This window comes from Electrona antarctica (assembly GCF_951216825.1).
Source record: "Electrona antarctica genome assembly, chromosome: 3".
Classification (NCBI taxonomy): Eukaryota; Metazoa; Chordata; class Actinopteri; order Myctophiformes; family Myctophidae; genus Electrona; species Electrona antarctica.
The window spans coordinates 2,253,604-2,325,692 of NC_136808.1; the positions used below are offsets into that span (position 1 = coordinate 2,253,604).

General features: G+C 44.6%; 4 protein-coding genes across 5 annotated transcripts; 1 reads left to right on the forward strand and 3 right to left on the reverse strand.

Moving 5' to 3' along the window:
• Nucleotides 1-21,355: 21,355 nt before the first annotated feature.
• LOC306920541 (regulator of G-protein signaling 9-binding protein) lies at nt 21,356-22,099 on the forward strand (the record flags this gene model as incomplete). The annotated part of the gene is made up of 1 exon (XM_079497355.1): nt 21,356-22,099. The coding sequence occupies one exon, from the start codon at nt 21,356-21,358 to the stop codon at nt 22,097-22,099; it is 744 nt and encodes a 247-aa protein (XP_079353481.1).
• Nucleotides 22,100-31,022: 8,923 nt separating this feature from the next.
• LOC306920542 (protein mono-ADP-ribosyltransferase PARP8-like) lies at nt 31,023-33,011 on the reverse strand (the record flags this gene model as incomplete). The annotated part of the gene is made up of 1 exon (XM_079497356.1): nt 31,023-33,011. One exon carries the CDS (start codon nt 33,009-33,011, stop codon nt 31,023-31,025), a length of 1,989 nt encoding a protein of 662 aa, XP_079353482.1.
• A 4,060-nt stretch (nt 33,012-37,071) lies between these two features.
• On the reverse strand, nt 37,072-39,090 carry LOC306920543 (protein mono-ADP-ribosyltransferase PARP8-like; the record flags this gene model as incomplete). The annotated part of the gene is made up of 1 exon (XM_079497357.1): nt 37,072-39,090. The coding sequence occupies one exon, from the start codon at nt 39,088-39,090 to the stop codon at nt 37,072-37,074; it is 2,019 nt and encodes a 672-aa protein (XP_079353483.1).
• Nucleotides 39,091-47,600: 8,510 nt separating this feature from the next.
• Nucleotides 47,601-56,554, reverse strand: nudt19 (nudix (nucleoside diphosphate linked moiety X)-type motif 19). 2 transcript variants are annotated; one of them, XM_079496849.1, is made up of 7 exons: nt 56,353-56,554; nt 55,185-55,403; nt 53,637-53,896; nt 52,353-52,393; nt 51,615-51,831; nt 50,324-50,531; nt 47,601-47,834 (listed from the first exon to the last, which is right to left on the reverse strand). In XM_079496849.1, exons 1-7 carry the CDS (start codon nt 56,420-56,422, stop codon nt 47,620-47,622), a joined length of 1,230 nt encoding a protein of 409 aa, XP_079352975.1. In that variant the 5' UTR covers nt 56,423-56,554; the 3' UTR covers nt 47,601-47,619. The 2 variants fall into 2 exon arrangements, with proteins under 2 accessions (XP_079352975.1, XP_079352974.1); XM_079496848.1 differs by lacking the exon at nt 52,353-52,393 and having other exon boundaries at nt 51,615-51,872.
• Between the last annotated feature and the right edge of the window lie 15,535 nt (nt 56,555-72,089).

Consider the following 72,089-nt stretch of genomic DNA (forward strand, 5'->3'; position numbering starts at 1 on the left):
CAGTGTGTGTGCTGTATCCTACCTGGCTGGTGGCCTCTTCAGTGTGTGTGCTGTATCGTACCTGGCTGGTGGCCTCTTCAGTGTGTGTGTGTCTGTGCTGTATCGTACCTGGCTGGTGGCCTCTTCAGTGTGTGTGTGGCTGTGCTGTATCGTACCTGGCTGGTGGCCTCTTCAGTGTGTGTGTGTCTGTGCTGTATCGTACCTGGCTGGTGGCCTCTTCAGTGTGTGTGTGTCTGTGCTGTATCGTACCTGGCTGGTGGCCTCTTCAGTGTGTGTGTGTCTGTGCTGTATCGTACCTGGCTGGTGGCCTCTTCAGTGTGTGTGTGGCTGTGCTGTATCGTACCTGGCTGGTGGCCTCTTCAGTGTGTGTGTGTGTCTGTGCTGTATTGTACCTGGCTGGTGGCCTCTTCAGTGTGTGTGCTGTATCATACCTGGCTGGTGGCCTCTTCAGTGTGTGTGTGGCTGTGCTGTATCGTACCAGGCTGGTGGCCTCTTCAGTGTGTGTGCTGTATCGTACCTGGCTGGTGGCCTCTTCAGTGTGTGTGCTGTATCCTACCTGGCTGGTGGCCTCTTCAGTGTGTGTGCTGTATCATACCTGGCTGGTGGCCTCTTCAGTGTGTGTGCTGTATCGTACCTGGCTGGTGGCCTCTTCAGTGTGTGTGCTGTATCGTACCTGGCTGGTGGCCTCTTCAGTGTGTGTGCTGTATCGTACCTGGCTGGTGGCCTCTTCAGTGTGTGTGCTGTATCGTACCTGGCTGGTGGCCTCTTCAGTGTGTGTGCTGTATCGTACCTGGCTGGTGGCCTCTTCAGTGTGTGTGTGCGTGCTGCAGCATGCAGCAGCAGGGATAAGAGGAGAGAAAGAGATGGGAGGCTGGGCTTACATCACAGCGGAGGATCGGGAGAAATGAGACAGAAGGAGACCAAGACAGAGGAGGAGAGACAGAAGGAGACAGAAGGAGACCAAGACAGAGGAGGAGAGACAGAAGGAGACAGAAGGAGACCAAGACAGAGGAGGAGAGACAGAAGGAGACAGAAGGAGACAGAAGGAGACCAAGACATAGGGAAGGCCAAACACAGAGAGCAAGATGTAGAAAAGGCAATGATTAAAAGCAGAGACATTTATGCATAATGTGAGAACAGCAGTGGACAGTAACAAAGTTCATATTTGGATACTTCTGACTTTCACTCCGCTACATTTCGAAGACAAATATTGTACTTTTGACTCCATGCATTTTTAGGAAGGGAAAATGTTAATTATAAATTGATCACTTCTTAAGCCCTATTACAATGCAAATAACAGACCTACAAGCTCACAATGCGTGACACGTTGTGAGCTTGGAGATCGTCTATTTTCACTATTATTGACATCTTCAGAAGAATTTCTGGAACATCTTTGATGTTTTTTAATGTCTACATTTTAATACAACTCAATACTCAAGTACATATATCTGACTCATATGAGCTACTCATATGTTTTACAATACAAGTAAAAGTATCAATACCACAATGTAGAAATACTCGTTACAGGTAAAAGTTTGGTATTAAAACTTTACTTGATTAAAAGTACAAACATTTGGCATAAAATGTACTTAAATTACCAAAAGTAAAAATTCTCACTATGAACAATGTCCCATTTCACAAGTTTTCAAATGTATACAATGTGTAAAAACTATCTTTTGAAAATAGCAGATACAAGATCTACAATGAGTCGCGATGCAACCCGTTGTGAGCTTGTAGATTGGCTAGCGCTATTTTCGAATAGTCAAAGTATATGGGGCTGAAGTAAAAATCTAAATCTACTAAGTAACTTCGGGTTACTTCAGTAACCTCAGTTGTATAAGTGACTCGAAGAAGAGAGTCATATGGGGTGCCGCCACCTGGTGGCGCAAAAGCACAGAAACTCTGCATGTACTCACGAACAATTTCATTGGATCGTGAAAGTGTCGCTCACGGTGACATCCCCAACCCCACCCACTTGGTATAAAACCGGGGGTTGGGCCCGTGAGCGTCATTCCTATCAATCTACCTTTCTGCCGCTGACAAAGCAGAAGGGCGTCTTAATGACTCTCTTCTTCGAGTCACTTATACAACTGAGGTCACTGAAGTAACCCGAAGTTGTATTAAGTTCCTCTCTCGAAGAGAGTCATATGGGGATCATAACACTCCCGTATGATCACACCGGCTGATAGGACCGATCCAAGGTCCACCTATCAAGAGACACACGCAGGCCACCCACAGGCGTGGCACGTGTATACTCCCCTAAGGAGGACGAGTAAAGGCTACCTAGGTCCCTGACCAGGTAGAACAAAGCCGATAGCGGGACAGACCAACCTGTCCGACCGCTATCAATCCCTACTAAGGAGCCGACAGCAAGCTGCCTTATGTGCTCGTGAAACGGGCTCGATGGCTAACCATCTCATAGAGCCACTCTAGGGAATGCTTGTGTGAACATGTGGCACTATGCACTGTCAATCATTGTGCTGCGGCACCCAGGACTGCTTGGGCTAAGTCCCTGGGTGCCACGTCAAGATTGTAATACGTGGCAAAGGTCAAAGGAGACGACCAACTTGCCGCTGCGCACACATCCTGGATGGGGACGCCCCGTGCCAGGGCCCAGGATGCCGCCATGCCCCTCGTGGAGTGAGCCTTTAACCCTTCAGGGAGCTCCACCCCACTACCGGCGTAAGCCAGTTGAATAGCTTCCACAATCCACTGTGAAAGCCTCACCTTTGTTATAGGCTTCCCCTTCCACCTGGCGTGGGAGGCCCAAGAGACAAAGAGTTGATCTCCCTGTCTGAAGGGAGCTGTCCTGTCCCTGTACAGTCTGATCACCCTGACCGGACAGAGACAGTGTAGCCGCCTGTCCTCCTCTGAGGCAAAAGGCGGCGGGTGGAACGCCATGAGCTCCACCGGGTCACGACCAGCAGGAAAGGTCTTTGGCTTGAAAGACAAGTTCGGCCTAACCGTGACCTTAGTGTTGTTACCACTAAATCTCATGCAGCTCTCATTGACTGAGAGTGCGTGGATGTCACTAGCACGCTTCGCCGTTGTCAGTGCTACCAGCAGCGTGGTCTTCAGCGAGAGAAACTTCAAATCCACTGTCTCCAGTGGTTCGAATGGTTCCTTTGTAAGCGCGTCCAATACCACCGTCAGATCCCAGGCTGGGACCAGGGATCTGGCAACCGGTCTAAGGTGTAGGACACCCTTCATGAACTGACGGATCAGCGGGTGCTCACTCACCGGTCCGTTGTTCACACCTAAGTGGGAGGCTGATATCGCCGCCAGATTGACCTTAACCGAGGACAAGCCTAGACCTCTGTCCAGGAACTCCTGCAGATAGGTCAGGATGAGCACCACCGAGGCCTGGAAAGGGAGGACCCCACCAGGCCTGGCCGAGCACCAACGTTCAAACAGCTGCCAAGCCGTGTTGTACCGGCGTCTGGTGGAGACTGCTCTAGCACTCAGAATAGTCTCTATGACATTCTGTGGCAGACCTGCTACCGCGAGCGGCGCCCCATCACGGGCCAAACCCAAAGGTCCAAGTCCTGGGGGCGCGGGTGGAATATCTCACCGTTGGCCTGCGTTAGCAGATCGACCCTCAGAGGGAGTCGCCATGGGTCGCGATAGAGGAGGGAAGCGATGTCCTGTCTCCAGGACCCCCAGGCTGGAGCCACTAGGAGTAGCTCCGAGCCCAGAACTCTCACCCTGGCTAGAACTTGTGGGATCAGTTCCAGCGGAGGGAAGGCGTAGAGTAGGCCCTGAGGCCACTGATGCGCTAAGGCGTCCAGACCCAGGGGCGGCCTGCCTGTGAGGGAGAAGAACAGAGGGGACTTCGTGTTCTCCTCCGTGGCAAAGAGGTCCGCCACCGGAACTCCAAAGCTGTGCCACATTTGGGAGGCCACGTGGGACAATACCCTGGCTGTGTTCTGTGTCGCTTCCTGCGCCGAGTCCGCGCACAGAAGCCAGTCGTCGATGTAGCTTGCAACCCGGAGACCCTGTTGTCGTAACGGGGCGAGAGCAGTTTCCGTACATCGAACAAAAACCCTGGGACTCAGGGACATCCCAAAGGGGAGGACTGTATACTCGTATACTCTCCCCTGAAACCCGAACCTCAGGAACTTCCTGTGGGGTGGGTAGATAGGGATGTGAAAATAGGCGTCTTTTAGATCTATTGACGTGAACCAATCGCCTGGGCGTATGGAACGTGCCAGAGACTTGGCCGTCAGCATCTTGAACTTGAAAGTTTTGAGGTGTCTGTTGAGTGCTCGAAGGTCCAGGATAGGACGGAGCCCCCCCCCCTTTTTCTTGACCAGGAAGTAGCGGGAGTAGAACCCGCTGCGGCTCTGGCTGAGGGGCACCTCTCTGACGGCCTTCTTCTCCACTAGAGTCATTATCTCCTGTTGGAGTATATGGCCAGCTTGACCCCGTGCTTCGGTGAAGATGACCTCGCCGAACGCGGGGGGTCTCATAGCGAACTGGAGTCTGTAACCCTTCGCTAAGGTGCGCAGAACCCATGGTGACGCGCCGTGGCGCTCCCACTGTGCAATGCGCCTGGTTAAGGGGTGGTCCGCCCCCAGACCAGAGAAATTTTCGGCATGACCCGTCTCCCCAGTGGCGTTTGAGCACGCTACCGGCTTCATGCCCCGCCTCTCTGCAGTGGGCAGCCCGTGGGTTGCTCCTGACAGAGAGTTCATGGTCCCCCGACATCGGTGTTCTTGTTGTTTTTTTGTTTTGGGCAGTGCCTTTATTACAGAAAAACATGGAACATGTGCATTTAGTGCAGACCTGTGTGGCTTGGTCACGGGCCCGCCCGTGGCGGGAACCCGTGTCATGAGCCTCGACCTCTTGTGGGGCGGCTCGGGAGTGCAGTCCGAGACTACTACGCCCAGTGCAAGCCCTGAGGTGGGGGGGGGTGGGGGAGGACGTCCAGGTGCGCCTCCCCCGGGAGGCAGGAAGTGTCACTTCTTCTGCTGAGCCTTGCCGGCCTTGGGGGGGCCCTTCTTAGCGCCGGTCGCGGCTGCTGGAGGGCGGCGGCGTTGGTCAGTGGGGCGTGGGGGACGTCTGTCCCTCGCGTCCGCGGAGGGAGCCCTTGGAGGAGCTCGTTGTCCGTCGTCCCTATCCTGGCGGGGGCGTTGAGGCTGGCGGCCGCGACCGCCTGGGCGCTGGTTCTGACGTTGGCCCTGGCATGCGGGCTGGTGTTGAACCTGGCGAGGAACAAAGTCCCTGGACTGGGCACGCGGAGGGCGGGTAGGGGCAAAGGTGATGAGTGCCTCGTGGCCAGGTCGTTGCTCCTCGACTGCTAGAGCCATTCTTTCCAAGGCTCCTTTAAAAAGGCCTCCTGGAAGAATGGGACCTTCCAGGAGATCCTTGCGTATGGTGGCGTCCAGGGCTGGGTTGGTGTCAACCCACCTGGATCGTTCAGCCACAATGATGGAGGTGGCGATGCGTCCTGCTAGTGACGTGGTCGCCCAGACGAACTTAATCATCTCCTCATGTATGCGTTTGATCTCCGCCACCTCATCGCGGGAGGGGACAGCCCCCATACCCGCGAAGATGGCTGTGAGAGATCCTTGGAGCAGTGAGGTGGCGTTGAGATGTTTGCCCTGTGCGGCTGCAAGGGCATACAACTTCTTGGCGGCCAGGCTGGAGTCCCTTTCCTCCTTTGATGGGAGGAGAGGCTCTCTGGCCAGTGGTCTTATGCGGGGGGCAGTGGGGTCGAGAAGATAGGCGCTCACGGTAGCCATAGCGTCGAGGCCAACCGATGGCATGAGGTCGGTGTCGAAGGTGGCCTTTGAGTAGGCGGGCGGGACGGTAGGCTTCTTCCATGGAGCCGTGAAGGTCGCCTTGAACCCTTGCGCCAGCGGCAAGACAACCTTGCGCGCTGGTGCCTTAGGTTCGGCTCCAGGCCAGTTGTCCTCCGGGTCTGGAGGAGGTTCGGTCTCGGGCCGTGGCCTGTCGCACCGAATGGAGGCCTGCCTGAGCAGTTCGATGAGGTCCCACCCCTCCGCTGGGGGGCGGAGGAGTGGATCGTTGCCTCTTCCGTCAGGGGGAGGAGGCCCCGCCTCCGGGGCGAGTTGTGGCATGTCGGGGTCATCTCCGGCGGCCATGTTGTCGTCTACGTCTTCGTATCCGACCTGGTCCAGGACCCTGAACTCATCAGGGGCCTCCTCGTAGGAGGGCACGTCCTCGTAGGAGGGCACGTCCTCGTCGAGGGGCCGCTCGCGGTCCATGACGTCGCCCCAGTTCACGTCGGGGCCGAGGGTGGGGTAGAGGTCACGTTCCGGGCTGGGTCGATAGGAACCGGCATCCTCCCGACGGTCATCAGGGCTGTAGTCCAGGTCCTCTCGGGAGAAGGAGAGGCGGCTGCCCTCATTGTAGCTCCGTTCTGCTCTAAAAGAGGAGAAGGAGAAAGAGGCGGCTGGCTGGCGGCGTCGGGCCGCCGTTGGTGGCGCCTCCTGGTGGTGGTACAACGGTCCGGCTCTGGGAGTCTTCCTGGTTGGGGAGGCGGTCTCAGGCTCCCCGTCGCGTCGCTGGGACGTCGCTGTCGGGAAGCGAGGTCTAGCGCCTGAAGCAGAATAATTATATTCGATGCGCCCAGCTGGTGGGGGGAGGGGGGGCCATGGTTCAGGGGGCGCTCCGGAAAGACGGTCCCTGAGATCGAAATTGTCAAGGAGAGCTCTATCTTCATAGGCTTTGACTCTGGCCAGCCTTCGACCCTTCTCTCTGTCTGTCATCTTGGAACAGGCTGGGCACCAACCTGGCTTCTCAAATGCATCTCTGATGTGTGGAAGACCAAGACAGAACATGCACAGTGCGTGTGTGTCCGTGGGGGAGAGGAGGTAGAGACAGCCGCGTCTGAAGCAAGACTTTGGTTCAGCGGGGGAGGGGTCAAAGTCACAGTCATCACCGCCGGTGGCCATGGTGCGTGACTATTCGAACTTTGGTTACACTCGTAACTACCCGCTCTTTCCGCGAACCTTGGTTACTCTCGTAACTACCCGGTTCTTTCCTGCGGAGAATGCTAGTAGCCGGCGCCGTTCGGCTGGATGGGAAGCTAGCGTTGTAACCCGGCTACGGTGGTTGCTTGTTGTTGTAGCGGTGGGGACGCTAAAATCAACGCCTAGCGGCTGAAGATTAGCTAAAACACCGGTAGCAAATGAATCAGCGTCGCAGCCTGCTGTAGTGGCTGTTATGATGATTGTTGTAGCCGGTTGAAAAGATAGTTGTTGTAGCGGTAGTAGCGCTAAATCAACGCCTAACAGCTGAAGACAGGCTAAATACCGATAGCTTGGATGTTAGCTGTAAACTGTGTAGCTAGCGAGGCTGTAGCTAGTTAGCGCGACGCCGGTAGGCCGCCGGCTAACAGCGGGACGTAGCGTGTAGCTAATGGGCTGCTGGTGTCTAGCTAGTAGCTGGTTAGCACAACGCCGGTTAGGCCGAAGGCTAACAGCGGGGCAGAAGCGTAGACGAGGGGAAAAGGGTGCCTAACGGCTACTCTTTAAGCAGCGGGCTCGCTAAGGAGGGAAGCTGAAAGCTAGTAGCACTAGGGAGGCTAAGCTAGCAGGGCGAGCAGCAACCCTGAACGTGGCAGCTAACAGTAGGCCAAGCGAAGCAGTAAGCTAGCTGAGTGCTAAGGCGCAAAGCTAGTAGTAGAAGGAGGACTAAACAACAAGCTGCGTGACTGCTCACTTGTGTTTTATTGTCCGTGTAAGGACTTACTGCTGGAGAAAACTTCTGCAACGTTCGTGAGTGGGAAAAAGCACCTTGCAGGGGCTGCGAATTTCCAGGTACAAGTGTACAAACTCGTCCGTTCTAGGGAAAACTTTTTCAACAGCCGGTGGTGAATTTCTTTGTCAGAGCGATGTGGCATCTGCGGCAGAAAGGTAGAGGAATGACGCTCACGGGCCCAACCCCCGGTTTTATACCAAGTGGGTGGGGTTGGGGATGTCACCGTGAGCGACACTTTCACGATCCAATGAAATTGTTCGTGAGTACATGCAGAGTTTCTGTGCTTTTGCGCCACCAGGTGGCGGCACCCCATATGACTCTCTTCGAGAGAGGAACTTAATACAACTAAAAATACATTGCATGCATGCACCTGGGTCGTATCCTCAGTGATGTATCCTGAGGTCAACGGGGTTTCGGGTCTTCCAACATCATACCCGACACTCAAGTCCTGACTTACGTCCCAGTAGCTACCCTCAATCAGTTCCACTAGGGCAAAACCAGGGCCACACAATCCGTTGGAACTACTCCAGAACTACAATGCCAGGGCTGGGAGGTACACTTCTGGCACATGGAAGGACTAGGCTATGTGGGTTGTCTCCTGTCCGGGCCCCTCCTACGTTTCACCAGGTCCACTCCTGCTCTCACCAGGCCCAGGACCTGTGCGTTGCACCAGAGTCCCGGCAATGGTTCCGTAGGGCACTGGTGCTGCGGCTCCGCTTGCTGCTTGCATGGCCCTCCTAAAGGCCTCACTGAGGGCTGTTGGGCTTCCTCCTCACGGAGGACCCAGGCTGGGGCGTGTTGTAGATTAAATAATCTTCCAAAGATGAAGGATTGACAACGTTCTTCAGGGTGAAGTATTGAGAATTTATTAAGAAGATTCAGCAGAGTAACAACATACAGAGAATGAGGAACAGGCCTCCTTGCCTGTTCCAGCAGCCCCTCCGGGCACAAGCCTCCCCAACCCCATTCTCAGACAGTTCTTATAGTCTTGTTTTAAAAGAGATGCTATACTAAATGGTCATATAAGGGTCTGTGCTAAAGATAAGGGCGACACACAAATAGTGACATAGGAGATAGTAAGCATGGAGAAGTCCGGTCAGCTGTTAGATTGACAGCTGCATTCTGAGCACATTGATGAGACTGCTTCAATGAAACTGAATGGAAGGCAGAGAAATACACAAGAATGCATAATATATTTGGCAATCTATTTGGCATTCTAAAATTCCATTACAGGCGCTAACCCATACTGCTCACCCGGGTGCCGTCTACATTCCGGCTGTCCGGTGGTCACCAGACTAGGTTGTCACATAGTCTATTCCTACAGTATGAGTCACTATAAATAGAAGACTAGTAACTAAAGTTTTCAAATGATTATAGTGGAGTAAAATGTATAATATTCGCCTCTGAGATGAATAGAAGTAAAAATATTGGAAATTGGAAATACTCAAGTAAAGTAAAGTAAAACAAAGTACTTATTAAGTGCAGTACTTGAGTGAAATGAAATGAAATGATTACTATATTTACCCAGGGTATCTGGGCTAAGCTCAAGAACTTGTTTCCAGCCAGGCCCAGCCCCTACATTTCATCGTAGTGGTTCAATGCCTTGTTCAAGGGCACTTCAGCGGTGGTAATTTTAACGTGTCGGATCGCTGATTCGAACTGGCGACCTTCCGGTATCAAGACCGCTCCGCAATCCGTTCGGGAGTCCATGTACTTAATGACTTTACACCACTGATGTTGACTCAAGCACTTAGGGTTAAATACATTGACCACCACTGACCATGACAGTGTCATTAACACATACATCCCTCTGTCAGCCGAGAATGGCCTGGGGATAATACGGACACTCCCACATATGAATGATGACAGATTAAAAAAGTGTACTCATTGTAATCTGTTTGCCATTATACTTCACATCTGTGTCGTCATTCTCTGGTGTGGCAGCCGCATCACACACCCTGCTGAAACCACAAGTGTTATGAATGATCATTATGTCCCAAGTTTGATTCTTCTGCCTATTATTCGCTTTGGATTTATCATTGTAAGGTACATTTAGTGCAGAGAAAGACACTGACAGACAGACAGGAGAGAGACAAAGATAGTAATAATAATATCTGGGATATAGCGCTTTTCATGACACTCAAAGACGCTTTACATGTGTTGGGGCCAGGGGGGGAACAAGAAAAAGGACAACTTTATTAGAAAAACAATTATAAGAATAAAACCAATAAAACAGTGCATATAACGCACGCACGCACGGACGCACGCACGCACGCACGCACGCACGCACGCACGCACGCACGCACGCACGCACGCACGCACGCACACACACACACACACACACACACAAATCCAACCTCAAAGCCTTTTAGAGGGGATTTCATGAGAAGGGCAGTCAGGAAGCTTTTCCAGTGTGGCTAAAGGCTAAAAGGAGTGTAGTGGCCATCATCTATAGCTTAGCAGCCGTGCTGCAGCACTCCTTCAATAAGTCAATGCAGTGTGTGAACATCATAATACTCCTGACCTATAAGCATAAGGGCCATATAGATCGGATACAGCAATCAGGATTAGAAAAAGGAAACAGGAAACAACCTGCCTCATTAGCCTTGGATGACATACAGTATACATATTGGGCCTTACACGATTTTACAATTGCCATACAAATAATTGCAATTAACGATTTGATTGTGTTTTTCCATTGAATGTTGGAACGTCAATATTACATTTCTGACAAATAACAATACGTTTACAAGTAAATTCATAAATAATGTACTATTCCAAAATAAGCCACATTTCATTTTATAATAAATATGTAATATACTAATATATATATATATATATATATATATATACACATACTATATTAGTATATATATACTAATATACGAAACAGCATTTTTTTCAATGTAAAAAACTAACACAAAACATACAGTATATAAAAAAATCAATCGCGCAACTATGTTACGCCTAGAATCCCACGCGCAAACTAGGGATAGATTATAAATAATTTATTTGATTAAATTATCAATTAAACATTTTATAATCGATTCAATCGAGTAGTTCTAATTAACTATACAACACAAATTGTGAATAGTTTCAGTGCTATAGAACTACTATGGGCTCAAGTGTGCAGGACGATTTGCTTGCAACATTATGGGGCGTTTGTGCCTCTCCTACGCATCTGTCTGAAGAAATGTTCTGTCCTTCAGTTTGTCGATCCAATCACTAATCGCATGGAGCAGCACAAGGTTGTTTTGAAGAGCCCTCGAGGGACATCGTATCAACCACACTCTTTCAGCTCACGTCTTGGACAGGAACTGAGTACATTTACTTGAGTACGGTGACTACGGTCCACAGAGCTGAACATGCTCAAGGACTGTCTAAAGAGGACGAGATGCGAAGACCGTACGGGCGACGCCAGCTTATGGTGCTCCATGGAAGGAAAGAAACATGCGCAGTTGAGACCAAGGAAGCTGAACGCGGAAGTGTTGGCTGCATATAGCCCATTGCGCATGTTTCTTTCCTTCCATGGAGCACCATAAGCAACATGGCGTCGCGGGTACGGTCTTCTTCGCGTCTTGTCCTCTTTAGACAGTCCTTGAACGTGCTGTATGGCTCTGCGTTCAGGATGCAGTTCCTCCCCTTTTGCCTCACAAGTATGTATAGTCCAGCTGATGTACACCTCGGTCTTGGAATGTCCATCTCTTGCCTGTTCATTTCCGGAATATGGTGCTCGCTGCCAGTAGCATGGTGTTCCATGAGAAGGGCGGTGAGTTGTGCGCCATTGCGGTTTGGTAGAGTCTTGGTATGGGAATGGTATATGTCCTCTGGACCGATCCTTGCTTTGAAGCCACCCAGGATTGCCAGGAAGTTGTGCGCTGCAAGGTCCTCATAGAACTTCTCCACCTCCTCAGATGGTGCCACATTGGTGGGCGAGTACACGACTATGACTGTTGTTAATGGGTTGCCTGAGAACTCTGCGATAAGGATCCTATTGGTGTGATGGTAAACGCGACAGAGAGCCTTAATATGCGCCAGAGAACCCAGCATTAGCCCTATAGGCTCCCTGTTGCAGCCTGGGCCTCGTTTCGCCACGCAGATTATGCAGTGATGAACGTGCTTCTCTCCACTCTGCGACACACACGATCCGGTTCTTCAGTGTGAGCTCGTCTGTGTTCCTGGATTCCCAGGATCACCTGCACTCCCCGTTGCTCAGCACACTAGTGTGCTACTGTATAGCTCCACCAATCTAGCTTCTTCTCTCACTAGTGTACAGTACATGCTTTGAAGGTTCCCATTACAAAATGGTCTCCTACTGGGTGCTGTGATATTTGCTTCTGGGGGGTCCCTGGAACTACATATTTTGAGATGGGGGTCCGTGGCCCAATAGAGATAATTCTGGGGGTCCTTGACATGAAAAAGGTTGAGCACTACTGACATAGAAACATGGGTTTTTCAGAAAAATGTTAGGATTTAGAAGCCTTTTTTTAATCGACCTCAGTCCAAAATGGGTTAAGGTCGTCATGTTGTCCTCTGGGAGGAGGACCAGCACCAACCATCTGCTGCAATGTTCCTGCCGACTCCTGCCGCTGGAAGTATAGGATTTGGGATGACTTTGTTCTCCATGGTTGGCTCTGGGATCCCCTACAGTTTGGCCCGGGACCGCGTGGTATACCCAGTTACCGTGTGTGGTCACGAGGAGGAGGCACTGCAGAAGTCTTGGCGGTGGAGCGGCTTTGTACACCAGCAGAAGGAGACTTACACGAGGGCTATAAGTCGGCGGCAGTCAGTGTTGTTTTCGTCGACTAAAACTAAGACGAAAAATGTTCATCGACTACCTTTTTCCACTGAAGAAAACTAAATGGAAACTAAATGAAAACTGTGCTATGATGACTAAAACTAAGACTAAATATACTGACAATTTCGTCAACAAATAAAAACTAGACTAAAATGTTAGGAAGGGACTAGTGGACAAGAGATCAATTTTACACTTGGTTGCATGCTGAAAATAGCAGATCTACAAGCCCACAACGTGTCACGCTGCGACGCGTTGTGAGCTTGTAGATCGGCTATTTTAAGCAAGTGTAAAAACAGTCCTTACGACGGCATCAATGCCCACCACCAAAATACATTTTAGTCGACTAAATCAACTGTAGATTTGGTCGACTAAAATCTCATGACATTTAGTCGACTAAAACGAGACTAACACATTCCAGGTGACTAGAATGTGACTGAAACTAAATGAAAACTATTCAAAAAACTATGACTAAAACTAAAATCCAAATTTGCTGCCAAAAACAACACTACAGTATAGCTGAAAGCAGAGTAGCAAGCAGAAGCAGCATGCAACTAACCTGACTCCGCCAGATGGGGCAGCAGAGAGTACACTGTGTTCTCTGCTGCCCCATCTGGCGGAGTCAGGTTAGCATGCAACATGCTACTAACTACAAGCACTATACTACCACATATCTACTGCACTATGCATCACACAGCCCTGCACGCAATCCCCCTCATACAACACAATGTTGTGTCAAACCATGTGACCTCCATTGGAAATGCATTGGGCGGCCATGACACAACACAGCATTGATCCAACGAGCACAGAGAATTGCATTAACCGTGTGAGTGCACCCTTAGGCCTCACTCAGACCTTTAAAACATTCATGCATGCTTGTTGTATGAATGTTGTGAGTGTCATGGCCGCCCCAATGCATTTCCAATGGAAGTCACATGGTTTGTAGTCCACATTTTGGACTACAAGCTGTTGTATGGCTTTTGGCTGTGTTTCGAACGCGCCCCTCCCCCTCATACAACACAAATGTTGTGTCAAACCATGTGACTCCCATTGGAAATGCATTGGGGCAAGCTGTGTCACACCCTTGGTATACAACAAGCATACAGCAATCTGTTGCGACCGTGTGAGTGAGGCCTTACATCCCTTGCTGAGCCTTCTGTTTGCAGTGACATAGAAACAATTCTAATGGATTCACATTAAAGCTTTAGTGGAGCCTTGTGAAGAGTCCATTAAACCATTTTGGGCGGGAACCCCATTTGGTGTTTTAACCTCTTAAACCCCAGGGGGGGTCCAGGAGGGAAAATCAAAAATATCGGAGTTGGAACCTAAGACCTTGACCAGACCTGCTGAGAGCTGTTCATGAGGTGGGCAGCCTCTGCCCCCGCCGGCAGGGGATTGGGGCTCAAGAGGTTTTAAGTATTACGTTATAGTTTAGCTATTGAAAAATAGCAGATCTACAAGCTCATAGCGCGGCACCATGTGCCGCGCTACGAGCTTGTAGGTCTGCTATTTTTTTTTAAATCGTGAAAATGTGGCGCAAAATCTTTGAATATATATTTCAGAGCGAACATTTTTAACTAAACATATTTGCTTCTGGGGGGTCTCTGGAACTCCATATTTTGAGATGGGGGTCCGTGGCCCAATAGAGATAATTCTGGGGGTCCTTGACATGAAAAAGGTTGAGCACCACTGACATAGAAACATAGGTTTTTCAGAAATGTTTTAGGATTTAGAAGCCTTTTTTTATCGACCTCAGTCCGAAATGGGTTAAGGGAGCAGTCTGTGCACTCTCTCTCTCTCTTCTCATCTTATTCAGTGGGAAAACAGCCAGTGGGGCAAATGAAAGTACAGTTTTTACAGGTCAAATGGCAAGAATGAAAACGTCTTTGTTCAGGAAGACTGGGTCGGGGAGAAGGCGAAGGGACATGATGGGATGATAGTCGCTTGGCACTGATAGTTTCTATTAGAATCCAATCGAGAGCAACAGGACAGAGAAAAGACAGCTTGGCAATACAAAAAAGACGCATTATGAGCTTACAGATCGGCTATTTTCGAACAGATGAAGTATAAAATAGGGCTTATTGGTCAATATGTTATTTTTTTAAATAATTATCTGCAAAGTCACTAGTAATTTAACCTGGCTGTCACATAATTGTAGTGTGGCGGAGAATTATAAATTATAGAATAATCACACTTGTGTGAAGTGAGGGGCAATCTTATTATTATCCTACTATAAATGCGCCACATGTCTGCGTATGTGCATGTGTGTGCATGTGTGTGTGTGTGTGTGTGTGTATGGTTGTAATGCACGTAACTCGAGAACAGTTTGCCCCACCGACTTCACATTCGACACACTCGTTCCACCCCCCCCCGCAGGGAGTGCAGTGCCCGGTATCGAGTTAGTCAGACCCACGGTTCTCCAGAACCACCCCTAAAGGCTCTGGTCAGGCTCTGCCAGTGGGCCTAATCAGCCTAAATCCCCTTACCTGTGCAATTTCCAGCCTCTGCCTCAGCCAATTGATTGCCATGGCAACCCCACACCTGCAAATTGATTACTTAACCACTCCACTTTTCACAGTCAGTTTGCACTCTTCACACACAGGCAGACAGACAAATACAGAGATCTCCATGTGGAACATAGACAGATAGTTAAAACGGGTGCTATATGACAAGTTGACAGCGGGTATTATTAGGTTCCCAAGTTGCATCGCACGTACAGGTCTAGTCATCACAATACATCATCATACATCACATTCCGTGCTCAGTCAATCAAATCATCACATTCCGTGCTATACGGGGACACGGAGACACACAAAGCTGTGCATATGAGGGGCTAGCGGCCCTCAAAAATAGAAGCACTCAAGTAAAGTAAAAGTACTTTCTACAACCAAGTCCCTATCAGACCCACTCGAGTGACCTTTGGATCCTCAAGGTTCCTTGCTCAGACAGAGCTAGGCAAGGCAGCATTCTCTGTCTGTGCTCCATTTGACTGGAATGACCTCCAGAAGTCCTTAAAATCACATCACTGCCTTCCTTGGGTCAATTCAGGGAATGGTTTCCAGCACTTTTATTCAAGATTGTAATTATTTTAACCCATTCTGGGCGGGAACCCCTTTTGGTGCTAGCATTATGTTATGCTTTAGCTATTGAAAAATAGCAGATCTACAAGCTCATAGCGCGCCACCGAGTGGCGCGCTACGAGCTTGTAGGTCTGCTATTTTTTTTAAATCGAAGAACGACTGACATAGAAACATAGCTTTTTCAGAAAACTGTCAGGATGTAGAAGACATTTTTAGAATCTGTTATCTGGTATCATATCTGTTTTAGTTCTTTTAGTCTTTTGAGTATTTTCTGTCTTCTGATTCATATATTTAATATTGCATAAGTGTATATTCTTGTACTCCGAGTTGAAATAAATGTTATGATGACAACTGGCATTCACACCCACCGTGCCATGTGTCACACCCACCATGCCGTGTGTAAATGATAATTCCTGTTGAGAGATTGGGGATATCCCAAATGGAGGGCTTTGCGTCCTCTGTCTTACCAAACCTGCACTCAGTTGCGGTGCCGGTGGAGCTCGGCTGCTGCGAGAGCTAAGCCCAGAGACAGCAGATGCCCCCGTCTCCTTTTGGCTCATCTCAATTTAATTTAGCATGGAAAAGTGCATAATGCAATCTGCAATAACGTTGAGCGGTGGTGAGTAAAAACAGGAAGGGAGTGTAGTCTGTGACATCACAGACACTTTGAAATATACTAAAATACCTAAAAACACATAAAAACCCCAGGAAAGTGTTTCTTGTCTCCCAAACATCATTCAAATAAGATCTGGTTGCAAAAGGGGTGAAGTGACCCTTTAAGTTAAAGTATAGACACTCATGATATAATAAGCAAACGTTGCTCTGTCAAATTTGTACAAATTGCAAAGTAAGTAGGCTACATGTAAGTACATTCAATAACATAACACTTTTTTTTTTTAATTATCAATGCATTGCTGTATTACAATTTCCCAAAAGAAACAAAACAAATCAATCACAGTGAAAGCATCGTATTTACAAGCTCCAAATGTGTTGCATCGCGAGCATCGTGAGCTAAATATCTACATCTAAACCTCTTTGTATCTCTTTGAATGTCTGCATGCAGGTGCACGTATCCCTCCTCCAAGGTACCAGTGAGTGTGCATAATAATAATAATAATAGCTTGAATAGCCTTTCATGTACCCAAGGACGCTTTACAAAATAAGAGACTATAAGCCTGAGAGAATAAGTGTCTTTTCAAGGCAGCCTTAAGGACTCCAGTGTTGAAGCATGGCGAATCTCTATTGGAAGAGAGTTCCACAGGGTGGGGGGGGGTGGGGGGGGGGGGGGGGGCTGCCACACTGAACGCTCTGTCCCCGAAGGTTCGCTTGACTGCCTTGGGGACAGAGAGGAGGTCCAAGTTTGTGGACCGCAGGTTCCGTGTCAGAGGAGGTTTATGGAGGAGGCCTGAGAGGTACTGTGGAGCCAGGGTGTTTTGACATGCATACGTTTCAAATCTCCAGCTTGGGACATGACATTTCCTTATTGTAGCGTTAAGTGGTTAACCCTAGAACACTAAACCCGGCTGATATTCACCTGGACAATTATGTTAATTTGATTTTCATAATATTGCTAAAACAAAATCCCATACTTTCACAATGAGCAGTTGATGCAATTATCAACTGGACCATTCCCATTGGTCCATCCCAGGAATGGGTGCAGGACCAAAGGAGTTCCCAGCTCGATTATTTTTTTAAGGATTAAAAAAAAAGAAAAATACCCACATTTTTAACAGATTTTGCCGCCCGTGATATTTGTTTCTCCTACTTTTCTTTTCTCCATGTTTTTTTTTTATGGAGGGACAGACAGTAGGCTGACAGGAAATGGGGGAGAGAGATGGGGGAAGTGACATGCAGTAAAGGCCGTCGGGTTCGGGAGTCGAGCCCGCGGCACACTGCCAGACTCGGACTATACCGGCCAAGGTGCCTGGACCGCTGAGCCATGGCCCAGGCCAATTTCGCCATGCATTCTTGTACTCTAATACATTTTGATAAGAAATACATTTTATGGAATGAATTATGTTGGGTAAAATATACCCGGGTTTAGTGACAAAATGAAGGTATAGGGTGAGATGTGTGTGATTATGTTCACAACATCAGCTGTATCTATAGTGGGTAGAGAGGCTGTGTGGTAATCAGAAGGTTCACCTCCGGCCCTGGTCTATCTGTCGAGATTCTCAACCTTCTTCACTTCAAAGACCCCCATGTTTGATTAGACCACACACGGACGGGCCCCCATTTGAAACAGTTTTTTAATATAATTTTTGTCTATTTCCGGTTACAGCTACAGCTACACATGCTACTGTATATACTGTGCCATATACTGTATACCATCCATTCTATATGTTGAAATGTGAAGAGGGATAGAAGGCAGGTCCTCCATTAAAAGATGCATTAGTGGGCATTATGGTGCTAATCCCGGGACCTTTACCAACTGATAATCTGGATTATGGAGTTTGCAGATCATTTTATGGCTGTAGCGTCAACCCGCCTTCACCACCTCCACCATCATTATGTTATGCTTTAGCTATTGAAAAATAGCAGATCTACAAGCTCATAGCGCGGCACCGAGTGCCGCGCTACGAGCTTGTAGGGCTGCTATTTTTGAAAAATCAAAGAACGACTGACATAGAAACATAGCTTTTTCAGAAAACTGTCAGGATTTAGAAGACATTTTTAGAATCTGATCTCAGGTCAAAATGGGTTAAATGTGAAGAGTTTTAGGTGGCTGTCAGGAGGAATCCAGCAAGCCAAATGACGTCATGATGACGTTATGTTGACGTCCTCCGGTGACACCGGTGATGTTCAGGACTAGGCCAGATCACAGCCCATATGGGGATGATCTTTACGTCATTTCCAGGATGTCTTCACCAGTTTAAATAATATAGCTTATTCTGGGCCAGATCTGACTAGTTATGATATGACTTAAATTGATCTGGCCTCTATCGGACTCTCTGTGATTCATCCAGGGACATCCATGTTAGTGAGCAGAATGTATGTTGGTTGAAATCAGGTGATATTCTGGGACAGATATGACTAGTCTTGGTTTGACTTGATCTGGCCACAATCAAGACGTCACTAATTCGTCCAGGTCCTGACCGTGCTTGCTGGGAAACCTTGTATGTCCAAAACGGTTATACTTAAAAAATAAATGAAAATTCTGCTGTTAGCAGAATGTGTTTTGAGAGATTAGGACAACATAAATAGTTCAAAGTGATATACAAGGGCTTGTTATCATCCGTGTACCTATAGGGTTCTGTACACCAGGGCTTCTCAAAGTAAGGTCCGGGGACCCCCAGGGGGTCCTTGAGGGAGTTCCAGGGGTCCACAGCAAAAGTAGTTAATATAGCATCACTGTAACCACTTCATCCATTTATACGTTGGCTATTCAAACATAGCAGATCTACAAGCTCACCGGGGGTCACGACAGCCATAGACTGTATCCTATGGAGTTCCATATTAGGTTATAGCCTTGCCCAAAATGTGATATGGTGTGAGTTTTTATATTTGACATTGTCAGCCTATAGAGCATAACCACAGACTGGTTGTTAGAGGATTTCTGATGCCTCAAAAGGGAGGCAAAAAGGCCTGGAAACTATACGGTGTCCTTGTATGCTCTCCTAGTGTGGACATAAATTAAATAAATGGTGTGTGTGTGTGTGTGTGTGTGTGTGTGTGTGTGTGTGTGTGTGTGTGTGTGTGTGTGTGTGCGTGTGCGTGTGCGTGCATGCGCGTGCGTGTGCGCGCGTGTGTGTGTGTGTGTGTGTGTGTGAGTGTGTGTGTGTGTGTGTGTGTGTGTGTGTGTGTGTGTGTGTGTGTGTGTGTGTGTGTGCGCGACTGGGTCCTCAAAAAGACACAAGCAGGTCTGATGAGTCAGACTGATTCAATGAATGCCAATTAGATTTGAGGAGAAAATATAGCCATGACATTCAATGAGCACTAGCTGCATGTAAACAGAAACTGTAAACAGAAAAATAAATCCAAGTTCAGTGTAAAATTCTTAAGATAGGATTCTAATTTCTAAAATATAATTTTGCCAAGTGAAATATATAGTGTTGCAGAAACCCTGCACATTTCCATATACACTTTTCAAACTGAAGTCCCTATATATTTTTGGGCACACAATAATTAAAAACAGAATAAACACATAATGAACAACATGCAACATGCTCTTAAAGGACCACTTCACCACTTTTCAACATCTCTTCATATAATTGGTCCTCACTAATGTTCATGATAAAACACCACAATTTTTTCCTACTCAGTCTGTGTCTCATAGGAGGGCTTTGGGCAGTTCAGACACCCGTCCACCAGTGACATCATCATTAGGCAGATTTTTTTTTAAACAAGATTTGTTTTAAAATATATTTAGATTTTTATTATCGTGAGAACGATTGCTTCAACTTTTGCATTTCAACTTTTCAGGAAAAGACAGCCTGCCGTTTCTATTAGCTTGGATTCACCATCGATGATGTCACTGGTGGACGGGTTTCTGAACTGCCCACAGCCTTCCTATGAGACACAGACTGTCTTGAAAAAAATGGTGCCATTTTATCATGAACATTAGTTAGGACCAATTATAGGAAGAGAAGTTGAAAAGTGGTGAAGTGGTCCTTTAAGATCTCATCTTTATTCTTTTTCACAGCATACTCAAAATACTGCAATGACGCAGGTTGAAACAAGTGATTAAACAAAATTGGTGAAATACATGTTTTTCTAATTAACGCACTCACGCACGCACGCACGCACGCACGCACACGCACACACACACACACACACACACACACACACACACACACACACACACACACACACACACACACACACACACACACACACACACACACACACACACAAGCTAGAACTACAGCACGTAAACAATGTACTTGTCCTCCACTATCGCCATCATCATCATCATCATCATCATCATCATCATCATCACACAGACACAACTGTCTGCCATCCAATGGCTCACTGGAGAGAGGTAGCGGCCAATCGCAAGGCAGGTCTTTTCTCGGTGACGTATGAGCAGCCAATGAGAGCTTGGGGCTGTGTAGTGGATGTTTAGCTGTTGAATGGAGGTGGTGCTGAAGTGGACAGCTCCACATCGCTGGACCAGACAAGTCCGCATGACACATTTATTATTGACCCACCATGACGGGACCACTCGAATGCTTTGGGGAAAACTAACAACATGATGTGCTTATTCTTTTAAATGAAAGAACGACTCATTCTCCCAGATGTGTAAACATCCACGGACTTTCTTTTTTAATTGCGTGTCTAATCGCTGGTGATGACTTGCTTATCAGCGCTGTTTCCTTCTCAAATGGAGTTTACGCGGCCGTTGGGACACCTGTAGCTAAATCTACATTAAGAGACAACAGCAGCAAAGGGGGACGTTTTTCCAAGAACATAATTCGTAATTTCTTTGCTGCCAAAAGGCGCTCCCCTCCGGCTCCGTCGGCCTTTGATCTGGAAGCGCAAATCCATTTACACACGCATTAATTTCTAAGCCGCTCTCTCTCGCTTTAAACACACAGGAAGGACCATGGATAGAAAGGAATTTGCTGTGACGACGAGACCGCTGAGTGGATTTGTACATCTGATGTGCTCCCGTGGAAAGTGGATTTGAACGCACTGTCACGCAACGCCGGCGTGTGGCCATTATCTCTCTGTCTATCTCTTTCTCTTAATTTCTCATTTGTATAGTAATTTTTCCAGGAGAGAGATAATCATCATTGTGTCGTGATCAACAATGGGGAAAGACGAATGCAAAACCATGCTGGACGCTCTGAACAAAGTGACCGCCTGTTACAGGCATCTGGTTATCGCGCTGGGAAGCACCTCGGACTCGCAGAACCTGCGCGAGGAGCTGAAGAAGACCCGCAAGAAGGCCCAGGAGCTGGCGGTGGCCAACCGGACTAAATTGACCGGGTGCCTCAAAGACAAGACCATCAGCAAGGAGGACCGCGCCGAGTACGAGCGGCTATGGGTGCTCTTCTCCAGCAGCGTGGAGATCCTGGAGGTGGACATGAAGAGGAGCCTGGAGATAGGCCAGGACTTCCCCCTCAAGGTGCCCACCCGGCACCTCATCCAGACCGGCATGACGGGCAGCACGGGCAGCGTGGCCGCCCGTGCCATGAGCGTCCAGAACATGAAGTACGAGGCGTCGGACAACATCGACACCGCGGACCTCCGGGACCTGCAGAGCGAGATCCGCCAGGTGGGAAACATGATGGAGGAGATGGAGATGAAGGTGCAGGTGGCGCCCTGGGCCGTGGAGGCCAAGCAGGAGCCCGGCGCCGAGCTCAAGTCCAACATGAGCGTCGGGAACTCCTCCGTGGGAGTGATCTCGATCTGCGAGGAGGACCCCAAAGAGGAAGGGGCCGACGTGGGCGGTGGGGGCGGGGGGAGCCTCGCGACGATCTGCGTAGTGTTTGCGTTCTTTGTCATTCTATTGCTTGGTGCTGTTCTAGGATATTTGGTGATCACACAATAATAAAGCCACCCTGCATGACGAAGACTGCCGGGCGGACACGCAGGGGAAGAAACTTTGGCTGCAGAAAAGGGGCCACGCATGCATGCAGGCAATCTCTCCACAGAAAACAACGAAAACTCGAGTAAAGAAGTTACTAAGCCTCGTAGGCTTAATACTGAATGTAGGCTATTATTAGTGACGTGGAGGAGTTGCACTAGATCGTCTTAGAAAGTGTAGCCAATGCCGTTAATTTAATTGGAGAGCAGTTTGGTGAGCGCGTCGCAGCGCACATGGGGCAGCAGACAGATGAAATGTATTTTGAGGGACCAACAACGGGGTCATTGTGCAGTTTGAGAGCTGGCTATACATTTGTGGTTAAAATGACGTTTACAGCGTCTGCCTGTCTGTCCGTCGCGCTGAAACAATGTCACTACTATATGGCTGACGCGTAGCCTATAATCCAACGTGGATTAAGTCAAAAAGATCATGCGTGACGTTAAGTAGACTGGTCTCCTCCCTGCTCTGACGGACTGACTTTTGCTGGCTTTGAAATGAATGAATGCTGGCTTTCTACTATACCATGACACTTATGTGTCCAACACGGAGGGATCATTGGGTTCATTCATTTGTGTCATTATTTTACTCATCAGGGGCGTCATTTTGGCTCTCACGGGATAGGAATCACCCCCCCACCCCCTATAGTGTTCAAATTCAACCTCTAATGCAGTTCTTTTATGCATTAACAATATTCCCCAACTCAATAGTTTTTTGTTTTGTTATTATTATTATTATTATTTTAATCTGCACTTAGCTCCACAACATGATGTTTTCACAGGCTGGAGCATGACATTTTGCATGACATTTTGCCATATTATAGGTCAAACTTTAATTTCAAGATCCCCCACAATTAGGAGAGTTTAGGCTCTCAGAGTTACAGACGTGCACGGGTCCATTTGGAAAAAAGCTCAAGGAACCCTGAGGGTCCCTGCACCACATTTTTGAGAACCACTGCTCTATTTCATGCGTTTATTATAATGACCATAATAATCATGAGCACCTTCATGATGTCCCTAATACCCTATCACAGGGACCCTATAGCAGTGGTTCCCAAAAGTGGGGTCCGGGGACCCCCAAGGGTACCTGAGGGACTCCCAGGGGGTACCCAGCTAAATGATATAGTTTGGAACCAAATGGACCCTTATGGGTCTGTAACTCAGAGAGTGTACAAATGGAACCAAATGGACCCTTATGGGTCTGTAACTCAGAGAGTGTACAAATGGAACCAAATGGACCCTAACGGGTCCATTTGGTTCCATTTGTACACTCTCAGAGTTAAAAATAACATTGATTTTACAATATAAATTGGGGGTCCCAGAGATAGAAATGCCATTAAACGGGGGCCCGTAGTCATGGGGGACCTTGAAGTTAACCCATTTTGGGCGGGAACCCCTTTTGGTGTTTTAAACATTATGTTATAATTTAGCTATTGAAAAATAGCAGATCTACAAGCTCATAGCGCGCCACCGAGTGGCGCGCTACGAGCTTGTAGGTCTGCTATTTTTGAAAAAAATTGCGAAAATATTTATTTCAGAAAACTGGAGGATTTAGAAGATTTTTTTTAAATTTCGAGGTCAGGCCTAACTGGCTGAGAATCACTGCTAGAGCCATAAAAATCTTCTCTTATGGGGGTCCCTGGCATATCCTTTCAAATGGGGGTCCGCGGGCTTATGAGTGTCAATTTGGGGGTCCTTGACATGCAAACTTTGGGAACCACTACCCTATCGATCGGTGTTCTCCTCATGCATCCATCCAGCCTGTTTCTGTTCTGTTCTGTTTCTGTTCATTCAGGGTCTCATTTCATTGCAGTGTTGGATATAATTATGAATATAGGATTTGTAAATACTATTGAATTACTATTTCAGATCGCGTGTACATACATTGAAGTATATATTTATTATAATAAAACTGTAAAAAAACAGTTTGTTTGTTGTTTTTTAATGCCCATGACAACAATGTTTAAATAACTTGATGTATTTTCACTATATGCTTCTTCCACCTTCTATACTCAGACTCTGCCAATTGATTTGAGATGATTCCTATAAAGTAGGTGAATCCTTAAAGGGGAAAACCACCCATTTTCAACATTTTACTATGTCATTAATGTACCTTAGAGCTGTTGGAAATAATAAAAAAAGTCCCCCCATTTTGTGTTTCCTAGAACTGTAATTATGAAGACCTCTAGTTCTAGGAAACACAGAATGGGGGAACTTTTTTATTATTTCCACACAACAGCTCTAAGGTACATTAATGACATAGTAAAATGTTGAAAATGAGTGTAATGCCCCTTTAAGCATTATGGTTTGAGAACACTCCCCATGGCTGCATCTTTGCAGGCTATACAGATACCTCCTCCCAAGATGTACACAACTCTTTTCAGGATCATTCAATTACGTCTCAAAGCATCGCAGCACAGAGTAAAAATAGTTTGATTATGAAGCAAAGGTCGATGGTGGGGTCAGGACTCACATTGCTCCCTAATGTGATTAGTTGTAAGAGTCTTTGATGGTATTCCTGGGACTGCACACAGGATTTCACTCTACTGACTGTGTGTGCGTGTGTGTGTGTGTGTGTGTGTGTGTTTGTTTGTGTGCGCGTGTGCGCGTGCGTGCGTGCGTGCGTGCATGCGTGAAAGTGAAAGAAGGAGGGAGAGAGAGAGCATAGGGCTGGCCAGCTGATATGACTTCTATTCAACAGATAGTTGATAGTAAAAATAAAAAATAAATAGTGAAAAATCAATCATATTGCTATTCTGGGACTTTCTTGAGCAGAAACTATATTTCATGTGTATTCCATTAATTAATACCCTACTTCATCATAAATTAATACCCTACTTCATCATACAAAATCACACAAAAGTACTGAGCAGAGCTACAGCATGTACGGTAGATTGCTCTGATAAGAATAGCAGAAAATATCTCACAACATATTGCAGCTTGTAGATCAGCTATTTTTACTATTGAAAAAGGAACACTTTCAATTTACTGTATGTGACAGCGAGGATATTTATTTTCACCAAAATACTAAATTTGCTCCTCGTATTCTACTGGTGTGTGATTGTATAACATCTCTTCAGTTATGTATCATGATTGATTGATTGATTGAAGAATTTATTAACAGTTTGCAGAATTACAGTACATTTCAAGCACAAACTCAATACAAAGGCTGTTAACTGTGAGTGGACGACCCAATTAAGCATTACACTTGTTTCCAATAGGGTCCACCATGTTCAAATCATCAAAACATTTAGAGACGTACAAATAGACACTTCTATAGACAGAACAGGAATTCATCATAAAGGAGGTAAAAAGGGAAAATAAACATATACAGTGAGGGGAAAAAAAGGGGTGGGCGGTGGGGGGGGGATTCACGTTCAGCTCCGTTAATTTGTTTGTTTTCCTTGGAGGAGCTGCGTTGGGTCCCCAAGTTGGCTCAGTGGCCATACCTTGAGTTGGCTGTGTGGCCGCGACCGTCTCTTGTGTTGTCCATGCGTTCGTGTTTGAGGGATTCCGATTTTACAGGGGCCAGTTTCGAATTGCAGCCGTCCGTAGGTGCCCTTTGAGAGCGGTTTTGAAAGAGTCAAGGGATTCGCATGTCTTAATGACAGTTGGTAGGGCGTTCCACATTTTGGTGGCATAGGAGCGAAAAGAATTTAGTCCCTTGTTTGTGCCGAATCTGGGTTGTACATGGTTCGTTGCACTCCCTCTGGTGTTGTGGGTGTGGACTTCGTTAACATTAAGGAAGTATCTAGACAGGTACATGGGTATCTTGGTGGTGTATCGAATCTTGTGAACCAGACCCATTGCAAGATGCTGTACTCTGTCGTCGACCCTAAGCCATTCCAGCCTGTCGAAGTGGGCAGGGGTGAGGTGGGTTCGGGGGGCTAGGTCAAGTAGGAGCCTGACCAGTTTGTTTTGGGAAGTCTGGAGCCTGGTTTTAAGGGCCTTTGAGGTGCTGTGGTACCAGGAGGTGCATGCATAGTCAAAGAAACCCTGTACAAGGGCTCCTGTTAAGGTCTTCAAGGTGTTTTTGTTGACCAGTGAGGAGATCCTGTAAAGGAATCTTGTTCTATGGTTGACCTTTTTGATTACGTTGGTGGCCATTTTATCACCGGAAAGATTAGCCTCCAGGATGGAACCTAGGTAGGTAATTTCATCTTTACGTGTGATAACATTGTCACCCACTTTAACCAAGAAGCCATTTGCCTTGCTGAGATTACTATTAGAGCCAAAGAGAATGGATTCAGTTTTTCCCAGGTGTAAAGATAGTTTGTTATCAGCGAGCCAGGTGCAGATTCTACCGAGTTCAGAGCTGAGGGCATTTTCAACCTGCAGTTTGTCCCTGTCCGAGACCAGCAGTGCTGAGTCATCTGCGAACAGGAACAAGTTGCAGTCACAAGCTGAAGTCATGTCGTTTACATATATTAGGAACAGTAGAGGCCCTAGTATGCTTCCTTGTGGAACGCCACAGCTCACTGGGAGGGGGGGGGACAGTGTTCCGTTCACTTCCACCATCTGTTCTCTCCCCTCCAGGTAGGATTGCATCCAGCTCACTGATGTGCTATCGAAATGGCCCTACAGTATAACAACCCTGGAATGAAGCCTAACCATAAACTATAGGTAAATACCTACATGGAACCTAAAAGATTCAAGATTCAAGATTCAAGATTCAAGATTCAACATTCAAGATTCAATACTTTATTGCCATGTCAACAGAGAGTTGATTGGAATTTGTTTCAGTGCTCTAAAACCAGACATAAAAATCACATATTCAGACACAGAGAGTAGAAAAAGGTACAAAAATACATTCATCATATGAGAGGGACCAATAAATAAAAAGAATGATTGCACTTTAGATACCGAAGTCTCTTACCTGAGGGCAGGGGTGCGAAACCCATTTCAACCAATTTCAACCTGGCATCCCAATTTCAGGCAAATAAATAAATCCCCCACAAAAAAAAAAATAACATTTTATAGTGGAAAAAGTAGCGGATCTACAAGCACACAAGACTTCACGATGCGGCACATTGTGAGCTTGTATATCGGATGTTCTTATGCGACACCATCTCACGGCTAATGAAATAAGGCTTAAGTCGTTCCGTTTTGGTAGTTATTGACATAATCAGACTATAGAGAGATGTGGGATAATATTCTCAATCTCAGTAGGATCCAGTATTATCCCATTCTGGGCGGGAACCCCTTTTGGTGTTTTAAACATTATGTTATAATTTAGCTATTGAAAAATAGCAGATATACAAGCTCATAGCGCGCCACCGAGTGGCGCGCTACGAGCTTGTAGGTCTGCTATTTTTGAAAAATTGTGAAAATATTTATTTCAGAAAACTGGAGGATTTAGAAGAATTCTTTTTAATTTTGAGGTCAGGCCTGGGTTGGCTCTGCGCTTATTGCCAGCCTTCAGATGTTCAGCACTTATGCTTTAGGAGTGCTTATATACAAACACGCACAGGCGGGCAGGCATGAGGCAGGCAGGCAACACACACGCGCGTGCACGCACACGCACACGCACACACGCACACACACACACACACACACACACACACACACACACACACACACACACACACACACACACACACACACACACACACACACACACACACACAGCACTGCTATCAAAACATCTCCCTTTCTTTCCCTCACTCTCCATTTGATACCAAAGTGTTTGAATAGAATGTGCTCCTGCTCCTATCCCTTCTGAAGCAGAGAAATAGAATGTCAGAAAGCAGGAAAGTCAGCCGCCTCCGAAACAAGCAGGATGGACCAGTTGGACTTGAGGCCGAGGGGAACGAGCACGCAGGGAGGAAATGCACCAGCATGAAAATCACCAGCGTGAACCAACGCTTTTGTATTCTTCCCCTTTCCTCTGTCACTCGACACAGATAGACCTGGTGCGACATTGAGTCATGAACCACTTGGAATTCAGATACCGTCATGCCAAATGTTCACCTAATCCCTGACACAGACAAAATAAGTCCAAACACGTCAAAGAGGATTTTTCACACTATTGCTGCACAAAACCTATAGGCCCACTCCCATAAACCTATAGGCCCACTCCCATAAACCTATAGGCCCACTCCCATAAACCTATAGGCCCACTCCCATAAACCTATAGGCCCACTCCCATAAACCTATAGGCCCACTCCCATAAACCTATAGGCCCACTCCCATAAACCTATAGGCCCACTCCCATAAACCTATAGGCCCACTCCCATAAACCTATAGGCCCACTCCCATAAACCTATAGGCCCACTCGCATAAACCTGTAGGGCATTTTGTTGCCAATTATGCAGCTCATTAGGGCCTGGCGTTATTATGCATGCCATTAAAGGTTAAACGTTTCAGAAATTGAAAATTAAAAAAAAAAAAAAAGTATGTCTGTCTGTCTGTCTGTCTGTCTGTCTGTCTGTCTGTCTGTCTGTCTGTCTGTCTGTCTGTCTGTGACAAATTAACAAGATAAAAAAAGACAGCAGACATCAAAATGGACAGCACAGAATACCAAAGTGTGAAGTGTTGGAGTCAGTTCTTGGAGATGGAAGTACTGTGTTACTAGAAGATTCTCCGCTAGTGTTGATTTGATACAATTCATCAAAATGCATTGTAGAATAAAATTATCAGGATAATGCAAAAAGTTTTAATTGAGTACTGTACTCATTAACTTGAGTACTGTACGTAAGTAAGTATTTTGAGTACTTGACTTCACTACATTTCAAGGAAAAAGTACATTGTGAATCATCCACTTTAGCCCTATTTCAAACATACCAATGGATCTACAAGCTCACAACGTGTTTTTGAAATGTTTTTATGCTTTTATGTTTGTATTTTTATTTTTAGGCTATTTCTGAATAGGCCTACTTTTCAGAAGGAAGTAGGCCTACTAGGTTACTTTAAGTCCAGTACAACTTTGAAAGAGCAACCTTTCATTCATATAATATTTGACCAGTTGAGCCCCGCCAGGTTATTGGTGCTAATCATTTCCCCCAGTTTCTCAATGTGTGGTCCGGGGCTCACTAGGGATCCAAATGGACACAGTTTTGAACAATTGAAAAGATGTTATTGAACGAATATGGACAGGTAGATTGTTCCAGTCATAAGGAGCTTTAAATATAAATTATAACTGGTCTACGGTACAGTATATTAATTATATTGTGATTTTAATCAATCCCGTGAAGAGTTCTAATCGGTTCTCTTCCATGATTTGGAGACATTGGCGTATATACTTTTTTAATATATATTATTGTTTTAACCCATTCAAGGCGGGAACCCCTTTTGGTGTTTTAAGGATTATGTTATACTTTAGCTATTGAAAAATAGCAGATCTACATGCTCATAGCGCGCCACCGAGTGCCACGCTACGAGCTTGTAGGTGTATTTTTTTTTAAATCGTGAAAATGTGGCGAAAATCTTTGAATATATATACTTTCAGAGCGAATGTTTTTAACTCAAGTATTTGCTTCTGGGGAGGTCACTGGCACAACATATTTTTAGATGTGGGTCCGCAGCCAAATACAGATAATTCTGGGGGTCCTTGACATGAAAAAGCCACCACTGACATAGAAACATAGGAAAACGTTTAGGATTTAGAAGACATTTTTTTTAGAATCGGCCTCAGTCCTCTAAGTGGGGTTTGTTTTATTATTTATTGTGTTATGTATTGTTGGGGGGGCGCTCCTATATACACAGGTTTAATGTTTGTCTTTAGTTCAATGTTTGTTTTGCATTGACAATGAAGGGAAAATGTACGTCATAATGTGTCATTTACGTCATATTATCTCTTTATTGTTAATGGCGTTTAATGTTTGTGTTTGCTTTACATCACCATTTGTTTGTTTTACATCACCATTTACATCACCTAATCAACTTGAGTTAGACTTTAATATATTAGCGCTCACTTCACACGGGTGTGATTTTGTATGTGATATGGAGTCTGAAATAAAGATTGAATTGAATATAGTGTCATTGGTCTCCAGATTGACATTGAAAAAAAAATCACCCGTCTGAAGTATCATCATATTGTACATCGTTACATGATTTTGTGTGTGTGTGTGTGTGTGTGTGTGTGTGTGTGTGTGTGTGTGTGTGTGTGTGTGTGTGTGTGTGTGTGTGTGTGTGTGTGTGTGTGTGTGTGTGTGCGTGCGTGCATGCGTGCGTGCGTGCGTTATTGTTACAGGCTCCAGGCTGAACAACCTTCAACCTGGCATCCCTATTTTGGGCATGTAATGATTTATTTTCTTTTTGTTTTGTTTTCACAAAAAAGGGGCTACTCGGGAACGATGCAAGTGGAGAAGGATACAAGGTGGAAATGCATGCCCCACTCGGTTATATGCGGTAGCCATTGTACACATTTGTCTGTACCTTTTATGCCCATATATGGAGATTTCCGTATCTGTCTGTGTCCAGGCCGCGCTAGGATGTCAGTACTATGAAGTCATGTTGTTGACATCATAAGTAAGAAGTAAGTAGCCTTGCCGAGCCATGAGGCCCATAGGGCAGGAGCCTATCTCCTGTTTCTGTAGCGTGAGGCAGCTTGATGTACAAGTACACCCCCTGGACATGACGCTAGTATGTCGCAGGGACTTACCCCCAATCCAACCCTTGATGCTGAGTGCCAAGCAGGGAGGCACTGGGACCCATTTTTTAGAGTCTTTGGTATGACCCGACTGGGGATTGAACCCCAGCCTCCCAGCTGACACTCAACCACAAGGCCACTGATCTGGTTGTTTCCATCATGGTACTCCATATATGGGAGTATGTTTTTTTAGATCCACCTTCCCACTGTCTGCTGCTATCTGTACCTATACGTGATTGAGATCTGTATGCATTATGGTATAGTGAAGGGGCCTACGCAGCGGTATTGCACGAGGACATGTTTATGTCTTGGTCGCGTGATGTCGACTTGTGACGACTTTAAGGATTTGGTCGTAGATTTTAGCGTCTTGCGTGTTGATGTTCGGGTCTCCCGTCTGCCCGTCTTCGTAGACGAAGAAGAACCTCGTGCAGACATACTCGGCGTTGGGATGCACCCAAATAGTTCCGTTCCTGCGCAGGTCGGGAGACGTGATCACTTCACATAAGGCAATGCACTTCAGATTACGACTCTTCAAGAACTGAAGTCCTTGCCCTTCCTTGTTCTTTGCTGTATTATTGTCATTCTGACTAGCGCTTTGCATCCCATAGCCGCCGATCCCCGAGTAGCCAAAGGAGAGGCTTGACGTGGGGCTGAGGTATATCCCAACGCCGTAGGCAGCGCCATGCAGCTGATATTTTGTATTGGAAGCTACGACCAGTCCCTTCCTCATTATAGAGTGCCAGTTCTCAATGTTTGATCCATGGAAAAGAAATGTGCTGCCATGGGTTTTTCTGGCATCTCTGAATTTGGCCTCTTTGGCAGGCGAACTGCTCAGCAGGAGGAATTGATGCGGTGTGTGCATGAACTCCAGTTGTTTGTCTGCTGTGAGCTTGGCGATGTGTGACCTGTTACTGGATATCACCCACTGCAGTAACGGCAGAGACAAATTGTCAACCGTGTCCATTTGTTTCTTCATCTCCGAGTGAGCGGTCTGGGTCATTTGTTGAATACGTGGAAGGCTGTCAAAGGCTTTGCTCACTCGATCATAGTTCTTGGACTTTGGGTCCAACGCCAGCTTCTCTGGATTACCCGGATCAACTACGGAGGGATACGGGTCGAAAATGAGGTCTTTTCTGCAAGACACCAGTGCAGCCCGAGCCATGGACAGTAGCAGATCCACCACCTGTGCTCCAGTTGCGATCACATCGGTTACTTTATTCATCACCCCCAGGGTCTGGAAGGCAAAGATGCATAGCTCCGTCTCACACACGTAGGGCCTGAGCATGGGTCCGTTTAGGAACACATGGGCTTCGTCGCAGATCACACAGAACTCGTTCAGAACAGGAATCCTCTTCTCTGCGTACTCTATTGCCTGGACAAGAAAACCTCTGTGTCTGTCTGGCACGGATTTAGCGTCAGTGTCTGAGGTCTTGAAGCCAAAGTTGAACCTGCTTGGTGTCGGCGTTTCGGCGAGTGACAAGACTGTCCCCTGTTCTCCCTGTTCTCCCTGTTCTCCCCACTGCTCAGTGACAAACGTCTGCATGATCTTCTTTATCTGATGCCCCAGACCAAACCTGTCTTTCTGTATCGATACTTGGAAGACATCAACCTTGGGGACCGTCCCGCCTAGGTATTGCGCCAGGGAGCAGTTTAGCCGTATCGTTACAGGCTCCTGGCGAATCACACCCCAGCACAGTGCAGTCTCCTCGTCCAGGAAGCTGACGTCAATGTGCAGATTAATGTCCACGTCGTCAAACCCAGGGTATTCTCTGAGAGACACCGCGTGGGCTCCTTTTAAGTCCCTCACCGCCTGCAGGTCAGCCTCCAGCTGAGGGTGTTTTTGGTTCTCGTCGTCAACGTTTTCCTCCTGACCTCCGTAGTAGTCATTTTCTTCCTCAGAATCTTCCTCTTCTTCCGGACCGTCGGAGTGGACTTCCTCAGAGTCGTTATCGGTGGTCTTCTCAAAGGAAGGGCAGTCGGAAGGGCAGTCGCTGGTAGCGTCGTTCGGCTTCATCTCTGATGCAATTTTCTGGAAAATGACAGGAATCGGATCCATTGTGATTAAACCATCATCTGCATTTTCCGAGTTGGACACGTAGGTGTTGTCTGGGTAATCGTCAGAGACGTTCACAGAATAAGAAATCCTTCTGGAGCCCTGGGAGTACGTAAACATGAAAGTGGCGTCGGCGTATCTGAAATTAGAGAATAGGCACTCGTCTTCCGCCTTGCAACGTTGAATGACAACGTTGACGTCTTTTTGTATTCTCTCCTGCCTTGAACACATCCTCATGCAATAATGAACCCTGCTGGAATGGACTTGTCTTCTTTCTTTTCTCCCTCCTCTCTTTCACAAAGGTTCTTGTCACGTACTGCAGTTTTCATAGACTTAGCATTAGACAAATCTTCACATGGGACACAATGCAAACTAACTTGCACCTGCTTATATATATATATACATACTGTATGTCACAGTGACATCAGAGCCATGAGGTAGCGCAGCATGCCACACCCCCACTACGGGGTTTCTCCGAGAGATGTATATAGATGAGAGAGTTATGACAACTCTGTTCACTTCATGGGGCCGGTCCATTGGCGTATCTTTTACATAGACTTCTATTGGCAAAGTGTGACAAAGGACTGAACCGGAAGTTTACGGAATGCAACAGCATTGGGCGGTAAGCGAGTCACCACTATTTCAAATACCATTCTATGATATATGATGAAATCCTTATACTGACGAGTGCATTTTCTCTGTATTTCACTCGCAGGCAACATACCGGGCATGCGCTTCGTAGCCGAAAGGCGCGTGCAGGAAACCGGCTATTATACAGTGACAATCGGCTTATGGAAATGGAAGGAAATGACCCAGAGTACAGGAGTATGGAAAAGGAGTAGAAATACGGCCCCAGTACACAGCGTACACCGAAGGAGTACATCTACTCGAGTACAGGCTGAGTAGAAATACTTCACTCTGAAACTTCACTCGGAAACCCCGTTCTGAGGGCATTTATCGGCTGCTATCCACCTGTCTGACTAGACCTGTTGATACCCCTCCTGTGAGGAGGAAGAACTGAGCTAAGAGCTACGCTAGGCCTGAGATAAACCTGTATCTATACCCTGTATACTCACCTGTGGAATCCCTTACAGGCGTACTTACCCGAATCCTCTGTGAAAGTAATCCAAACTCACCTATGACGTCCAGCGACGAAGTCCAGCGACGAAGACCTCCCTTATGACCCTGGAAATTAACTTTGTGTTGAAACTTACCTTTGACTGCATTCCCCTGCAAGAAAGAAAGACAAGTTAATTTCTGATTTCTGAATTCATGTTCAATAAATGCCTATAGTGAATGGGCAAACCCGACTATCCGCTCCTGAGTTGTGTATCAGTCGCCACAGTACATATGTATGTATGTCGGGGTAAGAATGGTGGTCCCTTATTGGCTGTTGATGGTGACGTAACTAAGGTACGTTTCAAGGTTAGTATATATAAGGTCAATAATAGGTCTAAATAATTTAGAACAGCAGTTGTTATAGACATTAGTTAGTAGCAGTGCTTGCACACTCTGCTTGCTCACAAGTAGGCCATGTTACTGGCCTACTTGTGCCTACTCATACTCCTCGTATATTCAGCTATTAGTGTAGATTTCGTCTTACAAAAACATTAAATTCCCATTGACAATGAATGGAGAATTTTACATCATAGTGTCTGAGCAAATACGGCTATGTTTGTCTAACACAAACATTAAATTCCCATTGACAATGAATGGAGAATCATACATCATGTCTGAGCAAATCGGCTTAAAGTGTCTAATTTTGAAGGACACGATACCCCTCCTATACAGCTTTTTGTCCTTAACTCGCGTCACATTTGCCATTAACAACGGAATTAGAATTGACAACATAAATTCAGTTGTCAGCTTACATGATCATGGTGGAAAGATGAGGTTTTTTTTAAACATTGTATCATGATTAAAAGATAATAGCATAAGTTGACTAATTAATTCATAAAGTATATATATATTTTTTTTTTGGATGATGTACGATGACAAGAGCACCCCTCACTTCACACAGGTGTGATTTTTGTCTTACACAAACATTAAATTCCCATTGACAAAATTAATGGAGAATTGAATGTAATAGAGTCTGAGCAAATTTAGGCATAGTGTCTATTTTACATCAAGCTGAGGTGGTTCGGGCATCTGGTTAGGATGCCTCTCGGGCGCCTCCCTAGGGAGGTCCTCGACGCACGCCCCACTGGGAGGAGACCCCGGGGCAGACCAAGGCGCAGTTGGAGGAAACACATAGACTCACTGGAGAGGGAATCCTGGAGCACTCTGGTGGAGCTGTTGCCCCCGCGACCCGACTACGGATAAACGGTTGAAGATGGATGGATGATGTACCCCCCGCCTCGGGGAAAACAACATTTCTATTTTTTTCCCGTTGGGTACTTCATTGTAGACAAGTGAGAAAGAAAGGCTACTGTACTGCATATTTTATACTCCGTGGCAGGTTAAAACAAAAGCCAGCCATATTTGTGTGCCCGTAGGTGTGACTACGTGACAGAACGACATGCGGGGGAGGGAAGCTCAGGGGTGCTAATTTGTAGCCTGGCTAATTAAGCCAGACTCAAATCACACTGTCGTGTGGTATTTGAGTCTGGAGATGCTGTGTATGGATCTTGTTTCCCGGGGGGGGCGGGTTCAAACATTTTCTCTTTGACGCAATTGGTCAGAGCTACTGTCAGTCAAAGGTCTCAAGCATTGAACGTCACTGTACCAAAGCCCGCCCATATTGCATACCGTGTCCCGATTGGCCACACCAGTTCTCTGGTGTAGGAAATGGGCGTACAATTGAGCCTCTCCAGACCGTAATCCGCCGGCAGGCAATTTATTTTTGCCAACGGCTGATTCGGTCTGGCTTATTAGCCAGGCTAGCTAATTTGTGTTCCTATTCTCTTCAACGGGTACTCAAGCACCGACGCACCCACATAGTTGGCACCGCTGTTTAGGACCTGTCGCATGATGTTGACTGGTGACGATTTTAAGGATTTCGTCATAGATTTTAGATTCTTGAGGGGAGCTAGCCCCTTCCTATATACAGCTTTTGTTCTCACACGTCTCAATATTTGCCATTGACAATGAAACGGGAATTCAGGTCAAATGTCAGCTAGATCTTGTCCCCACACGTCTCAATATTTGCCATTCACAATGAAAGGAGGAATTAGACCACTTCACCACTTTTCAACATCTCTTCATATAATTGGTCCTCACTAATGTTCATGATAAAACATCACCATTTTTTCCCTACTCTCTGTGTCTCATAGGAGGGCTTTGGGCAGTTCGGACACCCATCCACCAGTGACATCATCATTAGGCAGATTTTTTTTTAAAAAACAAGATTTGTTTTAAAATATATTTAGATTTTTGTTATCGTGAGAATGATGGCTTCAACTTTTGCATTGCAACTTTTCAGGAAAAGAAAGCCTGCAGTTTCTATTAGCTTGGATTCACCATCGATGATGTCACTGGTGGACGGGTTTCTGAACTGCCCACAGCCTTCCTATGAGACACAGACTGAGTAGGAAAAAATTGTGGTATTTTATCAAGAACATTAGTTAGGACCAATTATAGGAAGAGAAGTTGATAAGTGGTGAAGTGGTCCTTTAAACGCCATTGACATTGAAGGGGAAATGTAGGTCATAATGTAGACGAGCAAATCAGCTAACCAATCACGTGTCGGCGGGAGTGCTTGGCCAATAAGGGCGCTTAAGCGCTTGGACAGAAGATATCAAAGCTCTACCGATTGGCCAGTATGAGATGATGCATGATGTACGATGACAAGAGCGCCCCACACTTCACACAGGTGTGATTTTATTGCATGTTGATCTTGGCGTCTTCCACCTGCCCAGCTTCGGAGATGATGACAAACCTCTTGCAGACATACTCAGCGTTGCGAGTCACCCCAGGTGAAGTGATTGATCACTTCAATGCAAGGCAATGCACGTCATATTATGACTAACTGTAGTCCTTGCTCTTTATTCTGTGCAGTATTGCTGTCCTTCGTTCGGAGTAGCGCTTTGTTGACCATAAAGGTTATAAAGGTTAAAGTCAATATTAGAGTAGCCAAAGGACACGGTTGACATGGGGCTGAGATATATGCCAGGGGGCGCCATTCAGCTGTGTTGGAACTAAGCTATACGACCAGTCCCTTCCTCATTGTGCCAGTTCTCAATGTTTGATTCATGGAAAAGAAGGTGCTGTTTTGTCTTTTGTTTTTTTGCATCTCTTGAGTTTTGCTTCTTTGGCAGTTGAAGAGGGACCGTGGAGGCTGTGGGCGTGGTGAAGGGGCCTAAGCAGCGCCTTTGGTCGCATGATGTCGACTTGTGACGACGCTAAGGATTTGGTCGTAGATGTTTTTGTTTTGCGTGTTGATGTTCGGGTCTCTCATCTTCCCGTCTTCGTAGACAAAGAAAAACCTTGTGCAGACATATTGAGCTTTGGGAGCCACCCAAATATGTCCACTCTTGCGCAAGCAGGGAGAAGTGATCACTTCACATATGGCAATGCACTTCAGATTACGACTCTTCAAGAACCGAAGTCCTTGCCCATCCTTGTTATTTGCTGTATTATTATTGTCATTCGGATTAGCGTTATGTTGGTCTGCATAACCCATATGATGCATCCCTGAGTAGCCAAAGGAGACACTCGAGTGGGGGCTGAGGTATATCCCAACGCCGTGGGCAGCGCCATTCACCTGATATTTCGTGTTGGAAGCTACGACCAGTCCCTTCCTCATTATAGAGTGCCAGTTCTCAATGTTTGATCCATGGAAAACAAATGTGCTTCCATGGGCTCTTCTGGCAATTCTGAATTTGGCCTCTATGGCAGGCGAACTGCTCAGCAGTAGGAATTGGTGGTGCGTGTTCATGAACCCCAATTGATTGTCTGTTGCCAGCTTGGCAATGTGTGACCTGTTACTGGATATCACCCACCGCAGTAACGGCAGAGACAACTTGTCAACCGTGTCCATTTGTTTCTTCATCTCTGAGTGAGCGGTCTGGGTCATTTGTTGAATACGTGGAAGGTGGTCAAAGGCTTTTTTCACTCGATCATAGTTCTTGGACTTCGGGTCCAAAGCCAGCTTCTCTGGATTAGCCGGATCGACCACAGAGGGATACGGGTTAAAAATGAGGTCTCTCCTGTTCGACGCCAGCGCAGCCCGAGCCATGGACAGTAGCAGATCCACAACCTGAGCTCCGGTTGCGATAGCGTCGGTTACTTTATTCATCACCCCCAGGGTCTGGAAGGCAAAGATGCATAGCTCCGCGTCACACACGTAAGGCCTGAGCATGGGTCCGTTTTGGAACACATGGGGTTCGTCGCAGATCACACAGAATTCGTTCACAACACGAATCCTCTGCTCTGCATACTCTATTGCCTGGACAAGAAAACCGCGGTGTCTGTTTGGCACGGATTTGGCATCAGAGGATGCGGTTTCGAGGCCAAAGTTGAACCTGCGTGGTGCTGGCGTTGTGGCACGCCACGAGGCTCTGGTCCGTTTTTCCCATTGATTGGTGACAAATGTCTGCATGATCTTTTTTATCTGAGGCCCCAGCCCAAACTTGTCCTTATGTATTGATACTTGGAAGACGTCAACCTTCGGGACTGCACCGTCTAGGTATTGTGTTAGGGAGAGGTTAAGCCGTATTGTTACTGGCTCCTGGCGACTCACACTCCAACACTGTGCAGTCTCCCTGTCTAGGAAACGGACGTCAATGTGCAGGTCAATGTCCATGTCATCAAATCCACCGTATTCTCTGAGAGACACTGCATGGGCTCCTTTTAAATCCCTCACCGCCTTCAGGTCAGCCTCCAGCTGAGGGTGTTTTTGGTTCTCGTCATCACTGTTTTCCTCCTGACCTCCATAGTCAGAATCTTCTTCCTCAGGACCGTCAGAGCAGACTTCCTCAGAGTCATTATCTCTGTCAGAATTGTCCTCTGCTGGTGCTTTATGGCACTGGTTTGTCTCCATTTGAGGCCTGGGCGTCTTGAAGGAAGGGCAGCCACTGGTCGCGTCGTTATTCAGCCTCATCTCTGATGCAATTTTCTGGAAAATAACAGGAATCGGATCCATCGTGATTGAAACATCATCTGCATTCTCCGAGTTGGACACAAAGGTGTTGTCTGGGTAATCGTCGGAGACGTTCACAGAATAAGAAATCCTTCTGGAGCCCTGGGAGTACGTAAATGTGAAGATGGTGTCAGCGTATCTGAAATTGGAGAAAAGGCACTCTTTTTCCACCTCGCAACGTTGAATAACAACGTCGACGTCTTTTTGTATTCTCTCCTGCCTTGAACACATCCTCATGCAATAATGAACCCTGCTGGAATGGACTCGTTGTCTTTCTTTTCTTCCTTCTTTCTCAAAAAACAATGATTATGCAGTTACAGGATCTCAATTTATACGTCAGAGATAAGCTTTCACACACTCGGAGCTGACGTCAGAGAGAGGAATGTTCATCTCCTTTACCTGCTTATATATACTGTATGTCACAGTGACATCAGAAAGCATGCCACACCTCCATTGCGGAGAATCCCCCATTCCACTCTTTAATGCCCATGTCATGAGATCTCTGTATCTGTCTGCCTGTGTCCCATTTATGCCCATAATATGGGCATAATATGGAACTACATATATTATATGTAGTTCCCTGTTATCTGATGTGATCTGTACTCCATATTTGCCGATTTTTCCCGGCCGTCCATCTACCGTATGTGTGTGTCCGTTTGTCTGTGACCATGCTAACCTCCGGCACGTTGGGCGGCCGATCACAGCGAAACTGTTGCTCGCACACTCCCTGGATGCCAGACCAACAGAATTTCGACCCGTTATAGCACCACAAATGTGATTAGAGCATATAATGCCTTTCATTCGGACGGTTGTGGGTTCGAACCCTGCCTGGGGTTGACGTCAGCCAGAACTTCCTTTCCTTCAAAACGGAAGAGTAATACCTTCCCAATAAAACGTAGTTTTGCTGGTTTCTAAAATAGTAAATGAATATAAATGTGAGTGTGCTTTCCAGAGACTATAGCGTCTATACAGTACAGTATATACCTTTGTTATCCCACAGGGAAATTATATTCACGTTCACGCCTTTATTGGGAAGGTAATATTATTCTTCCGGTTTGATGGAATGGAAGTTCTGGTTCGAGGGTTCTGGCCTGATGACCAGTAGCGTGTCCTGGAATTACATTTTGGTCAGGCAAGACGTTGTTCCCCTGTTTTTCACACCGTGTCAATTATCTAATGTAATCCTGGGCGCTACACTTCCTCTGCCAACCTGGGGGGGGGGGGGGGGGGGGGGGGCAGCAGACTGACCTCATACTTCCTTCTATGCATGGAGGACTGGGAGTCCAAGCTGCTTCTTTTCACCTGACAAGGGAGAGTTTCCCCAGCCGGACGTAGCGCATGGAAGGAACACGTTATTCCGACCAGCACCCCGGCTGGCCAGGGGGAGGTAGTTTAGAGACCAGGATTACTGCATGTTTTTTGTGAGGGTACCTATACCCTAGGGGACACGGGGAGAACATGCAAACTCCACACAGAAAGGCCCTTTTGCCTTGCTCAGACACTATGACGTAAAATTCCCCATTCATTGTCAATGGGAATTGTGTAAGACACAAATAGACACTAATGGGGGCATGGTATAGCACAGTCGGTAGTGCTGTCGCCTCACAGCTATAGAAGGTCCTGGGTTCGATTCCCGATGGGGACGCTGTGGGTGCTGGCGGCGTGTTCTCTCTTCCGCGTCATCAGTGCCCATACCCGAGGCGGGGTTGGCGAAAGGTAGCCTGGCGCGGCCAGACTCATAGCGAGGATTCACTGACGCTTCCTCCTCAGTGAATCCTCGCTATGAGTCTGGCCACGCCAGGTTAGGCGAAAGGGCCTTTCTGTGTGGAGTTTGCATGTTCTCCCCGTGTCCCCCTAGTGTAGCCTCACAAAAAACATGCAGTAATCCTGTTCTCTAAACTGCCTCCCCCTGGCCAGCCGGGGCGCCTGATGGAGGGGAAAGGAACTGGTTGGAATAACGTGTTCCTTCCACGCGCTACGTCCAACCAGGGAAACTCCCCCCTGTCAGGAGCAACTTGGACACTCATGCATGAAGGAAGCATTAGTTCAAGTCCGTTACTCTCCCCAGGTTGGCGGAGGGTGTGTAGAGCCCAGGATCACATTCGATAATTGACACGGGGTGAAAAATGGGTTACAAAATCGTGGGATAAATTAAAAAAAAAAAAAAAATAGACACTAAGGCAATTTGCTCAGACACTATGATTCTCCATTCATTGTCAATGGGAATTTAATGTTTGTGTAAGACGAAAATGTACACTAATAGCTGAATATAGGAGGCGCTAGCACTCACCAAAATTGTATCATGCCATGCAGCAGCGAACCCCAATCTCCTACTCGACAAACCGAGACACAACCTACTGTGCCATTATAGTGCTGAGCTCGATCGGCAGCGCAGCCAGCGCTGTTGTGGCCGGGTCTTTTTGTGCCCCATACGAGACTACCCATCTTAGCTATTAAACATTAAACATATGTGATGGTTTCGAGTATACGGTACCATGCAGTATACTGTACAATACCAGAGGTTGATGTTAACGTTCTGTTATACAGTAGATTACTTGCGCAAGCAGAGCGCGCAATAACTAGTTTCGCCCAGGACGATGCGTATGCACCGTCCCAGCAAATTACGTAATGACTACTTGTGCCTGATACGGCAATGGTGCCAGACTACATACATGTATACATAGGAGCATTACCTCTAATCCTCCCGACACTAAAACATATCGTCATTACGTCACCATCGAAAACCAATTACACTCTGGCATTGGGACCTTTAATCCACATCTTTATTACGTCATCATTGAGAGCGGTGGTGTGGCGGTGGTGGCTCAGGGGTAGAGTGCCTGGATGGGAACCGCAAGGTTGCCAGTTCGAACACGGGCTCCCCCAGAGTTACTGTCGAAGTGTCCGCTTCCGATGTGCTAGTTGGTGCCTTGCATGGTTTCCGCTGCCATCGGTGTATGAATGGGTGAATGTAATGCACAATCTCTGTATAGCGCCATGGATAAAGGCGCTATATAAATGCACCATTTACCATTTAGAGCTAGTCATCATTGAGGGCTAGCATATGACGCCAGTTATACCCTGACGTCATATGCTGCATTGACGGCTGCATTTCCTGTAATCCACCCGACACTGATCGAGATATACGTCACCATCGAAGGCATTGGGTCCTTTAATCCACATCTTTATTACGTCATCATTGAGAGCTAGTCATCATTGAGAGCTAGCTATACCAGTTATACCCTGACGTCATATGCTGGGACGGTGCATACGCATCAAAAGTAACCACAGTATACCGCTAATCAACTTACAAATTACATATACATAGAGGCATTTCCTTTAATCCACCCGACACTGATCGAGATATACGTCACCATCGGTCCTTTAATCCTCATCTTTATTACGATATACTTCATAATACTACTTTTCTACGTGCAAAAAGTAGGTACGTAGCAAATAGCTAAACCTAATAATTCAATATTTCAATCGTTCTTTCAAAGAGAAGCTGAGATTTGACAGTTTGTAGCGGTCGACAGTACTTGCACGCTCTGCTTGCGCACTAGTAGGCCATTTATGTGCAACGCGCAAGTAGGCACTCGACAGAGTGCAGTTCTAGTTTCCATTGTGGTCATATTGATTGGCAAACTTTATTTCAGACACAATAGGTCCACAAAACAAAACAGACAATAAAACACAGAGATGGCCAATATGTATACCAGACTATTTTCACTCATATACGGCCCAGGAATGAGGCAAAACATAAATTCAAAGGCTTCATGGGGTGTGTAATAATTGACCGAAAACATATTTTGGGTGAACTATCCCTTTAAGGCATGCATTACAGTATACAGTGGTGTGCAAGAATATCACAGATAGCCAATCTCCAGGCTCAATGAAAGCATCTTGATTTGACGTCAACTCGCCCAGTCCTGAGAGGGAGAGAGAGAGAGCTCTACATCGCTCACACCTCACATGGAAGATGCATATCTGAGGGCTGTGAGTTGCCATAGAAACACTCCACATGACTCTCTCCTCCAGACCCCCCCTCTCCTCCCCCACAACAACACGCACGCACGCACGCACGCACGCACGCACGCACGCACGCACGCACGCACGCACGCACGCATGCAGCAGACACACATACACACACACTCTCAGCTCCCACATCCATGATGGTACTTACACACCAAGCACAGTAACAGATGGTCCAGAGCAGGGGTGGGCAACTTTGACGATGGAGAGGAGCCACTATATTTCCACACTCACTCCCTAGGGCCATATATTACTGTCGTAGCAAAAATAGCCGTTCTACAAGCTCAAAACGCGTCGCGCTGCGACGCGTTTTGAGCTTGTAGATCGGCTATTTTTGCTATATTCGAATTGAAATCTTGACTTATTTTTTGCTATTTTTTAATTGGAATCCTGAAAATTAACATTTTTATGTAATTTCAAATACCTTTAATTATACTTGTGTTGAGCATTGAGCTACTACTTTAGACTGAAGTAATTAAAGCGGGTCATGTTTGCATGTTGTGGAATTGTAAACAGCTGAAACCAATATTATATCAGTATTCTGACATTAATCTGAGGGCCACATTAAGTGAAGGTGGGGGCCGCATGTGGCCCCCGGGCCGCCAGTTGCCCACCCCTGGTCCAGAGGGTGGAGCATGTGCTCCCAGCTCACATCAAAGCTGCCTCCACCCTCGCCATTGCCATGTTTAAACCACACTCAAAACCCACCTTTTCAGACTTGCATTCCTATTACCAACCTTTTTGTCCTTTTTAAATTTGTTTTAATAATAATAATAATAATACATACGATTTATATAGCGCTTTTCTGGGTACCCAAAGTCGCTTTACAGACATTTTACCATGGCTGCTATGAAATAGCAAGCTAAGTCTATCATCAATGTGCAAGATATAGTCCTCTAGTAGTCTATAGTCCAGCTGGTTTTGTCATTGGCTGACGTCGCTGCAGTGCTCAGTTGGCTTTCTCAAAGTTTGTGTTTGTTTACGTACTAAAAGAGTGACTTTGAGAGCTGTTTCAGCGTACAATGCAAGTCAATTACATTTTTGAATTATCAATTTCACTGGAGCAATTTTTTGGAGACATTTCTTGTCCACATTTGGAGTTACATCATGGCAAGGTAACTACACAACCCAACCTCTAAAAAAGTAGTCTAACAAGTTTAAGCCATTATGCCAGGCTTAGTCCGTACGTGGACCAAAGTGTCCTCCTTGCCCTCAACAGGACAGCATCAAAGGAGGCACGCGCCAACAAAATGTGCTTTTTGCCAACCCAAGGCAACACACAACAGCAAACATGACAAACAGAAACCAACCCACAATGCATGCAACCTCAAAAGCACCGCTTGGGCCACCCACAACACATGCAACCTGAAAAGCATCGTTTGGGCCATTTTGTCATTATTTGATTGAACATTTTATTCACACGTTGCCAAATCCCTGAATTCCCCAAATGCTCACCAGTCTGGTTTTAAACCTATGGAAGCCTGTATGATACTCATTCTCTTTAACATGCTTGGGTACTGAATAAAATCTCGTTCAACTATAATTGTGCAGATTACAAAAAAAGTGTTGGGGCTATGAGGTACTACAAGGCAAGTGAGAACCTACATTTAATTTAGGCCTTTACCTTTGTCAGTTTCCTGATTTGACAGTGCTTTAAAAGGATCCCTGGCTAATAAGACAAATATGCCTTAAAACATTATACTTGCCCTCTACAACTGAAATTAAATAAATAAATAAAAACACAGTAGTATTTTATTTCTTTCATAAATAAAGAATCTTTCACTCAATAAGAACTGCTACTGTCGCAAGTTGATGATGTCATTTGTCCATATGGTCTAGCCCTATAGAATGTATGGAATGCATATGCAAATAAAAAAGTGTCTGAAGTGAGTGGTGCAAAAAACTCAGCTTCCCATCATGCACCTGTGCACAGTGTGAAGCTCAACAGCACCACTTTGTCACCTGTTGGTACCCTAAACATACATACATATAAACGTAGACGCCCTTTCCGGCTCTGAGGCGCGTGCATGTCCTTGCCTTAGAGTATATATTAATAGAGACGGCACCCGGAGGAAACCCTGAGGCGAAATTGACATAGTGGCCGAATTTGGTATTGCAGTTTTGACCCAAACACATGAATGCGCTGGTCCGTTGACTATCATTGCGCACGTTCATGATGACACATGAGCGCTGTTTCATACGCGAACGCGTGCAATGATAGTCAACGGCCAGCGCGTTCATGTGTTTGGGTCCAATCCATCCCAGAATGCACTCTGTTCTTACCATTACATTGTATAATCTGCTTAGTATTGTGTGTGTATGTGTATATATATGGGTTCAGATGTAAAGCTGCTCTGTATTATTATTATTATCAGTTTGGCTCCTTCTGCTTTGATGGACTTTATTAAGCTCCACTCAGATAACAGCAAAACTACAGTATTTAACCTCAATCCCAGCCTTTTCTCATAGAGTAGCCTACTACATGCATAAAATACATATCGTATGTGGAACAGGATATACACACAGAAGCTGAACTGAAACGGCAGAGGTTTAATTTGCATATGAAGGATGGGCGACTGTGGCTCAGGAGGTAGAGCAGGTCGTCCAATGATCTACGGGTTGGCGGTTCGAATCCCGGCTCCTCCTGTCTACATGTCGAAGTGTCCTTGGGCAAGACACTGAACCCCAAATTGCTCCCGATGTGCTGGTTGGTACCTTGCATGGCTTCCGCCGCAATCGGTGTATGAATGGGTGAATGTAATGCACAATCTATGTAAAAGCGCCTTGGATAAAGGCGCTATATAAACGCACCATTTATGACATTACTGGAGCAGGGAACCAGATATAGAACGGTCCATATGAAGGATGACATTACTTAAGCAGGGAACCAGATAGAACTGTCCATGACTCTTCGTGCCCATCCTCAAACAAGTCTAGAGACTGATTACTATTGCAAACATTATTTTGTTTTATTTTCATTACATCCAGTATAGTATTATCATCCATTTGTATCTTGTTATACTGTAGCCCGCAATTGTTGTCTGTGGAACATGCCACGCTAACATGTCACAGCTTGACTGTATTTGAGAGATAAATAGCTCTTGAATCATGAATTGTCTTGCGACAACTGGTCATTTGGCACTAGATAAATGACATTGATTAATTCAATGATTGATGAATGGACATAGTTGCAACTGCTGCCCTTAATAGTACTATATGATACAGGTCAGTGAGGATCAAGTCCAGCTGAATGTCCCTGTTGTCAAAGTTATTGCAGTGTGCCCCTTTCTCAACCACTCAAGCCAACATGCATTATGACGCATTGTGAGCTTGCAGATCAATTTTCACTATTAAACATAAAAAAAATACATCTGCCCCAAAATAGGCATGCCATGGGGTTCAACTCTAATGTTAGGTACAGTCATGGGGTTTCAACTCTAATGTTAGGTACAGTTCCGTTCAATTTAACAGGCAAGGAACTATAGGTGTTATGAATGAATGTCGAATTAACCCATTTTGGGCAGGAACCCCTTTTGGTGTTTTAAGCATTATGTTATACTTTAGCTATTGAAAAATAGCAGATCTACAAGCTCATAGTGCGGCACCGAGTGTCTGCTATTTTTGAAAATTATTGAAAATGTGTGCAAATCTTTGAATATATATTCTGTCACAGTGAACGTTTTTTTAACTGATATCTTTGCTTCTGGGGGAGGTCCCTGGAACAACATATTTTCAGATGGGGGTCCACGGCCAAATACATATAATTCTGGGTGTCCTTGACATGAAACAAGTTGAGAACCACTGACATAGAAACATAGGTTTCAGAAAACTGTTTTAACCCTGATTTAGAAGATATTGTAAATTGATGGTAGGTCTAAATGAATTAAGACTATGGACCCCTGGACTGCTTCAGTACAACAATACTACAACTATCACTGCAGAGCATTGCTGTAAGTAAGAGACCATTGGAGTCCTACCTAGTCATATCAACCTACTGCACCACACACATACGGATAAAATAAGGTATAGTTCACCCATAAAATGTTTTTCTTACTCGATATTTGTGTTTTTGTTGCATTCCAGATCTCAATATTACGATATTTAACTAATTAAAGTAGGCTAAATACTGTAGGAGGTCAATCTTAACAAGAGCTATACTATATTTACCCATTTAGACCTGACGTCGAAATATAAAAAATGTCTTCTAAATCATGACAATGTTCTGAAAAACCTCATGTTTCTATATCAGTGGTTCTCAATATTTCATGTCAAAGGACCCCAAAAATGATGTAATTTTCCGCTGACCCTCCATCTGAAAATATGTTGTTCCAGGGACTCCCCCAGAAGCAAAGATTAGCGTTAAAAACGTTCGCTCTGAAAGAATATATATTCAAAGATCTGTGCCACATTTTCACGATTTTTCAAAAATAGCAGACCTACAAGCTCGTAGCGCGTTGCACGCTGAAAATAGCAGATCTACAGTGACAAGGCCCGTGTGATGGAGTATATACGTATACATTTATTCATGAGAGTATAAATCAAGAGAGACAGAAAGAGAGCATGAGGGTTAACCCATTCTGGGCGGGAACCCCTTTTGGTGTTAGCATTATGTTATGCTTTAGCTATTGAAAAATAGCAGATCTACAAGCTCATAGCGCGCCACCGAGTGGCGCACTATGAGCTTGTAGATCTGCTATTTTTCAATAGCTAAATTATAAAAAAATAAAACGGTGGTCAGAGCTGACTGTTTGGGCCCTGGCCCGGCCGGGCAGGCGTTTGGAAAGGCAGCAGGTGCTTGTATTTGGGCTTGATGGTGACCTGCAGCGTTGGGGTGTAAGGGTCCGAGAACACCATGCGATGGAGAGCACTGTTCTCCTCCTCTTGACGGTCCACCAGAGAGTCATTCACTACCGCCTGCCCTGAGCCATCGACTGGGTACAGCTTGTCCCCTGAAGAGAGAGAGAGAGAGTCAGTCAGTCAGTCAGTCTGTAGGATCGGAAACCCACTCAATTGTGGTATACAGTAGCCGGCAGGGGTGCCCAAAAGGTAGATCACGATCTACCAGTAGATCACAAAGGCTGGTAGATCACATGACATGGCCCTAAAACATATATCATATCATATCATATCATATCATCATACTATAATTCAGTCAATGTCTGAGTGTCTGAATGTGTGTCAGAAACACCGCCGTATCTCCTCACCGCCTGCACCAATCGCTCCCTTTTCACACAGGCATTGACCATCATAATATGGAGGTCTTAACGAAGCCCTTTTTCCAATTTAACTAATTATAAATTAATAGTGAATTTATTAGTGAATTAAAAATGTGAAAACGCACCCAGGGCGTAGTACCCCCTGTGGCCACAAGGGGCGGGGGCAATATCTCACAACGGGTAAGGGCTAGTAATTTAAATAGAGCATTAGAAAGTTACAGTACATACAAAAACAAAAACTATTTCCATTTCCCCACCTATATATATTTCCCATTCTAAGTGTGTTTGTCATGTTCTTTAAACTATTTTCAGCAATGAGATCATATTTTTCGGTGGGTAGATGTTGTTACGCTGGTCATTTTGAAAGTACATCTCTCAAGTCCAAAAAGTCTGGGAACCCCTGCCTGAGTAGTGCGAACGCGTCTCTCTCTATGGTCTGCAGCTTTATTCAATTGACACACACACGCACGCACACTCTTAATCAGGCTCATCTGCTGCAGGTGCGTCTAGTTTCGGCCGGCGGATCCTGCCGGGAGATGCCTATGCCCCTAGAGCAGGGGTCCTCAACTAGAAATACTGAAGGTCCACAAATCATTTTTGAATAAGACCATGGTCCAGTCTCATGCGCGCGCAAATAAAATTGCAGGTCGCGGGCCACGTGGGCCCCACGGGGTGGGGCTGCCCCCCTCGCCCCCCACCCCTAGAAACAACTATGCCTGTTTAGTACAGTCAAACCAAGCTTATACAAATCGGGTCCCATCCAACCAACCAATACTGGGGTGCAGAGTATGACATTTATTTTTTCCACTTTGACAAATATTCATTATTCACCTCGACCGCGGTCCGGTCGTGGACCGCGGTCCGCCTGTTGAGGACCACTGCCCTAGAGTATATATGAATAGAGACGTCACCGAGAGGAAACACTGAAGCACAATGGACATGGTGGCCGCAGCCTGGGCCATACATGAACGCGCGCAAGCCAATACACAACAACGGGCGGCGCTCGTTCATGACACGCTCGCACACGCACGCATGCACGGTACTCGTTCATGACGCGCTCGCACACGCACGCATGCACGGTACTCGTTCATGACATGCTCGCACACGCACGCATGCACGGTACTCGTTCACGTCTGGCCCAAATCCATCCCGGAATGCACTCTGTTCCAACCCGGAAGGGGTGAAATCGCCTCATGCGCTGAGGTGAGCAACACAATGCAAGTGGATGGGAGGAGAAATCCGGTGTCGTCTCTTATAATATATAACTCTATGCCTAATGCCACAGAAAGCATAGGTCTCTTCCAAGCTATAGTCAGTCTGCAGGTGTCTCACTTGAGTGAATCTGGTGGTTTACATTTTATTTTCTGTCCAAAAGGCAGACTGAGACATTTCCTATAGAGGGTATGCGGCTATGCGCGTGACATCATCATCAAACCCGGAAGTTATGCAGGAACGCCTACTGAGTGGCAAAAAACTACTTTCTGTCCTTGACAGCCCATACATCCACACAGAAAAGTCATATCTGATTGCATTAAACAATGTTAAACTCACTTTGCCTGTTGCTTCGCCACTCGATTTGCCACTCGATGTGTCATTCACTTTAAGCATGCGCATACCCTCTATACTACGGTCTTTCGACATAATAAAACTGTGTTTTAGTTGTTTTCAGTGAATAGCAAAATCATTTTCTTAATTTGTATTACTGCACGTTACTTAGTAGACATTACAGTCTATGGGAATAACACTGCTTCTGGCACAGCGTTTGGAAGAACTCGCCAACGCTCTAGACCAGAGCTAAGTTTTCATGACAAAACATTACAGATAGTAACAGTATTTGGTTATAAAACAGAAAAGTACTGATATACGACTTGGACATATTACTTGCAGTGGAGTTATGGCAAGCTGCGCCGTCCGTAATATAAGTAAAGTAAGTAAGCCTTTGCCGAGCCATGAGGCCCATAGGGCAGGAGCCTATCTCCTGTTTCTGTAGCGTGAGGCAGCTTGATGTACAAGTACACCCCCTGGACATGACGCTAGTATGTGGCAGGGACTTACCCCCAATCCAACCCTTGATGCTGAGTGTCAAGCAGGGAGGCATTGGGTCCCATTTTTACAGTCTTTGGTATGACCCGGCCGGGGATCGAACCCCGACCTCCCAGTTTCAGGGCGGACACTCTAACCACAAGGCCACTGAGCTGGTGATGCCTAATAGGGTTGCTTACCTGGCAGCAGTGACATGTAGCTGCCGTCTGTGACCACGCGGACGGGCAGCCAGTGCTCGCAGCCCTCGGTGGCGCGGCGACTGGCGAAGCCGTGGAGGTCGCTCAGCGAGGGAAAGTGGCACATGCGGCGGAGTTCATAGAACTGTGGGGGGGCAATCCACAAGTCACGGGCCTGGTAGCTCTGCAGAACCTCCGACGGTGTGGACCACTGAGGAAAACAATGGATGAGAGAGAGAGAGAGAGACAGGGGCTAAATAACGCTAAATAGAGCTAAAATAACGACGACTATAACATGGACACAAATCTCGAAGTTATTTATTTTGTACACATAAATGCAGCACATTACAATGGAAACATCTAAGTCTAGGAACATCTAAGTTCCTAGACTTAGATCCTAGACATCTAAGTCTAGGAACATCTAAGTCTAGGACTTAGATGTCGTCGTCGTCGTCGTCCCCCCACACACACAAATAATCATATTTGAACTTGGGACCCCCCCCACACCCGACAAGCACTTGAAATGATTTCTCAGATAAATAAATAAACTTTCGAGGCGTGCCGTAGATCTGCTATTTTCAAAAATATTGCTTTCTTATATTATTTGACAATTTGGCCCATTGTTTGAGCGGTTGTTTTGAGGAATTAAAAAGGTCTTTAAAATTAAAACTCCTTAAATTGTCACTTCACTGTCATCCGGGGACACCCCCCTAAAGAAATCATGTGGGGGTCCCCACCCACAGGTTAAAACCCATTCTGTACGGGAACCCCTTTTGGTGGCAACTAAGCATTATGTTATACTTTAGCTATTGAAAAATAGCAGATCTACAAAATCGTGAAAATGCGGCACAAATCTTTGAAAATATATTCTTTCAGAATACTTTAAAAAAATATATATATATTTCGACGTCAGGCCTAAATGGGTTAAGAACCCCTGGTCTATAGAGGGTATGCGCATGCTTAAAGTGAATGGCACATCGAGTGGCAAATCGAGTGGCAAAGCAACATGCAAAGTGAGTTTAACATTGTTTAACCTTGTTTAATGCAATCAGATAGGACTTTTCTGTTTGGATGCATGGGTTGTCAAGGCCAGAAAGTCGTTTTTTGCCAGTCAGTAGGCATTCCTGCATAACTTCCGGGTTTGATGATGATGTCACGCGCATACTCTCTATAAGGAGACGTCTGCTCAACTAAAAGAAGGTCTTTTGTACTTTTGAAACAAGGGCACATCATAACGAAAAACAAACACATCTTGACTTTCAAATGACCAAAACCAAAGTACCGTAAAAATCACCTTAAAGTGCACGATCTCCCTCTCGTCCTGGAGCGTGTGAGGAGGAGTCTGCTCCAAGCAACAAATGAAAAAGGCAGTGTCGTACCTCCTCTCCCTGGCGTAGAGGCCGGGCGGCGTCAGCCAGTTGCCCCACTCGTGCAGCGCCCAGATGTTGGGCACCACCTCCAGCTGTCTGCACATGGTGAGGAAGTTGGAGGGGTCCCTGTTCACCTCGGACCTCCATCTGTCCAGCTCGCCGTTGGAGCACAGCTCCTGTACCTGTTAGGGTGACCATATACAACATAGGTGAGGAAGTTGGAGGGGTCCCTGTTCACCTCGGACCGCCATCAGTCCAGCTCGCCGTTGGAGCACAGCTCCTGTACCTGTTAGAGGTGACCATATACAACATAGGTGAGGAAGTTGGAGGGGTCCCTGTTCACCTCGGACCGCCATCAGTCCAGCTCGCCGTTGGAGCACAGCTCCTGTACCTGTTAGGGTGACCATATACAACATAGGTGAGGAAGTTGGAGGGGTCCCTGTTCACCAGGGACCAACATCTGTCCAGCTCGCTGTTGGAGCACAGCTCCTGTACCTGTTAGGGTGACCAGATATAACATAGGTGAGGAAGTTGGAGGGGTCCCTGTTCACCAGGGACCTCCATCTGTCCAGCTCGCTGTTGGAGCACAGCTCCTGTACCTGGTAGGGTGACCATATACAACATAGGTGAGGAAGTTGGAGGGGTCCCTGTTCACCAGGGACCGCCATCTGTCCAGCTCGCTGTTGGAGCACAGCTCCTGTACCTGTTAGGGTGACCATATACAACATAGGTGAGGAAGTTGGAGGGGTCCCTGTTCACCTCGGACCTCCATCTGTCCAGCTCGCTGTTGGAGCACAGCTCCTGCACCTTTAGAGGGTGACCATATACGAAATTAATTAACCCATTTTGACCTGGGAACGATTCTATAAATGTCTTGACAGTTTTTTGTCAGTCGTTCTTCGATTTTTCCAAAATAGCAGACCTACAAGCTCGTAGCGCGCTACGAGCTTGTAGGTCTGCTATTTTTCAATAACTAAAGCATAACATAATGCTAACACCAAAAGGGGTTCCCACCCAAAATGGGTTAACCCATTTAGGCCTGACGTCGAAATAAGAAAAACGTTCGCTCTGAAAGAATATATATTCAAAGATTTGTGCCGCATTTTTATGATTTTTCAAAAATAGCAGATCTACAAGCTCGTAGCGCGCCACTCGGTGGCACGCTATGAGCTTGTAGATCTGCTATTTTTCAATAGCTAAAGTATAACATAATGCTTAGTTAAAACACCAAAAGGGGTTCCCGTCAGGAATGGGATAAATAACACAAAAGAAAAATAAGGACCGTTACATCACTTGGATACAATAAAAAAATATATAAAATAAGTTTCCCAAATTGATTGGACCCATTTTTGGGTTATCGTTATCGTGGTGAAAATGGGACAATTTTATGAATATTGAAAACAGATTTTTGTGTGTGTGTGTGTGTTGTAGAGATATTTGTCAGAAGTCAGGACAGCTAGCTTGAAACTGGGAAGATCTTGGCCCAACCGTTCGGGGACCCCCAGGGGGTCCTTGTATGTGGGGTGGTCCCTGGCACAAAATATTTGGGTTGGGGTAGAAGGGGTCCACAGCCAAATACACATTCATTTGGGGGTCCTTGACATGAAAAAGATTTGAGAACCACTTGCTGTAGTAGTTGCGAACGCAGTGAGCACTAACTATAGAAGCTGGCCTAAACTGTCTGTCTGTCTGTGTGTGTGTGTCACGCTGTAACACCACCACCACCACCAGAGGGCGCAGCTGTATCACACACAAAAAACACACACACACACACACACACACTTAAAAAACTTAACTTAAAAAAAACAATCTTAAAAAAACACAAAAAAAGAAAGAAAAGAGAACTTTAAAAAAAACTTTAAAAAGTACGTAATTTATTCTAATTGTTGTTATTGCAATTTACGAGCTGCGTTCGCTTCCCGTGTCCGCGCGTCTTACTTGTGTACCTGCGCAAGTTGCTGTTGTGGCCGTGATTCATGAGGCATTTCATGGGTGATGCTTTCCATCAACGTGTTCTCCTGTGTTTTATCCAAGACCAGCAGCACCCCGCTCTCCTCAAAGGTCTCCCGCAGGGCGCAGATCCTCAACGCCACCTCCCCTGGCACCGGGGAGCCCAGTTTCACACGGTCCATGGCGAAGATCGGAGGTCTGGTCCCTGCCGGCTGTTTGACGCGACCCAAACCGAGGTTTGGCAAGTTCCTGAAGGCTTTAAAAAAGGTAGGGTAAGTGATCATTTTTGGTTAAAAGAAAGTCTTAAAGTCATACGATTTGTCACACACGTTACCGCAGTGAAATTTGTTCTCTGCATTTGACCCATCTCTTGGAGCGGTGAGCCGCAGCCAAGGAGCGGTGAGCTGCAGCGTGTGCCGCGCTCGGGAATCATTTGATTAGTAGATTTGACCCCCAATCCAATCCTTTGATGCCGAGTGCCAAGCAGGGAGGCATTGGGTCCCATTTTTACAGTCTTTGGTATGACCCGGCCGGGGATCGAACCCCAACCTCCCAGTTTCAGGGCGGACACTCTAACCACAAGGCCACTGTCTGTTTTAAACATTATGTTATAATTTAGCTATTGAAAAATAGCAGATCTACAAGCTCATAGCGCGCCACCGAGTGGCGTGCTACGAGCTTGTAGGTCTGCTATTTTTGAAAAATAGTGAAAACATTTATTTCAGAAAACTGGAGGATTTAGAAGATTTTTTATTTATTTTGAGGTCAGGCCTAAATGGGTTAAATCATAGCGCCCAATCGATTTATAGCAACGGGGCACTTTTACCGACGGACCGGAAGTTATACCGGATGTGGCTGGAGCAGCTAAATGTAGCCAAAACACTCTAAAAGGCGATCGACAACAACGGGAGGTATGATTAAATCTAACGTGACTAGCGACTGGACAGCGGGGGGCCGTCTAACTGACACAGGATCTTTTCTTAGAATTGGACGTGATGATTTAGATCGCAAGTTGTTAACGTTTTAAGATTTCCGTTGTCGTCGGCTAAACAGGGGGGGAACATTTTCGATGTCGTCCCACTGAGGATTGCGCAACAGGCGCTCCTAGGCTGTGGAGTGATGCGATCGGTTTTCATATCAATAAACTTCGTCTTTTGGATAAAACTTCGTCCTGGGCGCTGGGTGTTACTAATAGAAAGGACGGTGAACTTCGTCCTGGGCGACTGGGGTGTTAATAGAAAAACAACACTTTTTTTGATAAATTCTGATAGTAATCATTTGAGTATTTGTTCAGTAACAGGGGTCTTCCCATCTCTCCGGCACTTTAGTAAACAGAGCTGGACAGACGTGGAGACCCCTGTTATGAAACACAACGGTAGGACTGGACCATACTCAAAGTGGGATCTGGGGGCCTGCAGGGGGTCCTCGAGTGTTCCAGGGGGTCCCCAGCCAAATTAGTTAAAATAGCATCAAAATGATGTGACGCGTTGTACAATGACAATTTAGGCATTCAGCAGACACTCTTAAAAATCACTTCAGTGTACCTTTAAAGATGTCCATCCATTCACCGGCGAAGTCGGAGGGCTCCAGCAGCCCGCCGGGGAACACGTATGCGTTGGGCATGAAGCCGCTCGTACTGCTGCGCTTCAGCAACAGGACGTCATAGTCGAAGCGGGACGCCGGCGGAAGGCTGGCGTTGGTGTTGGACCGGCCAGGAGCTGGACAGCTGCCTTGCTCAGGGGTCTTAGCACCCACACGTAGGCCTGTTATTCGCAAATTATTGAGATATTGTCAACACAATAGTTTTGCAGAAAGGTCAGAATGTAGGGGGGGGTTAAAAAAATCATACTGTACATATTCAAATATTTTAAAACTGTAGTGGTGGAAATAGCAGATCTACGACTTCTACAAGCTCTTGTGAGCTGGTATAGATCGGCTATTATTGCCACTATTTAAATGGTTGTTAAAAATTTTAACAACAATATTTATTATTGTTGTTGTAAAGTCATTAAATATGCCAGTCATTTCTTTGTACGCCTATATTATGCAAGCAATTTAGGAATACTCGTATGCCTAAAAAAAGGCTACCGCAAGGTTCCCAGTTCGAACCCATGCAGGCTCCCCCAGAGTCAGTGTCGAAGTGTCCTTGAGCAAGACAGTGCAGGTTGGTGCCTTAAGGTTTCTTCTGCCATCGGTGTATGAATGTGTGGGTAAATTAAATGCACAATCTATGTAAAGCGCCTTGAATAAAGGCGCCATATAAATGCACCAAAAAAAGGATTGAAACAACTCCTAGCCTAGACTGCTGTGATATTAACATTTCATGAAATGTATGTAATAACACAGCTACAGTATAATAGCTCTGGGCCATATGTTGTGTTAAAAACTTCTCCAAGTTCAGGGCTAAAATACTCCTGGTCAAATATTACGCCACTACAAGTGGAGATACTATTGAACTATATTTACTTGAATTAAAGTAGGCTACAAATACTTACGTATTCAAAATTCAAAATGACAAATAACATGCCGTCTGACATTTCGCCCCAAAAGGTTTCCCACAAATGTTAAAAAATACAAATAAGAGTGAAAGTAGCCGATCTATACAAGCTGACAAGGCGTTACATCGCGAGGTTGTAGCTCGGCTATTGCCACTACATATTTCCACCAAAAGATTCACATTGTGAATCCAGACGCAGCCCTACACATAGATACCCAGATGTGTCCTGCCCGCAGCTAGGATGATGGTGGCTGCTTCTTTCCATTGCTTCAGAGCCGTGTTCATGCTGTATTCTCTGATGATACTAACAATGTCCCCCAACAGTCTTTCATAATATCAGCCCCATGCATGCATCAGTTTCTGTCATCGTTATCGCCTTCTGTAACTTAAGTTCCGGCGTCTGCTGCTTTGTTTTGGTTTGTACTGTCAAAGTCACGTGGGAGGAGCATAGAGTAGGGGAGGAGGAAAGGAGGAGGAAGGTCAAGAGCGCAGAGGAAATGGATGGACCTTGGGGCTCTTTGCTAGGGCGACCAGCGCCATCTACTGTTTGGACGACCAACGCACGATGGAACAGCTATAGGTATAATCATTGTGTCGGTGACTCTGTGTCCACTCCTTATCCATACTAAGTTACCAGTGTGATGAACACAGTGAAGTACTTGAGTGCTGTACTTAAAGGACCACTTCACCACTTTTCAACCTATCTTCATATAATAGGTCCTCACTAATAATCATGATAAAATGGCACGATGTTTTCCTACTGTGTCTCATAGGAGGGCTGTTTGGGCAGTTTAGAAACCGTCCTCCAGTGACATCATCATTAGGCAGATTTTTTTTTTTAAACAAGATTTTTTTACAAAATAATTTAGATTTTCATTATCTTGAGAACAATGGCTTCCATTTTCGCATTGCAACTTTTCAGGACTATAGAAAGCCTGCAGTTTCTATTAGCTTGGATTCCCCATCGATGATGTCACTGGAGGACGGTTTCTGACCTGCCCACAGCCCTCCTATGAGACACAGACCAAGTAGAATTTTTTTTTTGCCATTTTTTCATGATTATTAGTGAGTATCTATTATATGAAGATAGGTTGAAGTGGTCCTTTAAGTCTACATTTATTTGAGTAAAAATAAACATCAATGACGTCCACACCAGAGGGAGCTCCACCAATCACGTTCAACTAGGGATGTGCCGATGAGACATTATGGCCGATAAACCGATATGATCTCATTCTGTATTAAAAATTATAATAATTTTGTCCATTCTGAAAATGACATGTAAGCCTAACAGGGTGTCTGCACTGCAGGCTTAGGCAAGTCAGATTTAACTTGAATACCTTTATATTTAATATTGTGAGCTTGTACTGTATGTATTAACAGTTTGCAGAAGTACAGTACATTTCAAGCACAACTCAATACAAAAATTGTTAACTGTGAGTGGACGACCCAAAAAAGCATTACACTTGTTTACAAGAGGGTCCACCTTGTTCAATTCATCAAAAATAGCAATGGTGATTGTCCATTGTGTCGACCTGCTAATATCTAGCTAGGTGTTCTGCCTGAATCAGTCTAAAGAGTTGGATAAAAGTGGCCCATCAACACCTATGTATTGAAATGCAAAGTATGACCAACAGTCTTGCACACAAATCAGACCACTGTCTTCTAGGCTCTGAAGTGAGAGTAATTTAAAGATTGAATTTACATTGTATTTTAATTCTAAAAATGTGCAGAGGTTATTAGGCCTACAAGTCCAGATGTGAAGCAGTAGGCCCACTGTGTGTTCATGACCATTTCAGACATAACATAACATATCATAACGTAACATATACTTTTAGTATATCCTTTGACTGTAGTACTTGTTAATAATATTATATGCTTTTACTCTGACAGTGTCTGTTCTTTTGTATTTATGCTCACTCCTGCTTGGGCTTGACTCACCATTGAAATGAAGTTTTTTTTTGTCATTTTTGATGTGTCTTCCTGATCTCTGTCTCAGTTTCCTGTCTCTACACTCTATTATAACTAAAGCAAAACATGAAGGCAAAACATAAAAAAATTGACATTTAGTTGGCTTTAACATTGTTACAAAACCAACTGCTTTCATAGACTCTGTCAGTCCTTTTATACGTCTCAATATTGTTGTTTTATTACACTAATAACTCCTGTAGTTATTATTTTCTAATTGAAACATACAGTGGCATCTTCATTGTCTCTCTGTGTATGCTTATTTAGTTTGATTTAATAATGTATTAGTCAGTCAGACATGCAAAACAGCAAGACATTGAAGCTAAACAGATAAGTATCAATTTATAAAAAGAAAAAACAAATATTTTAAACATGTACGTTTTCAGTCTCCAGTACAAGTCCAAATGGAAAGTGTTTGGTAGAAAATACGTTTTTTATTATTATAAACTACTCCTTTAAGGTTTTTATAAACCAGCAGCATTTAGCTTTATGCACCACATATCTGGAACAAACTCCAAATACTTCATCATTATTATGATTTTATATTTGTGTTTCCTGGTATGTGCATAGCACAATTAATTGCCTTCTTAAAAGTTGCCATACAAATAATTATGAAAATGTTCTATAGTTTTTGTATGCTCATACAAAATACTATACTCACATGCATTCAGATAGACTAATACATACATCAATGTATCATTATGTATTGGATATAGTTTAGATTCATTAAACATGAAGCTTACAAATCAATGTCACAGTTACAAGTTTATTTCTAGAAGGTTGCATAGAGCATGACCTGGGGGAGGAGAGAGGGATGGGGCACATGACCTGGGGGAGGAGCTAGAGAGGGGTGGAGCACATGCAGCAGTTTGTTAGGTTGTGGTTGGTGGAGAGATGGTTCTATTGTTCTCCTCTTTGGCCAATCAATCCCAAGCAGTTAATGGTTCCAACTCAGGCTCTCTAGTATAAGAGGAGTTTGTAGTTGTCAGTTCTTCACAACTCCTCCAGGATATCAATCATTTTTGATCAGACAGATTCCAGGCTTCAGGTGAAGATGAACTCTATCAACGACACCAGGATCAATTCTGCTCAACAGGGAGGAGCCAATGATCATCAAGACCTCTGTAAGTTACTTACTGTGTTTATGTGGGTATAGAGAGTCGCAGTCCCGCCTCCTACCCTGGACCAGGAAATGAAACCCAATGCATTATTCTCATAGACATTTCTTAAAGTATTTATTTAAAGACGGTTACGCCGCGGACAAAGCCAACTCGAGTCGTGACAACTCATGACAACACAAACAATATTTTGGACCAAACAAATAATTAGAAAGAAGAAAAAAACGGCAGGTTACAACACTTTTTTTGTTGTTTATCTTCTTTGCAATTATTTGTTTGGTCCAAAATATTGTTTGTGTTGTCATGAGTTGTCACGACTCGAGTTGGCTTTGTCCGCGGCGTAACCGTCTTTAAATAAATACTTTAAGAAATGTCTATGAGAATAATGCATTGGGTTTCATTTCCTGGTCCAGGGTAGGAGGCGGGACTGCGGCGCTCTATACAGCATGTCATAAGGATGTTTTAATGTTTATGTTTATTCAGGTTTATCAACCTGTTTTTGTGTATTTCTAAAATGCACAACAATTCCCTTGCAATAATCAACATGTGTTCCATCACTATCTTAATAATCTAGTATCAATATGCTTATATACAAGTAACAGTTTATCCATCTTAACACTGCCTACAACACTTTTAACAAATCTTAAAAGGAGTGTATACATATGTATACATATCATTTGTCCCATGATGGAGTGCCAGGAGGGATAGTGATGGAAATTGTAGAATTAAATTATAAATAATAATTGTGTACATTAACTTTAAATTTGTGTATGTTGTTGTAGACCATAAAGTACCTCTAAACAATATTTCCTTTGTCTTTGTTTCCATTTCAGTGTTGCATCATGAGTCTAGCGTTCTTGTTCTACCAGAGGTGAATGAACAAAGAAGCTTGGCTAAACAAAAATGCTACTGCTGTGATCAGTGTGGTAAACACTTCCCTGCAATGTCCAAACTTAAAAGCCACCAGCGAATTCACACTGGAGAGAAACCTTATGGATGTGATCAGTGTGGACAACACTTCTCTCAAATGTCAAGCCTTAAAACACACCAGAGAGTTCACACTGGAGAGAAACCCTATGGATGTGATCAGTGTGGACAACACTACTCTTGTATGTCCAGTCTTAAAACTCACCAGAAGGTTCACACGGGAGAGAAACCCTATGGATGTGATCAGTGTGGACAGCACTTCTCTCAACTGGGAAGCCTTCAAACACACCGGAAAATTCACACTGGAGAGAAACCCTACGGATGTGATCAGTGTGGACAACACTTCTCTCAAATGTCAAGCCTTAAAACACACCAGAGAGTTCACACTGGAGAGAAACCCTATGGATGTGATCAGTGTGGACAACACTTCTCTCAAATGTCAAGCCTTAAAACACACCAGAGAGTTCACACTGGAGAGAAACCCTATGGATGTGATCAGTGTGGACAACACTACTCTTGTATGTCCAGTCTTAAAACTCACCAGAAGGTTCACACGGGAGAGAAACCCTATGGATGTGATCAGTGTGGACAGCACTTCTCTCAACTGGGAAGCCTTCAAACACACCGGAAAATTCACACTGGAGAGAAACCCTACGGATGTGATCAGTGTGGACAACACTTCTCTCAAATGTCAACCCTTAAAACACACCAGAAGGTTCACACTGGAGAGAAACCCTATGGATGTGATCAGTGTGGACAACACTTCTCTCAAATGCCCCACCTTAAAACACACCAGAAGGTTCACACTGGAGAGAAACCCTATGGATGTGATCAGTGTGGACAACACTTCTCTCTAATGTCAAGTCTTAAAAGACACCAGAAAGTTCACACTGGAGAGAAACCCTATGGATGTGATCAGTGTGGACAACACTTCTCTCAAATGTCAAGCCTTAAAACACACCAGAGAGTTCACACTGGAGAGAAACCCTATGGATGTGATCAGTGTGGACAACACTTCTCTTGTATGTACAGTCTTAAAACACACCAGAAAATTCACACTGGAGAGAAACCCTATTGATGTGATCAGTGTGGACAACGCTTCTCTATCATGTCAAGCCTTAAAACACACCAGATAATTCACACTGGAGAGAAACACAAATCATTGTGATGTGTGTGGAAAAGCTTTTAGTAATTCAAATAATTAATATAAGTTCACAAGGTTGTACACACACACAATTTAAAGTGTTCCCTTGTGGTCGGTGTGGAAAGAAGAGTACTAATTCACATAATGAGTGCACACATATTAAAGATAAATCTGTAGTGTGAACAGTATGACAAGAGCTTCATTAGAGCGGATGAGAAACAAATCCACACAACCAAGTGTAGCATGATGATCCATTACGGCCTTTTAAGCAATTGTTTAAGAACACAAGTTGATTTGTTGATTCATTTTAGGTTACATTGAGATCTTTTTTATCTCAGAGTTTGTTCATGCTTTATAATATATAGATTACAAGTTATTTTAGTGTTACTCAATGACTAAATCAACTAAATCAAACTACCTATATAAAATAGCTATGATTATTTTTTCTGATACTATATTTAGTATACTAAATAGTGTATTTAGTATATCATTACAATAATTTTTTTGTTTATTACTTTATGTCTTTGTTAAATGTAAATAATGGTAAATAAAGTGACTGCATTCCGAGCTTGTAGATCTGCTATTTTCAAAATATTTTTATATATGAAATATATTTAGAAGATTTCCTTCTCTTTCTCTCTCTCTCACTCTCTCTCTCCCCCCCCCTCCCCCCTCTCTCTCTATCTCTCTCCAATTCAATTAAATTCAAAGGAGCTTTATTGGCATGAGAAAACGTACGTTTACATTGCCAAAGCTGAAGTGGAACAAGACAATCAAAATAAAACAATGTATTTACAAATACATATATAAATAGGAATTAAATAAAGGTGTAAACGCTGTGTTACATTAACACTTATCATTGATCACTGATCATTTTGTCCTTGTGAGTGAACAATCTGAGCAATTATGTTTTAGTTTATTTTATGCCAGTGTTAATTTTTAGTTGGCTAAGACTAGATAGTTTAAGTAGCCTAGGCAGGCCTAAAGTTCAATGGATTGTTCAAAGACTGAGCTTAAATAAGAATTTGCTACTAAAAGTAACACTAAGACTAAGTTGCTAAAATACTTTTAGTCTTACTAGAATTACTAAAATTACTAGGTTAGATTTCTGGTTTAGGTGTATTCTAAGTGGGGAACAAAGAACCTTTTTTGCATGGTGGGGAACATAGAACCTGGGGAACGCAACAGTCTGGGACACATGGTCCTCCAGCCAGATGTGCCTGCATGGTGGGGGTGGGGACATTTTTTATTTTCTTTTTCTATCAGTGGTGAGAACTGAAGTAACTATGCATTTACTGAGTTAAAATTTGATTTGATTTTTACTTTTACTACATCTCTCAGGCAAACATTTTAAGTGCCTCTCTCTCTCTCTCTCGCCTATAGTGCTGGTTTGCAATAGTAACTATGTTTTCTTTTCTTTTATGCCAGTGTTCATTTTTAGTTGGCTAAGACTAGATAGTTTAAGTAGCCTAGGCAGGCCTAAAGTTCAATGGATTGTTCAAAGACTGAGCTTAAATCAGAATTTGCTACTAAAAGTAACACTAAGACTAAGTTGCTAAAATACTTTTAATCTCACTAGAATTTCTAAAATTACTAGGTTGGGTTCCCCTCAGCCAGCTAGTTCTGGGACTAACACAAGCACAACCACCAGACAGAAAACTGCTTCCCCTCCCCCTGTCGTTTACCTGTGCCCAGGTATAAAGACAATAGCAAGCCCCATGCATTAATGTGTCCTGTGCCCTGGCCATAGGGCTAAAAGCAGAATAACCAGTTCCATCTCCTCACCCAAACGACAACTTTCAACTTGCCGTATGATCCACAACACACGTGCGTGTCCACTGTCTCCCTGACCTGTCATACTCTATTATACATACACATACACAATACTAAGGTAAATTGAAATTAAAGTGCCAATTCTTTGGTTACCTTTCAATTTGCAATACTTTTGTACTTTTACACAAGCCTGCCTGCCTGTCTGTCTGTCTGTGGCCTGCCATGCCCTGCAGCTCTGTCTGTCTGTCTGTCTGTGGCCTGTCTGTCTGTCTGTGGCCTGCCTGTCTGTCTGTGGCCTGCCTGTCTGTCTGTCTGTGGCCTGCCTGTCTGTCTGTGGCCTGCCTGTCTGTCTGTCTGTGGCCTGCCTGTCTGTCTGTGGCCTGCCTGTCTGTCTGTCTGTGGCCTGCCATGCCTGTCTGTCTGTCTGTCTGTCTGTGGCCTGCCTGTCTGTCTGTCTGCCTGTCTGTCTGTCTGTCTGTGGCCTGCCATGCCTGTCTGTCTGCCTGCCTGTCTGTCTGTCTGTGGCCTGCCTGTCTGTCTGTGGCCTGCCTGTCTGTCTGTCTGTGGCCTGCCATGCCTGTCTGTCTGTCTGTCTGTCTGTGGCCTGCCATGCCTGTCTGTCTGCCTGTCTGTCTGTCTGTCTGTGGCCTGCCATGCCCTGCAGCTCACACACAGAGCTGAGCTACTGTAGAAAGCAGTGGTTCCCAAAGTGAAAGAAAGAGTGGCAGCCATTAAACACAGACGTTTAAACAGTAGTTTGTTTTAGACTACTTAACAATTGTTCGTGCAACCACTTTCCATAAAAATGTTAAGTTTATTGAACTTATTGGGGTTAAGGGTGTACAGAGCACAGTCCTCCCTTCCTCTATCCTCTCTCTCTCTCCCTCTCCCTCTCTCCCTCTCCGTCTCTCTCTCTCTCTCCACCCCCCCCCTCTCTCTCCATCTCTCTCTCTCTCTCTCTCTCTCTCTCTCCCTCTCCGTCTCTCTCTCTCCACCCCCCCCCCTCTCTCTCCATCTCTCTCTCTCTCTCTCTCTCTCTCTCCCTCTCTCCCTCTCCGTCTCTCTCTCTCTCTCCACCCCCCCCCCTCTCTCTCCATCTCTCTCTCTCTCTCTCTCTCTCTCCCTCCATCCCTCTCTCCCTAAAGCTCTCACCTTCTTCTGTACTATCATACAATGACAAAGCTGTGTGTTTTTGTACATCATCATCGCCTAGTCATTTTGGGATAATCCAGTCGTGCGACTGTGAACCTATTATGGTTTTGTTCAAAAGGTGAATCTGAATCTTTCCACAGGTAGTTTGGTGGAGGCTAGAGACAATGATGTTTTTTGTTGATTCACTGGTTTGTTTGCTGTAGCAGACAAACTTTGTGTGTTTTTGAAAGCAAATACACACACAAAACATGCAGAGCCATTAAGTTCCATGACATTAAATGATAAGTGGTATCTGTGTATAGCTAGTTCTAGTACACAACTGTGAAAATGACAGGATATTATCATATATCATAGGAATACATGTCTCCTGTGTTGACTCTGCATACTGTGCAAATTACACACTGATTGAATATTTTATTAACATTTGCAACAACTACAAAAACACAGTATCACAGTATCAATACTGCAATGTAGCCAATGCCTCAAGTAAAGTACAAATACCTCACAATTGTACTTAAATAAATGTACTTAGTTACTTTCCACCACTTGGATTTTATTTCAAAGACCAAGTGCTTCTCTCTCCCCCCTCCCCCTGCCGTTAACCTGTGTAGGAAGGTCCGAGCACTTAAGGCCTGTCCATGCTAAAAGCAGTATAACCAGTTTCATCTCCTCCGCCTACAGTTCCCAATTGCAAGCCAAGATCTACCACTAAAATATGTTTAAAAATCACTGTTTTTTTTCATTTATGACAGGCTCAATGCATGTGCACTGTGCACACATCCACACAAAGACTAGTTGTTTAAATAATAAACACTGATAGTTATATAATCAATGCCTAAACGTATTTATAAATAAAAATATTAGGACAAAAATACAAATACACTTTGTTAATCCTTTATTGTCTATTACATTATAAAATTTTTAAACATGACACCATATCATAACATCAGTGACTTGTGCTTTTGTTTGAAATGTACCTATATACCTATATATATATATATATATATATATATATATATATATATATAGGTATAAAATATACCTATATAAAATAAAATATGTGTATAAAATACTAAGGTAAATTGAAATTATATATATATATATATATATATATATATATATATATATATATATATATATATATATATGAGATACTACGGTAAATTAAAATTAAAAGGTTGAGTATGGGTATATTGTTACATGTTTCACTCCTTGACAGCAGCAATGTCATTGACAATGACAATCCCTAAAAATGCAGTGCAAATTACTTAGCTGGAATGTATAGTTGCTGTGGCCTATGTCCTACTGCCACCTACTGTCCATTTATTATATTACACAGTGGGTGAAAAAAACACACCCCTTAAGGCTAAACCCCACCCATCAGAGGTGTGGCTACCAGAGGTACCTTTGGCCTGTAGGTACCTACCAATGTCAGCCCGGAATAGACCAAGGGAATGCCACTGTATATATGTTCAAGCTGTTACTTTGGGCTTGTTTATCTGTAAAGACAGACCGATTAATCGGACCGATTCATTGATCGGTCTGATTGATTTATCAAACCGATGGCGATTAATCTAAAAACAACTAGAATCGGCGGATACCGATGTGTTTGTTGCCGATTAATCTCCCATCAATACGTTCAACAGTAGTAATTTGTGCTTTTAACCCTTTTTGGGCGGGAACCCCTTTTGGTGTTAGCATTATGTTATGCTTTAGCTATTGAAAAATAGCAGATCTACAAGCTCAGCTTAACACTAGCAAGACTAAAAAGGAGCCAAAAGGGCCCTCTGCTGGGGGAAAAGTTGAAACGCTGTATGTAACTAAATCAATAAATACAAAATGCTTTGTTAGTGTTTAGTTATTATGTCAAATCACTAATAATCTCTCTCTAGGTTGTCCTGAATAAATGGTAAATGGTGCATTTATATAGCGCCTTTATCCAAGGCGCTTTACATAGATTGTGCATTACATTCACCCATTCATACACCGATTGCGGCGGAAGCCATGCAAGGTACCAACCAGCACATCGGGAGCAATTTGGGGTTCAGTGTCTTGCCCAAGGACACTTCGACATGTAGACAAGAGAGCCGGGATTCGAACCGCCGACCCATGGATCATTGGACGACCTGCTCTACCTCTTGAGCCACAGTCGCCCCATAATCTGACTGATGTGTTTTTAGATCAGTTTAACTTCCATGCTCTCTTGTTTGTAGATATATCAAAGATGCGATTATAATCAATTTCTAATGGATAAAGCCTTGGCCTGGAAGAGAGGTCATCGGGTGGTCTCCAACCTCCAACACCAACACTCTCCAGTTGGCGGGTCAGCAGTAGTTGGCCAAATCACGAGCGGGGGAAACCTTTTTATTGGCTTTCCAATCATATAGCTATGGTTTCCATACGTCGTATTCCAGTTGTTAATGTCGCAAAAACGAGGGCGAGGCTTGATTTTATATGGGCGTGCCAGATGGATTTCGGACGTCACATTTATCAAAGCTGTGACCACATTTATGCAAGGAACAGCTATTTTACGATCACTTCATAAATGCCGTGCCGGCGTGAGCGCACGCCAAAATCCACGCTCGAATGTAAGGCAGAATTTCAATTTACACTCCGTTGATAAATGAGGGCCTATAACTACAGTATAACTGCAGTCAGCCTAACTCAGCCCACAGCGGTGTTGTTGAGCAGCTTGCACCGCTCAGTTCACACGGGTGTGATTTTTGTTATTGCTTGCCCTGTCTTATCGCTGCTTGCTGACTTTATCATGTCATGTCATGTCATGTCATGTCATGTCATGTCATGTCATGTCATGTCATGTCATGTCATGTCATGTCATAATCATGGATACGAACAACATAAGTATGGCCCAGTATTTGGGCCATACTACTAAAGCTTGTATAATCATGTTTCATGATGCTGGGAAAATTTTGCCTAAATTCATGAATGGTTTTGTGAAAGACCTTTGGAACGCATTTTGGGGGGAAATATTAACAAATATTGGTTTACAAATATTTCAATAACAAATATTTCACAACCATCGTCTGACAAAGCCAAATACGTTTGCTATAGGCCTATATACACAGGGCTTTGAAGCAGCGTCAGTGAGTCTTTGAATCAGACTTTCTTTTTGTTTCTTGGATTATAAGGGCTCTATTTTCATCCATGCTAAACCACTTATCCCTAAACTATACTTTTCCTCTTTTTTTTTTACTATTTTGAAAAACATATTGGAAAAAATAGCCAGTCTACAAGCTCACAACGTGTCGATGTAGATTTGCTATTTGAACTATTCAAAAATGTTTTTCAAAATAGTACAAAAAAAGTAGTAGTTTAGGGATAAGGGGGTTTAGCTTTAGACGAAAGCCCTAAGTCTTTTCCTCATAGGTTATTGAGTTCATATTTGTTCTGTGTTAGTAGATTATCCCATTCTGGGCGGTAACCCCTTTTGGTGTTTTAACTAAGCATTATGTTATACTTTAGATATTGAAAAATAGCAGATCTACAAGCTCATAGCGCGCCACCGAGTGGCGCGCTACGAGCTTGTAGGTCTGCTATTTTTTAAAAATCGTGAAAATGCGGCACAAATCTTTGAATATATATTCTTTCAGAATACTTTTTTTTTTTTTTCTCGACGTCAGGCTTAAGTAGATTATCATAAACCCAGACTAGGCGGCCTAACTGCTGCTACTGTGCTACTTGTCTTACAAGAAAACACTGAATTAACCATTTAGACCTGACGTCGAAATTTAAAAAATGTCTTCAAAATCCTGACAGTTTTCTGAAATACCTCATGTTTCTGTATCAGTGTTGCTCAATATTTCATTTCAAGGACCCCAAAAATGTTATGTAATATGCCTCCGTCCCCCCATCTGAAAATATGTTGTTCCAGGGACCCCAACCCAGAAGCAAAGAATTGAGTTAAAATGTTCACTCTGTAACAATATATATTCAAAGATTTGAGGCACATTTTCACGATTTAAAAAGAATAGCAGACCTACAAGCTCGTAGCGCGCCACTCGGTGGCGCGCTATGAGCTTGTAGATCTGCTATTTTTCAATAGCTAAATTATAACAATGTTTAAAACACCAAAAGGGGTTCCCGCCCAAAATGGGTTAAAGGTCTACAAAGGAACTTTATATCCTATTTCACCAGACCGAATCATCATAACGTGCACAACCACAAATGTACAGTATAGCCTATTTCCGGATTGATGCGGCAGTATATATGGCATTGGAGCAGTACTATTCATTCACTTAATTATCTTTGCCCTTCTTCCATCCGGGAGGCGCTATAGGACTATTGGTTCCCGCACTAGTAGGCTCAGGAACAGCTTATTTCCTGTTGCTGTCTCCCTGCTGAACTCTGCCCCTCCTCAATGACACTGAACAATGATACCCCCTTCCGTCCCCGCTTCCTCCTTCCCATCTGAACTCTCATGCTCACACCATACATACACTAGCATGTTATGGCTTATGGCTTGTGTGGGTGGGTGTGTATACTCCTTATTTATATTTATACTTAATTGCTTATTTTTCTATTTATTTTTCTATTTATTATATACTACTGTACATACTGTACATTCTGTACATTCATCAACAAGTGTATTTATTCCCATTACTGCATTACTGTATTGCACTCTGGCTAGACGCACTATTCATTTAATTGTCAAAGTATTTGTATACTATGTGCAGTGACAATAAATTGAATCTAATCTAATCTAATCTAACGTTATTTCTGAAAGAACAGGACACTTATAGAAATATTTTGTTACAGATTTGTTTACAGACATTCAGACATTCTGATCTGATCTATTAGTAGTGGCTGTTTCGGTCTCCTCGAATGTGATTGCGACCAAAGGTCGCAGTTATATGGAATCGTTGCATTTCCCGCCGGTTTGAGTGTTGGTCGCAGTGTTGTTTTTAGGTAGAAAATGTTGATTTTAGTTTTAGTCATAGTCTGTTGCATAGTTTTCATTTAGTTTTAGTCACATTTTAGTCACCTGGAATGTTTTAGTGTTAGTCTAGTTTTAGTCGACTAAATATCATAAGATCTACAGTTGATTTAGTCGACTAAAATGTATTTTGGTGGGCCTTGATGGCATCGTAATGGCTCATTTTAAACTTGCAATGCAACCAACATGCAACCAAGTGTAAAATGAATTATACTGGATCTCTCGTTTTAGTCTAGTTTTTATTTGTTGACGAAATTGTCAGTATGTTTAGTCTTAGTTTTAGTTACCATGGCTTAGTTTTTATTTAGTTACCATTTAGTTTTCGTCAGTGAAAAAAGGAAGTTGACAAACATTTTTCGTCTTAGTTTTAGTCGACGAAAACAACACTGGTTGGTCGGGCACGTGATATCACGTGACGTCACGTGATGTCACGTGATGTCATCAGGGATGGAGCACGATGGATCCCTGATGTCATCAATATTGGACAGCGACTCTACATCTGACCTCTGACCTCAAACCCTTAGATCTCCATATGGAGCTGACATTCCATATCTTGATCCTTCCCCATCCATCCTTCCTCTTCGATGTCTCCCTTTTGACTGATACCTGTCCATTCAAACTCTAGACGGGTCCGCCCCAAAGTTATATGTGCAGCCGCGCCCGGCAGCCGGCGAAAACTAGAGTTCTCAACAGGCCCGGAAATTAAGATCTTATACCCCCCATGCCGAAGTGCCAGCGCTCGCTCAGCAGTCTGCTGATGCAAGGGCGAGGTCGCTTCTCGCCCTCAGGCGTCTTAGTGGTTATTAATAGTGTGTGTGTGTGTGTGTGTGTGTGTGTGTGTGTGTGTGTGTGTGTGTGTGTGTGTGTGTGTGTGTGTGTGTGTGTGTGTGTGTGTGTGTGTGGGTACGCGTACAATTTGCAAGGGTGACCATATTGCAAAAACCCAAAGGGGGACACTTTTTTTAACCCCATATTATGTCCTATCAGTGTATGTTTCTTTAACTAGTTGACTGTTAGCAAGTTATATAATTGAGTAATGAGACCATATGCATGTGTTACACCACTTCAGTACAATAAGCCCCGAAAGCATACCCTGCTTTATCATCAATTTTAAAATGCATGGGTCCATCATTTATGAGTGAGAGAAGACTTAATAGTCTTCATGAAAAGGTTTACAAAGGTAATTAACCCAAGTTTTGTACAAAACCATTGAATTATTTTACATCGATTCGTTGATACATAAGAAATGTAATCTGCAATCGATTATTAGACTAACCTACGACCTGCAAGTCGGTTCCTGGTCCTAAATATAGGTTTTGATATATTTTTGGTTCTTTGCCCTGCAGCCCTAGTCAGTATTCCTATTTATATTAGAGGAATACTATTATTTAATATTAGAACATGCATGTACCTCATACTGTATGATAGGAGGCCAAAAGTGAGTTCCTGGATGTGAAACAGCTGTGGTGTCTGTTCAGGAGAAGCTTTTAGCATTCCGTGTCACATTGTAACATTTTTAACATTTCTTTGCTCCAAATTAATTTGTCAGCGCTCCTCTCATTACATGAACACACTCACTCACACACGTACACACGTGTGCACATGCACGCGTGCACGCACACGCACGCACACACACACACATACATACACACACACACACACACACACACACACACACACACACACACACACACACGGCAGGGGTGTCATATATCTCATCTCAAAGAGGTATTGTAAGCAGCAGCCAGACTTCATCCCCTCAGAGAAGGAGACGTTTGCGAGGGGCTTTTCTCTGACATCAAACGCCAGGTCCAAAGTCACTAATCACTGAAACCAGTGAGTGACGCTGGTTTGAGGCTCTGGATCAACTTGCAGCTCTGCATCAACTTGCAGCCTCATGCTTTAACACAAATTAAAACCATTGCCAAAACACTAAGATTTTAATGGTAATAACATTAATATTTGAATAAAATAGCGTAACAAACAAATTCATGGTATATAACCATTTTGGGCGGGAACCCCTTTTGGTGTTAGCATTATGTTATGCTTTAGCTATTGAAAAATAGCAGATCTACAAGCTCGTAGCGCGCCACTCGGTGGCGCGCTATGAGCTTGTAGGTCTGCTATTTGTGAAAAATCGAAGAACGACTGACATAGAAACATAGCTTTTTCAGAAAACTGTCAGGATGTAGAAGACATTTTTAGAATCTGATCTCAGGTCAAAATGGGTTTAAACCTTGAAAAATGAGTTTTCACTGTGATACTGATAGGACATAAAGCATATGACATTGGATCCGTTGATCCAAGTCGGAACACAACTGATGGATGGGTGGTCTTAAGTTGTTTCTGATAAAAGGTTGAGAAGCACTGATTTAACCCATTTTGACCTGAGATCAGATTCTAAAAATGTATACATCCTGACAGTTTTTTGAAAAAGCTATGTTTCTATGTCAGTCGTTCTTCGATTTTTCAAAAATAGCAGACCTACAAGCTCGTAGCGCGCCACTCTGTGGCGCGCTACGAGCTTGTAGATCTGCTATTTTTCAATAGCTAAAGCATAACATGATGCTAACACCGAAAAGGGTTCCCGCCCAAAATGGGTTTTAACACAGCTGTCACTGTGAGTGACATTTATAATTTGTTGTGCGACTCACCTAAAATAACTGACATATTATGTCACATTTTTGTGATCATTTAAGTTTAGCCTTTGGTTTAGACTTTAAGAACATATCGATTTTAATGAGGGATTTAATTAGGCTTGTATATATACCAAGGCAATAAGCAGAACCGTTTATTTTTGTACCCAATGCACTATACATACTGAAAGTACTACTACAAACTAGTAACATGGTTCAAAGTACATCATACCAGCCTCCACAGGGACATAACACAGTGAATGTCCAATCCTGATCCAGTTTT

Coding starts and splice junctions, on each gene's coding strand:
- nudt19 (XM_079496848.1), bottom strand. CDS start 56,422: ATGAACACGGCTCTGAAGCAATGGAAAGAAGCAGCCACCATCATCCTA. Junction 53,897..55,184: donor ATGGATGGACATCTTTAAAG/GTACACTGAAGT, acceptor CCTTTTTTAAAG/CCTTCAGGAACTTGCCAAAC. Junction 47,835..50,323: donor CTACATGTCACTGCTGCCAG/GTAAGCAACCCT, acceptor CTCTCTCTTCAG/GGGACAAGCTGTACCCAGTC.